General features: G+C 43.2%; 2 protein-coding genes across 2 annotated transcripts; both read right to left on the minus strand.

Moving 5' to 3' along the window:
* Positions 1 to 12,352: 12,352 nt before the first annotated feature.
* Positions 12,353 to 33,699, minus strand: LOC123768092 (nuclear factor 7, ovary). The gene is made up of 4 exons (XM_045758387.2): positions 33,519 to 33,699; positions 25,883 to 26,157; positions 21,426 to 22,013; positions 12,353 to 13,875 (listed from the first exon to the last, which is right to left on the minus strand). Exons 2-4 carry the CDS (start codon positions 26,114 to 26,116, stop codon positions 13,381 to 13,383), a joined length of 1,317 nt encoding a protein of 438 aa, XP_045614343.2. The 5' UTR covers positions 26,117 to 26,157; positions 33,519 to 33,699; the 3' UTR covers positions 12,353 to 13,380.
* Positions 33,700 to 45,304: 11,605 nt separating this feature from the next.
* Positions 45,305 to 56,064, minus strand: LOC123768283 (uncharacterized). Its single transcript, XM_045758743.2, has 3 exons — positions 55,800 to 56,064; positions 48,395 to 49,252; positions 45,305 to 48,005 (listed from the first exon to the last, which is right to left on the minus strand). Exons 1-3 carry the CDS (start codon positions 56,031 to 56,033, stop codon positions 47,478 to 47,480), a joined length of 1,620 nt encoding a protein of 539 aa, XP_045614699.1. The 5' UTR covers positions 56,034 to 56,064; the 3' UTR covers positions 45,305 to 47,477.
* Between the last annotated feature and the right edge of the window lie 16,025 nt (positions 56,065 to 72,089).

Here is a 72,089-nt window from a genome sequence, read left to right on the forward strand (position 1 = left end):
ATTCATTGTATTTTTTCCACCCCCTTTCCTGGGGCTCCTAGCTGCCTATCCCTCCCCTGCTGCACCCCCCACACTTCCCCACACACTCCCCCGCCTCCCCCACCCGCCCAACCACTTGGGCTGGACGGTAGAGCGCCGGTCTAACTTCATGCAGGTCGGGGCGTTCAATCCCCCGACCGGCCACAAGTGGTTGAGGCACCATTCCTTTCCCCCCGTCCCATCCCCAAATCCTTATCCTGACCCCTTCCCTGTGCTATATAGTCCTAATGACTTGGCGCTTTCCCTTGATAATTCCTTTCCTTTACCCCCCCCCCCCCCACAGTAACGTCAACAGATGTTTTCTAAAAACAAACTGGAGACCAAGCAAGAGAAAGGCAGACTAGAGAAAGGCAGACTAGAGAAAGGCAAACTAGAGAAAGGTATTTGCTTTTTTTTTGCAAGAAAGAAAGCAAACAGCTTCTGCGCAAGGGAACAAAAACAGTGAAAAATGCATTGACAAACACAGCCTTCAACACTCCAGCAAGTACACACGAGCAAATAAAGGGGGGGGGGGAGGGGGTAAGGGGGGGAGGAGGGGGTAAGGGGGGGGAGAGATCTTGCAAGAGGATCATATCAACATTAATTTTTTTAAATTTTGCCCCTAGGGGCGAGTTTATTGGGCAGCGTCACCCATCCTGTGAGTGGACACACCGCCATAGTGACAGTATTGGGCAGCGTCACTCATCCTGTGAGTGGACACACCGCCATAGTGACAGTATTGGGCAGCGCCACTCATCCTGTGAGTGAACACACCGCCATAGTGACAGTATTGGGCAGCGCCACTCATCCTGTGAGTGGACACACCGCCATAGTGACAGTATTGGGCAGCGCCACTCATCCTGTGAGTGGACACACCGCCATAGTGACAGTATTGGGCAGCGTCACTCATCCTGTGAGTGGACACACCGCCATAGTGACAGTATTGGGCAGCGCCACTCATCCTGTGAGTGAACACACCGCCATAGTGACAGTATTGAGCAGCGCCACTCATCCTGTGAGTGGACACACCGCCATAGTGACAGTATTGAGCAGCGCCACTCATCCTGTGAGTGGACACACCGCCATAGTGACAGTATTGGGCAGCGCTACTCATCCTGTGAGTGGACACACCGCCATAGTGACAGTATTGGGCAGCGCCACTCATCCTGTGAGTGGACACACCGCCATAGTGAGAGTATTGGGCAGCGTCACCCATTCTGTGAGTGGACACACCGCCATAGTGACAGTATTGGGCAGCGCCACTCATCCTGTGAGTGAACACACCGCCATAGTGACAGTATTGAGCAGCGCCACTCATCCTGTGAGTGGACACACCGCCATAGTGAGAGTATTGAGCAGCGCCACTCATCCTGTGAGTGGACACACCGCCATAGTGACAGTATTGGGCAGCGCCACTCATCCTGTGAGTGAACACACCGCCATAGTGACAGTATTGAGCAGCGCCACTCATTCTGTGAGTGGACACACCGCCATAGTGAGAGTATTGGGCAGCGCCACTCATCCTGTGAGTGAACACACCGCCATAGTGACAGTATTGGGCAGCGTCACTCATCCTGTGAGTGGACACACCGCCATAGTGACAGTATTGGGCTGCGCCACTCATCCTGTGAGTGGACACACCGCCATAGTGACAGTATTGGGCAGCGCCACTCATCTTGTGAGTGGACACACCGCCATAGTGACAGTATTGGGCAGCGTCACCCATCCTGTGAGTGGACACACCGCCATAGTGACAGTATTGGGCAGCGCCACTCATCTTGTGAGTGGACACACCGCCATAGTGACAGTATTGGGCAGCACCACTCATCCTGTGGGTGGACACACCGCCATAGTGACAGTATTGGGCAGCGTCACTCATCCTGTGAGTGGACACACCGCCATAGTGACAGTATTTGGCAGCGCCACTCATCTTGTGAGTGGACACACCGCCATAGTGACAGTATTGGGCAGCGCCACTCATCCTGTGAGTGGACATACCGCCATAGTGACAGTATTGGGCAGCGCCACTTATCCTGTGAGTGGACACACCGCCATAGTGACAGTATTGGGCAGCGCTACTCATCCTGTGAGTGGACATACCGCCATAGTGACAGTATTGGGCAGCGCTATTCATCCTGTGAGTGGACACACCGCCATAGTGACAGTATTGGGCAGCGTCACTCATCCAGTGAGTGGACACACCGCCATAGTGACAGTATTGGGCAGCGTCACTCATCCTGTGAATGGACACACCGCCATAGTGACAGTATTGGGCAGCGCCACTCATCCTGTGAGTGGACACACCGCCATAGTGACAGTATTGGGCAGCGCCACTCATCCTGTGAGTGGACACACCGCCATAGTGACAGTATTGGGCAGCGTCACTCATCCTGTGAGTGGACACACCGCCATAGTGACAGTATTGGGCAGCGCCACTCATCCTGTGAGTGGACACACCGCCATAGTGACAGTATTGGGCAGCGTCACTCATCCTGTGAGTGGACACACCGCCATAGTGACAGTATTGGGCAGCGCCACTCATCCTGTGAGTGAACACACCGCCATAGTGACAGTATTGGGCAGCGCCACTCATCCTGTGAGTGGACACACCGCCATAGTGACAGTATTGGGCAGCGCCACTCATCCTGTGAGTGGACACACCACCATAGTGACAGTATTGGGCAGCGTCACTCATCCTGTGAGTGGACACACCGCCATAGTGACAGTATTGGGCAGCGTCACTCATCCTGTGAATGGACACACCGCCATAGTGACAGTATTGGGCAGCGTCACTCATCCTGTGAGACTCATCCTGTCACTCATCCTAACCTACTTGGTATGTTAAAATAAGCATCTTATAGCTTCGTAATTACAATTGTTACTTAACCTATTATAGGTATAGGTTAGGTAATAATTGTAATTACGAAGCAATAAGATGCTTATCTTAACATACTAAGTAGGTTAGGTAAGGTCGGTGTTTTCTATGAAGCTTTTCAAGGGAAACTATTATGTTAAGTATGTCACCTATGCACATATTTAATAAGTCAATATTGACTTATTAAATTTGCTAGAACGGGTTGGAGTGGACACACCGCCATAGTGACAGTATTGGGCAGCGCCACTCATCCTGTGAGTGGACACACCGCCATAGTGACAGTATTGGGCAGCGTCACTCATCCTGTGAGTGGACACACCGCCATAGTGACAGTATTGGGCAGCGTCACTCATCCTGTGAGTGAACACACCGCCATAGTGACAGTATTGGGCAGCGCCACTCATCCTGTGAGTGGACACACCGCCATAGTGACAGTATTGGGCAGCGCCACTCATCCTGTGAGTGGACACACTGCCATAGTGACAGTATTGGGCAGCGCTACTCATCCTGTGAGTGAACACACCGCCATAGTGAGAGTATTGGGCAGCGCCACTCATCCTGTGAGTGGACACACTGCCATAGTGACAGTATTGGGCAGCGCTACTCATCCTGTGAGTGGACACACCGCCATAGTGACAGTATTGGGCAGCGTCACTCATCCTGTGAGTGAACACACCGCCATAGTGACAGTATTGGGCAGCGCCACTCATCCTGTGAGTGGACACACTGCCATAGTGACAGTATTGGGCAGCGCTACTCATCCTGTGAGTGGACACACCGCCATAGTGACAGTATTGGGCAGCGCCACTCATCCTGTGAGTAACACACCGCCATAGTGACAGTATTAGGCAGCGTCACTCATCCTGTGAGTGGACACACCGCCATAGTGACAGTATTGGGCAGCACCACTCATCCTGTGAGTGGACACACCGCCATAGCAGCATGTACAACACTCCCCAATAGGAAGAAAACCCGCTGGGTTGTTCATCCTGTCACTTGTACCCAGACACAGCTGGGACTTGCTTAACTGTCTCAAATGAACAGCTCCTCAAACAAGAAGATTAACATCTATCAACCCTTAAAAGCTTACGTTATCTTGCGGGTGCAAAATGGGGAAATCTTTCAAGAACAGCATCAATATTTGACAAATAGTCATATCAACATGTCTAATCAATACTTCTCCCCTGATAAACTTATCAAATAATCCGCCGGAATATTTGGCTTCACCGCCAAAATAATGCATACTGAAAAATAGCTTTTTTTCCGAAATGAATTTCGGGAACTATATTTCAATATACTCCTTTCACTAACGTCCAAAAAATGGAGTATATATGGTACTGGCAGAGCGAGCCAAGCGCACTCACACCTCAGTCTTAACCACCATTAACCAGGGGAGCCGGTCGGCCGAGCGGACAGCACGCTGGACTTGTGATCCTGTGGTCCTGGGTTCGATTCCAGGCGCCGGCGAGAAACAATGAGCAGAGTTTCTTTCACCCTATGCCCCCTGTTACCTAGCAGTAAAATAGGTACCTGGGTGTTTAGTCAGCTGTCACGGGCTGCTTCCTGGGGGTGGAGGTCTGGTCGAGGACCGGGCCGCGGGGACACTAAAAGCCCCGAAATCATTTCAAGATAATCTCAAGATAACCATACCATAACTACCACACCTTAACTACTGCAAACAACACTATACAACTAGCAACAACACTGTAACAACCAGTTCAGTTCAGAAGTTCAGAACAAGTTCAAAGTTCACAAGCACTTTGGAGTGACTAAACATCACTATTGGAGCTTACTGGAGAAACACTTTGTGATCAAAATAATATAATAGAATGACCTTATGTATACATTGTCAACATACGAGGACTAGAAACAAAGGCGAAAAACAAAGTATCTCTCATAAATGGCCTCCTCACAGAGTCAAATGGCCTCCTCACAGAGCCAAATGGCCTCCTCACAGAGCCAAATGGCCTCCTCACAGAGTCAAATGGCCTCACAGAGTCAAATGGCCTCCTCACAGAGCCAAATGGCCTCCTCAAAGTCAAATGGCCTCACAGAGACAAATGGCCTCCTCACAGAGTCAAATGGCCTCCTCACAGAGTCAAATGGCCTCCTCACAGAGTCAAATGGCCTCCTCACAGAGTCAAATGGCCTCCTCACAGAGTCAAATGGCCTCCTCACAGAGCCAAATGGCCTCCTCACAGAGCCAAATGGCCTCCTCATAGAGCCAAATGGCCTCCTCACAGAGCCAAATGGCCTCCTCACAGAGCCAAATGGCCTCCTCATAGAGCCAAATGGCCTCCTCACAGTCAAATGGCCTCCTCACAGAGCCAAATGGCCTCCTCATAGAGCCAAATGACCTCCTCACAGAGCCAAATGGCCTCATCATAGAGCCAAATGGCCTCCTCACAGTCAAATGGCCTCCTCACAGTCAAATGGCCTCCTCACAGAGCCAAATGGCCACCTCATAGAGACAAATGGCCTCCTCACAGTCAAATGGCCTCCTCACAGAGTCAAATGGCCACCTCATAGAGACAAATGGCCTCCTCACAGTCAAATGGCCTCCTCACAGTCAAATGGCCTCCTCACAGTCAAATGGCCTCCTCACAGTCAAATGGCCTCCTCACAGAGCCAAATGGCCTCCTCACAGTCAAATGGCCTCCTCACAGAGCCAAATGGCCTCCTCACAGACAAATGGCCTCCTCACATAGCCAAATGGCCTCCTCACAGAGCCAAATGGCCTCCTCACAGAGCCAAATGGCCTCCTATGGGTCTTCAACTCAACAACCGAGCTTCCCGGGTTCCATCCCTGAGCGGGGAACAGAGGCGGTTGGGCACGTTTTCTTTCATCTGATGCCTCTGTTCACCTAACAATGAATAATTGCCCGGTAGTTAGGCAGTTATTGTGGGGTTAGCCTAGTAACCTAGCAGGTCTCTGACGTCACCGCTGACTGGAGATTACTAAATAAATAGATCTTGAAATAGCCGAAATAGATATAAATATTGAAATAGATCTTTAAATAGCCTCGTAATTGAGATGAAGTGAGGGTAGGGAATTAAGTGTGTCAGCGTTGTAACGAGACCCTCTGGCCGTCATAGCAAGGTCTGAAGTTCTCTCTCTATATAACGGAATGACAGTGAATAATTGATCTCTAGGTTTGCATAACAGGATTTCAATGCCACGTGGAGTTGATTAAATGAAGGTTGTTAATTCATTAGTGCTTATAGTGGATATTGGTTGTTACATCGGAAGGTTGTCCGGTTAATGCGGTGGTCTCCAGAGAGAGAGAGAGAAGATTAAGCCACCCAAAAGGTGGCTTGGGCATGAATAGCCCATAAGTGGTGGCCCTTTTGAGCCATTTCCAGTATCAATAGATGATACTGGAGATCTGTGGAGGTGCGACTGCATCCTGCGTGACGGGAGATGTCTCCCGCGGTCTCCAGGCGGGGCATGTGTATAATTACCTAAGTGTAGTTACAGGATGAGAGGTGTCGTGGTGTCCCGTCTTCCCAGCACTCTTTGTCATATAACGCTTTGATACTACTGACGGTCTTGGCCTCCACCACCTGTGTGGGTTGGGTGGTGAGGTGATAGTGAGGGGTAACTCATGGTGATGTGTGGTGGTGAACGAAGCTTAAGGAACAACGGTAGTTTGCGTCACCACCGTTATAAAGCTTAAAGGAACAACAGAAGCTTGCGTCACCACCGTTATAAAGCTTAAGGAACAACAGAAGCTTGCGTCACCACCGTTATAAAGCTTAAGGAACAACAGAAGCTTGCGTCACCACCGTTATAAAGCTTAAAGGAACAACAGAAGCTTGCGTCACCACCGTTATAAAGCTTAAGGAACAACAGAAGCTTGCGTCACCACCGTTATAAAGCTTAAGGAACAACAGAAGCTTGCGTCACCACCGTTATAAAGCTTAAGGAACAACAGAAGCTTGCGTCACCACCGTTATAAAGCTTAAGGAACAACAGAAGCTTGCGTCACCACCGTTATAACGCTTAAGGAACAACAGAAGCTTGCGTCACCACCGTTATAAAGTTTAAGGAACAACAGAAGCTTGCGTCACCACCGTTATAACCCTTAAGCAACAACAGAAGCTTGCGTCACCACCGTTATAACGCTTAAAGGAACAACAGAAGCTTGCGTCACCACCGTTATAAAGCTTAAGGAACAACAGAAGCTTGCGTCACCACCGTTATAATGCTTAAAGGAACAACAGAAGCTTGCGTCACCACCGTTATAACGCTTAAGCAACAACAGAAGCTTGCGTCACCACCGTTATAACGCTTAAAGGAACAACAGAAGCTTGCGTCACCACCGTTATAAAGCTTAAGGAACAACAGAAGCTTGCGTCACCACCGTTATAATGCTTAAAGGAACAACAGAAGCTTGCGTCACCACCGTTATAACGCTTAAGCAACAACAGAAGCTTGCGTCACCACCGTTATAAAGTTCAAGGAACAACAGAAGCTTGCGTCACCACCGTTATAACGCTTAAGCAACAACAGAAGCTTGCGTCACCACCGTTATAACGCTTAAAGGAACAACAGAAGCTTGCGTCACCACCTTTATAACGCTTAAGCAACAACAGAAGCTTGCGTCACCACCGTTATAACGCTTAAAGGAACAACAGAAGCTTGCGTCACCACCTTTATAACGCTTAAGGAACAACAGAAGCTTGCGTCACCCCCATACGGAGAGACAACAGATAATTCCCGTTATCTGGGACACAAAGCCAGTTCTTTACCTTACTGACCTAGTGCCTCACGATGCACTCCACAACAGTTACCTAGCTCCCGGCCAGCTATTGAACTCCTAGGTAAAGAGGGGCATCAGGTCAAAGAGAGAGTAATCAGTCTTAAGACAATTACCATAGTCACTTCTGTTGGTTTCTGTGAGACTCCGAGACAAAAGCCTTATTAAAGACTTAATTAAGATAATTTAAGACTTAATTAAGATAATTTAAGACTTAATTAAGATAATTTAAGACTTAATTAAGATAATTTAAGACTTAATTAAGATAATTTAAGACTTAATTAAGATAATTTAAGACTTAATTAAGATAATTTGGTCCAAGTGGTGTTTTTGGTACGTTTTCTTAGTGTGTAGACACCGTTAAGGGGGAACTGAAGTAGTCTGTTGGGTGTGTGTTCACCGAGAAGCAAGATATTCACCTCTGGGGTGTATCTCTTGAGTAGTGTTCACATATTATCATATTAGCATATTATATAACACTAACATATTAGTGTTAACCCATTATCAAGGTCATGAGTCCATTAGTCGCGTTCCCAAAGCCTAATATATATTAGTATTTTTCAGTTATATAAAATTGTATTATCTCATATATATAATTATTATTATAATTATTATTATTATTATTATTGAGAAAATCAGTAGGAGCCATTAAGAGGATTCGAACCTATGCGTCAGGGTAGACGCTCGAGGCATAATACTAATGACCTTGGGCTCTGAGGACGACCTCGAAGTACTTCTTTAGAGTGTTTAGCAACGAGGGAACACGTTGACAAGTCGAGGTTGTTGTTCTATATTTAGCTATTCAGAACGAAATGTCCATGTAGCACGGGCTATGGCGAGCCCGTGAGACAAGTCGAGGTAAGAGGTTCAGATCTTGTAGGTGTACATGGGTGAGGTGATTGTTTGGGACTAGTTGATTGTGAACCCTAAAGTGATCCTGTGGGTCAAAAGCCTCCCAGTGGGCCGCAAATGGTCTTAATCATGACCATTTTGGGAGCCGGTCGGCCGAGCGGACAGCACGCTGGACTTGTGATCCTGTGGTCCTGGGTTCGATCCCAGGCGCCGGCGAGAAATATTGGGCAGAGTTTCTTTCACCCTATGCCCCTGTTACCTAGCAGTAAAATAGGTACCTGGGTGTTAGTCAGCTGTCACGGGCTGCTTCCTGGGGGTGGAGGCCTGGTCGAGGACCGGGCCGCGGGGACACTAAAAAGCCCCGAAATCATCTCAAGATAACCTCAAGATATCATACACAGTGAATGTTTTAAGACATCGGATTTAATGTTGTGAATCCCGGCCCACAGCAACGATGCTCAAGTCTAACACTACAAATACAATCCAAATCTATACTTTGGTCCAGTATTAACATACAGAGATTAGTACATCGCTCGTTACCTGTTATTAACACGTTCATTCTTTCATTATGGACATTTTTTCACATCAAAATCCTGTATGAATAATTATTCTTATTCACAAAATTCAATTGAGGCAATGCGGAAAAGTTCTTTGACAGGACTCAAAGCAATTTCAAGTATTAATCATTTTTTATCATTTCTGATTTGATAGCTGGCCCGTCCAGTTCACAATTAGGGGTCAAGTCCTGCTAGAAATTCCTCACACGTGCAGTACAAGTATCACACATGAAATACAGGAATACACCTAAAAGATACACGGTTATATACATATAGTACACGATACAAGATAAAAGATACATATACAGATAGTACACACAGGTACACTGTGGTATTTAAGAACTATATCGATATTAATATTCAGGCTCTTACTTCTGGTATGGTGTTGGGCTTAAGACCAACGTTTGGAGGATTATTAAGGCCACAATAGCTTACTGACCGACCAACGACTATAATTAAGTCCGAGATACAGTCCAGGAATAATAAAATCAACATAGTGTATATTCACCGATAAATAGGGTACAACTCCCAGTGTGTATACACCAATAAACAGGGTACAGTTCAGTGTATCATGTACACTATACATCATAACACGTGTTTCTGTATTTACTTTCAATACCCTTTGGAAGAACAATTCAGAAGCTTTATAAAATAATAAATACACAAACATTTACTATGTAAAATTTTTATACAACTCTGTAATATATCGTTTATAAATCAAACATTATTACTCTAAAAATAAATCGAATACAACAGAGAAAATTAAGTACACAAAGCAAAGTGACAACTACACAGTAACACAAAATACATTTGCTAATAAAGAGCAGCACAGAAAATCAGAAAGACATGAACTCACTAAACAGTAGCATGTCTAATGTAATTAAAATTATCATAAGTTAACAAACAGGGGAAAGGAGAGAGAAGCAGTCTTCTGAAAATTGTGAATACAAAGTATAGGGATAAAGGTTGTATGACAGACCACCATATGTATACAATGTATACATTATGTATTATATGTATACAGATATGCATACAATGGAATACATTGTGTTGACAAATATTTACAAAAAAGTGTGTTGACCAGACCACACACTAGAAGGTGAAGGGACGACGACGTTTCGGTCCGTCCTGGACCATTCTCAAGTAGAGAATGAGAAAACAATGTCTTAAAGCCCTTATTAGCGAAACATTATCTGTTATCAAATTATATCAAAACACTTACAGATGAAATTTGCTGTCCCTAGAGTGCCTCTTCATCCCATGATGGCAGTTGCTCTTAACCTGTTGAGACAGCGTCCATGTCTTTGGTTCTCAACATTTATGTTCATTAACCCCTTTGGTTCTCAACATATATGTTCATTAACCCCTTTGGTTCTCAATATATATGTTCATTAACCCCTTTGGTTCTCAACAAATATGTTCATTAACCCCTTTGGTTCTCAACAAATATGTTCATTAACCCCTTTGGTTCTCAACATATATGTTCATTAACCCCTTTGGTTCTCAACAAATATGTTCATTAACCCCTTTGGTTCTCAACATATATGTTCATTAACCCCTTTGGTTCTCAACATATATGTTCATTAACCCCTTTGGTTCTCAACATATATGTTCGTTAACCCCTTTGGTTCTCAAAATATATGTTCCTGCTCATGCATTTCATATTAATATATATATATTCAGCTATGATAAGACAGGGGTACATAAGTTATTCTCAGGTGTCTGTTCTTAATCTGTGGTTATAATTTTAGCCACAATTACTTCAGTACTAAAAACTGGCATGTTTTGCACCCCCACTCAGAGGACCTCTCGCACCCTCCCAGAGTTAGTACATAATTATCAAAATAAGGAGCCAAGCTGGGAAGACTGTTTGACTCATTCTGTGTCGCCGGATATCTAAAAGGCGCTAAACACCATTCAAGATGCCAATACAAGAACCAAAACACACAAAGCGACCGAGGCAAGCGAGCGCGACCGATGCCAAGGTATCTGATTCACCAAGTGAATTATCGAGCGGAAAATGACCCCTAGGGACATTAGGAAAGCAAGACAGAGCAACATCCTGAAAATCGGGACATTCTATAAGGAGGTGCACGATTTTAAAAAGGAGAAGAAATGGAACATCGTTCGGAACCTAGAGAGCAGCTCTGGGACCGTCTCTGCTGCCGAGACAGGAGGAGTTGGGAGGACGACTAATGCCTCCTTACCTGTCAGGGAGGAAGACAGGAACCAGGCCTACGTTTCCAAGAGACAGGTGCAGAAGCGTTAAAGTCCTGTGAGACAGCTACTGTCTAGTGTTCAGCAGCTGGACACCCTCATAAAGACTGTGAAGCAGTATCCTCCCCCGCGATAACAGCTTGATGGTTAAATGCAAACTCAGAATACTGAGAAAAAAAATTGTACCACTTACGGGCTATTCATGCCCGTGCCACCTCTTGGGTGGCTTAATCTTCATCAATCAATCAATTAATCTACTGTCTCCTCAGGCGGAGAGGGAGAATGAAAGAGCGGACGACGCGCGAGAACGGTTGTTTAGACGGCGGATATCAGTCCGGACAGTCACATGCCGAGGAGGGCCAGAAGACAGGAGAGGACTGAGGAGGACAACTGATCCGAGAGTCGAAGTGGCTCATAGTCGACAAAGAAGAGCGAAGAGATAAAGAAGCGACGCGAAAACGGCATTCAGTGACACGAGAGAATCACCCGCGGTCTCACGTCTTTTGGGCGCCGGGTAGCGAGGAGGGCTGGTGGAGGTGTTGGGTTTATAAGGCGAACACTTTTGGGCCTGAGGAAGGTGGGATAGAGAACGTAGGGTAGCTCAAACAACCAGATAAAGGAACAATGGAGAATGAGTAGGTCTCCAGGCGCCGTAAATACAAGGGTGTGTATTTCACTTGAGTGGTGGGTGGGTTCATTAGTGGTGGGTGGGTTCATTAGTGGTGGGTGGGTTCATTAGTGGTGGGTGGGTTCATTAGTGGTGGGTGTCGGTGGCTCCTTTTCTGCCACCCACACCCACCCACGACCAGCACACGAGAGCCTTCTCACCACATCAAGGACCCACTCACTGAGGTGGATCCCCATAGAGGACCTCTTGCTTCCCCTCATCCCCCCCCCCCCCACACACACTCAGGAGACACACCAAGTTAAGCACCACTGACTATGGCGATGTGAAAGGTCATTGTTATAACCCTTATGCATATGGATGAGATTCATGTGCCTTGCAGTCGTAAATAATTAGTAAATGCTGCCTTGCCAATATCAATTGTCTTGGGATGAATTAAAACGATTGCTTCACAAACACATCAGTATACTTCATGAAGGGATAACAAAGAACAAACAATAAAAATGAAACTCAAGTACTAGGTATCTCCAGAAATATTTAAATGACAATAATAAGGTGAAATAACACCTAATAATCACTGATCACTTGATTAATCTATACATGAATAGATGTGTATGCAAATAATGGTCTAGCCAGATAATTAGGTATGTTAATTGAACAAAAAAAAAACAGGCTCCAAAGACTTATCTCATAACTATAGGTCCACTCCAGGCAGCTCTACCCACGCTACTGGCTACCTAATACGCCGACCCGGCGTAGCATCTACAAGTTACCAAACAAAGACCCACATGTATACTCTCAGATACTCTGTTAGCTGGGAGTAATACTTACAAACAATATTAAATACATTTATCTCTAATAAGGTGTAAATACAAAAATTTACATACAATAATCAAAATATAATAACAGGGGTGAATCATGATGCTAACCTGGGTACAATGCATGCATCAGTGCTGATTGATTGATTGATGAAGATTAAGCCACCCAAGAGGTGGCACGGGCATGAATAGCCCGTAAGTGGTGCCCCTTTTGAGCCATTACCAGTATTAATAGATGATACTGGAGATCTGTGGAGGTGCGACTGCACCCTGCGTGACGGGAGATGTCTCCTGTGCGTCAGTGCTGGTGTAAATATGTTCTTATATGGGTATTCCCCCCACGAGATGAAAACTGACTACTCACATGAATAAACCCACATAATCACCAAAGAAATATACCCTACAGGCACATGCCAGCATACTACAGTCAACAAAACAAAATACTCAGGAAAACAATAGGATGTAATATCGACCTCCACATAACTGATTGAGTGAAATAAGTAATGTTAATGTTTATCACGATAAATGTCAGTATCAAGGCTTACTGATTCTTAACAGTTATCAGGGATCACGAGGTCACTGAGAGGTGACGGAGGGAGGTTTATGATACAGGTTATCATAAACAGGCCTTGGTTATCATAAACAGGCCATAAACAGGTTAGAGGCCTTGGGCACTGAAGTCGTCAACAACGAGACCACAGTTAGTGATGGTGATCAGGGACTTGGGGTCTTGGCGAATGGCATCCAGGACCACCTTCAACCCTGAGGACACCCTGCCGAAGGACTCTCTGCGAACCTTGCTTGCACATTTAATGAGTATACAGAATTGGTATACTTTAGATTCTGTTTCAAGTACCGCCACTGTGCCTTCAATTTTAGATTCTGTGTCTGTGCCCATATTCTGTCCTTCGTTTGAGGCTTTGTACCAATCAGGCACGCTTCGCTTAATTTGATGTGAAAAGGCAAGGCATTGGATGCTTTTGCTGGAATTACTTAACATACTTAAGGAGGTCCAAGGAAAGGATGCACTTAGAGTGCCGAGGCACTTAGACAGGAACAACTCTGCCATATCCTTGTCATTGCACAGCTTGATATAGACACGACCCAGACATCGGCGACTAACACTCAGCTCCAGGAACACCTCAGTTGTCATCTGTAAAAAGGAAGAGTCATAACAGGCTGGTGAAACAGTTGTCACTGCTAAATTGATAGGCGATACTTGCTTTGAAAATGTAATCCTTTATTTTTAATAATAAAATGCTACACCTACAGCAGTTTAGTGCTACATCCCGCTGAAAGTTGTTCTTCCAGAAAGTGTTTGCTAAGTCCACAATTTACAACATTTACTACATTTTAGGAATATATTTATCTTAAGAAAAAGGCAAGTTAAGGTGTTGAGAGAGCAAATAAGGTCAGAACTTGATGACACGCTATCTGGACCTTATTACCAGATAGCAGGCAAAGGTAATTGGGATTGTTTATGAATTCACATTGCCTAGAGTGCAAACGATTGTGCACGATAGCAACAATGGAGTGGATTTTGTTGCCTTGTACACTCATGTGCACAGTCCTTAACTACTTGATTTTGCAGCTAGGATCGTCATCTTGAGGTTATCTTGAGTTGATTTCGGGGCTTTGGTGTCCCCGCGGCCCGGTCCTTGACCAGGCCTCCACCCCCAGGAAGCAGCCCGTGACAGCTGACTAACACCCAGGTACCTATTTACTGCTAGGTAACAGGGGCATTCAGGGTGAAAGAAACTTTGCCCATTTGTTTCTGCCTCGTGCGGGAATCGAACCCGCGCCACAGAATTACGAGTCCTGCGCGCTATCCACCAGGCTACGAGGCCCTGGAGGCCGAGGTCATGTTTGCTGTCATCGTACAGAGCATGACATGGGCCGTACAACAATGCTACGATGATTGTTGTACGTTGATTGACAAGGACACTTCAGTGACCAGAAGTTCAGCATTCTGAACAAATGTTATTTTGAATTGGAATAGAGTATGAGAAGCTTGGCTGTTGTTGTTTTATGTTCAGCCATTGGTCAATTATCGTAGCTGTCACCTCATTGGTTTTCACACACACACACACACACACACACACACACACACACACACACACACACACACACACACACACACACACACACACACACACACACACACACACACACACACACCCAGCATGGAGTCCATATCTAGTCAAGGATAAGACTAAACTGGAAAAGGTTCAAAGGTTTGCCACCAGACTAGTACCCGAGCTGAGAGGTATGAGCTCCGAGGAGAGACTACGGGAATTAAACCTCACTTCGCTGGAAGACAGAAGAGTTAGGGGGGACATGATCACCACATTCAAGATTCTGAAGGGAATTGATAGGGTAGATAAAGACAGTCTATTTAACACAAGGGGAACACGCACAAGGGGACACAGGTGGAAACTGAGTGCCCAAATGAGCCACAGATATATTAGAAAGAACTTTTTTAGTGTCAGAGTGGTTGACAAATGGAATGCATTAGGGGGTGATGTGGTGGAGGCTGACTCCATACACAGTTTCAAATGTAGGTATGATAGAGCCCGATAGGCTCAGGAATCTGTACACCTGTTGATTGACGGTTGAGAGGCGGGACCAAAGAGCCAGAGCTCAACCCCCGCAAACACAACTAGGTGAGTACACACACACACACACACACACACACACACACACACACACACACACACACACACACATATATATATATATATATATATATATATATATATATATATATATATATATATATATATATATGTCGTACCTAGTAGCCAGAACTCACTTCTCAGCCTACTATGCAAGGCCCGATTTGCCTAATAAGCCTAGTTTTCATGAATTAATGTTTTTTCGACAACCTAACCTACCTAACCTAACCTAACCTAACGTTTTCGGCTACCTAACCTAACCTAACCTATAAAGATAGGTTAGGTTAGGTTAGGTAGGGTTGGTTAGGTTCGGTCATATATCTACGTTAATTTTAACTCCAATAAAAAAAAATTGACCTCATACACAATGAAATGGGTAGCTTTATCATTTCATAAGAAAAAAATTAGAGAAAATATATTAATTCAGTAAAACTTGGCTTAGTAGGCAAATCGGGCCTCGCATAGTAGGCTGAGAAGTGAGTTCTGGCTACTAGGTACGACATATATATATATATATATATATATATATATGTCGTACCTAGTAGCCAGAACTCACTTTTTGGTCTACTATTCAAGGCCCGATTTGCCTAATAAGCCAAGTTTTCATGAATTAATTGTTTTTCGACTACCTAACCTACCTAACCTAACCTAACCTAACTTTTTCGGCTACCTAACCAAACCTAACCTATAAAGATAGGTTAGGTTAGGTTAGGTAGGGTTGGTTAGGTTCGGTCATATATCTACGTTAATTTTAACTCCAATAAAAAAAAAATTGACCTCATACATAATGAAATGGGTAGCTTTATCATTTCATAAGAAAAAAATTAGAAAAAATATATTAATTCAGGAAAACTTGGCTTATTAGGCAAATCGGGCCTTGAATAGTAGGCCAAAAAGTGAGTTCTGGCTACTAGGTACGACATATATATATATATATATATATATATATATATGTCGTACCTAGTAGCCAGAACGCACTTCTAGGCCTACTATTCAAGGCCCGATTTGCCTAATAAGCCAAGTTTTCCTGAATTAATATATTTTCTCTAATTTTTTTCTTATGATCTGATAAAACTACCCATTTCATTATGTATGAGGTCATTTTTTTTTATTGGAGTTAAAATTAACGTAGATATATGACCGAACTTAACCAACCCTACCTAACCTAACCTAACCTATCTTTATGGGTTAGGTTAGGTTTGGTAGCCGAAAAAGTTAGGTTAGGTTAGGTTAGGTAGGTTAGGTAGTCGAAAAACAATTAATTCATGAAAACTTGGCTTATTAGGCAAATCGGGCTTTGCTAATTAGGCTGAGAAGTGCGTTCTGGCTACTAGGTACGACATATATATATATATATATATATATATATATATATATATATATATATATATATATATATATGTCGTACCTAATAGCCAGAACGCACTTCTCAGCCAACTATGCATGGCCCAATTTGCCTAATAAGCCAAGTTTTCATGAATTAATGTTTTTTAGACTACCTAACCTACCTAACCTAACCTAACCTAACTTTTTCTGCTACCTAACCTAACCTAACCGATAGAGATAGGTTAGGTTAGGTTAGGTAGGGTTGGTTAGGTTCGGTCATATATCTACGTTAATTTTAACTCCAATAAAAAAAAATTGACCTCATACATAATGAAATGGGTAGCTTTATCATTTCATAAGAAAAAAATTAGAAAAAATATATTAATTCAGGAAAACTTGGCTTATTAGGCAAATCGGGCCTTGCATAGTAGGCTGAGAAGTGCGTTCTGGCTATTAGGTACGACATATATATATATATATATATATATATATATATATATATATATATATATATATATATATATATCGTACCTAGTAGCCAGGACTCACTTCTCAGCCTACTATGCAAGGCCCAATTTGCCTAATAAGCCAAGTTTTCATGAATTAATATATTTTCTCTATTTTTTTCTTATGAAATGATAAAGCTACCCATTTCATTATGTATGAGGTCAAATTTTTTTTATTGCAGTTAAAATTAACGTAGATATATGACCGAACCTAACCAACCCTACCTAACCTAACCTAACCTATCTTTATAGGTTAGGTTAGGTTAGGTAGCCGAAAAAATTAGGTTAGGTTAGGTTAGGTTAGGTAGGTTAGGTTGTCGAAAAACAATTATTTCATGAAAACTTGGCTTATTAGACAAATCGGGGCCTTGCATAGTAGGCTGAGAAGTGCATTCTGGCTACTAGGTACGACATATATATATATATATATATATATATATATATATATATATATATATATATATATATATATATATATATATATATATATATATATATATATATATATACATTTTAGTGAGGTGGATGGGGTGAGGTGGCATTAATAGGGTATTAATTTCATCAACACAAGACAGAACAAGAGGTGGCATTAATAGGGTATTAATTTCATCAACACAAGACAGAACACGAAACAATGGGTATTGAATAGAAGTGTATGTAGAAAGCCTATTGGTCCATATTTCTTGATGCTTCTATATTGGAGCGGAGTCTTGAGGTGGGTAGAATATAGTTGTGCATTAATTGGCTGTTGATTGATATATATATATATATATATATATATATATATATATATATATATATATATATATATATATATATATATATATATATATATATATTTATATATATATATATATATATATACATATATATATATATATATATATATATATATATATATACTTATGAAAAACTCTCCAGACACAAAGCAGAATGCCTTAAAAGAGACCAACGTCGTCTATGCCTTCAAATGCCCACTTGGGGACTGTAAGCCCCAAAGAACTCAGTATATAGGCAAGACAACAACATCTCTTTCCAGGCTATTAACAATGCATAAGCAACAGAGCTCCATTAAGGAACATATAATCTCTTCCCACAACCAGACCATCACCAGAGAAGTCTTAACAAACAACACAGAAATCATCGATAGATACAGCGATAGCAGGCAGCTTGACATCTGCGAGGCACTACACATCAAAAAGTCAACACCAGCAATCAACAGCCAATTAATGCACAACTATATTCTACCCACTTCAAGACTCCGTACCAATATAGAAGCATCAAGAGGAAGTATGGGCCAATAGGCCCTTTGCAGTTACTTCCATTCTTCCCTCACTTATCCAATTTATACCCATTGAACCGTGTTCTGTCTTGTGTTGGTCAAAAGTTTGTTCACCTCATCCAAAACTGTTTCAACATATCACCTCACCCAAATGCGAGTATATAAGACAAGCTGTTTAGCGTTAGAATTAGTGAAACTCTGTTAAGTGTTTGCAGGTTACAGTTGTGCGTGTGTGTAAACTAAAGTCTTTGAAAAAGTAATACGTTATTACGAAACGCGTTCAAGCGTCGCGTCAGACTAGAAATATAAATGAATTTTGGAGAATTGAGTTTTCAGTTACCATCGACAGTAAAAAGAAACAAAAAATATTGGGAAAATTCGTGTTAGAATTAATAATCTTACTTTTTCGGTCATATTTAACAACATATGTTTACAAGAAAGACTGCTACCAAAATATACTAATATATATATATATATATATATATATATATATATATATATATATATATATATATATATATATATATATATATATATATATATATATATATATATATATATGCAAACAAGCCTGAATGGTCCCCAGGACTATATACAACTGAAAACTCACACCCCAGTCACTTCTGGGGTGTGAGTTTTCAGTTGTATATAGTCCTGGGGACCATTCAGGCTTGTTTGCATTTGTGTTCCTCACGTGTGCCCCAAAGAATGAGGTGATTTGATAAAATGCTATGCCCAAGATTACCATCCGAGTGCCGGCGGGGAAGTGGTTCATATAGCCTCGGCTATCACTTCCTTATGTCCGGTCGTGATGGTCAAGCGGATTAAGGCGTCCCTGTACATACCAGTTGTGGGAGTATGGGTTCGAGTCACTTCTGGGGTGTGAGTTTTCAGTTGTATATAGTCCTGGGGACCATTCAGGCTTGTTTGCATTTGTGTTCCTCACGTGTGCCCCAAAGAATGAGGTGATTTGATAAAATGCTATGCCCAAGATTACCATCCGAGTGCCGGCGGGGAAGTGGTTCATATAGCCTCGGCTATCACTTCCTTATGTCCGGTCGTGATGGTCAAGCGGATTAAGGCGTCCCTGTACATACCAGTTGTGGGAGTATGGGTTCGAGTCACTTCTGGGGTGTGAGTTTTCAGTTGTATATAGTCCTGGGGACCATTCAGGCTTGTTTGCATTTGTGTTCCTCACGTGTGCCCCAAAGAATGAGGTGATTTGATAAAATGCTATGCCCAAGATTACCATCCGAGTGCCGGCGGGGAAGTGGTTCATATAGCCTCGGCTATCACTTCCTTATGTCCGGTCGTGATGGTCAAGCGGATTAAGGCGTCCCTGTACATACCAGTTGTGGGAGTATGGGTTCGAGTCACTTCTGGGGTGTGAGTTTTCAGTTGTATATAGTCCTGGGGACCATTCAGGCTTGTTTGCATTTGTGTTCCTCACGTGTGCCCCAAAGAATGAGGTGATTTGATAAAATGCTATGCCCAAGATTACCATCCGAGTGCCGGCGGGGAAGTGGTTCATATAGCCTCGGCTATCACTTCCTTATGTCCGGTCGTGATGGTCAAGCGGATTAAGGCGTCCCTGTACATACCAGTTGTGGGAGTATGGGTTCGAGTCACTTCTGGGGTGTGAGTTTTCAGTTATATATATATATATATATATGTCGAACCTAGTAGCCAGAACGCACTTCTCAGCCTACTATTCATGGCCTGATTTGCCTAATAAGCCAAGTTTTCATGAATTAATGTTTTTTCGACTACCTAACCTACCTAACCTAACCTAACCTAACTTTTTCTGCTACCTAACCGAACCTAACCTATAAAGATAGGTTAGGTTAGGTTAGGTAGGGTTGGTTAGGTTTGGTCATATATCTACGTTAATTTTAACTCCAATAAAAAAAAATTGACCTCATACATAATGAAATGGGTAGCTTTATCATTTCATAAGAAAAAAATTAGAGAAAATATATTAATTCAAGAAAACTTGGCTTATTAGGCAAATCAGGCCTTGCATAGTAGGCTGAAAAGTGCATTCTGGCTACTAGGTACGACATATATATATATATATATATATATATATATATATATATATATATATATATATATATATATATATATATATATATATATATATATATATGTAACAATGATCACAAAAACACTGATCCAAGTATGCAGAATAACCACATGTGAAAAATAGAAAATGCTTAACGCGTTTTCGGCTAATTCGCCTTCATCAGAGCAAAGTAGAATGCTACTTGATTCTACTTTGCTCTGATGAAGGCGAATTTGCCGAAAACGCGTTAAGCATTTTCTATTTTTCACATGTGGTTATTCTGCATATATATATATATATATATATATATATATATATATATATATATATATATATATATATATATATATGTCGTACCTAATAGCCAGAACGCACTTCTCAGCCTACTATTCAAGGCCCGATTTGCCTAATAAGCCAAGTTTTCATGAATTAATGTTTTTTCGTCTACCTAACCTACCTAACCTAACCTAACCTAGCTTTTTTTGGCTACCTAACCTAACCTTACCTATAAATATAGGTTAGGTTAGGTTAGGTAGGGTTGGTTAGGTTCGGTCATATATCTACGTTAATTTTAACTCCAATAAAAAAAATTGACCTCATACATAGAGAAAAGGGTTGCTTTATCATTTCATAAGAAAAAAATTATAGTAAATATATTAATTCAGGAAAACTTGGCTTATTAGGCAAATCGGGCCTTGAATAGTAGGCTGAGAAGTGAGTTCTGGCTACTAGGTACGACATATATATATATATATATATATATATATATATATATATATATATATATATATATATATATATATATATATATATATATATATATATATTCCAGTATGTTGTCATATTTACCTCATTGAAGCTATCAAATGTTGGGATGAATGAGTATACCAGGAGTCTGTTATCTTCAAAGACCAGTTTAGCCTTTGGAATGTCGACTAGTTTTATTCCATCTTGCACGTTATTGTGTTGCTGGCTTTTTAATGCATCAAACATGTCTTTTTCTGATTCTTTTACCTTTTCAGATGCTTCGTTACGGAAGTGTATGAATTGATTGAGTTCAACTTCTGTATGGAGTAGATCTTTCATATTGTTTAACTCTATTTCAAAATTAGTTAGGCAATCAATACGATAGGCTTTTGCAATAGCTTTTTTAAGCTGCTGTATTTTCTCAATGGAAATAATGTACTGTTGGTGCTCATACTGAGCGATGTAATCTAAAATTCTGCCGTTTAGGTATCTAGTTATCTTTAACTTGTTATCAGTCTCGGTAATGTTTTGGCTCAGTTCAGCTTTCTTATGCTTTATATAATCCTCCGTCAACTGGATTTCATGGCCATTATGAAGCTGGATGTTGGCGCATGATGGACATACAGCAACATTGCATTCCGAACACCAGGATGACTTCAGTTGATCCCCATGCTCGCTGCAGACACCATACTGTTGGTACAATTATAATGATTAACATTTCTTATGATCATTCGTTCCAAATACGTTAGTAGTAATTTAATTATTGCACATTACGGTTTGTCGGAAATTTCCGACACCCAAATATTAACCCCTCGTGCGATAATATAAATTTATTGTACTAGGAATTCACATTTACTAACATTACTAATAAGTAGCCTAGTATCTTGAGGTTATCTTGAGATGATTTCGGGGCTTTAGTGTCCCCGCGGCCCGGTCCTCAACCAGGCCTCCACCCCCAGGAAGCAGCCCGTGACAGCTGACTAACTCCCAGGTACCTATTTACTGCTAGGTAACAGGGGCATTCAGGGTGAAAGAAACTTTGCCCATTTGTTTCTGCCTCGTGTGGGAATCGAACCCGCGCCACAAAATTACGAGTCCTGCGCGCTATCCACCAGGCTACGAGGCCCCCTATAGTGCAGCCAATTCTTACTAAAATCGTCTCCGGTATTGAACATAAGAACAAAGGTAACTGCAGAAGGCCTATTGGCCCATACGAGGCAGCTCCTATCTATAACCACCCAATCCCACTCATATACATGTCCAACCCGCGCTTGAAACAATCGAGGGACCCCACCTCCACCACGTTACGCGGTAATTGGTTCCACAAATCAACAACCCTGTTACTGAACCAGTATTTACCCAAGTCTTTCCTAAATCTAAACTTATCCAATTTATACCCATTGTTTCGTGTTCTGTCTTGTGTTGATACTTTTAATACCCTATTAATATCCCCTTTGTTATGTCCATTCACCCACTTGTAAACCTCTATCATGTCACCCCTAACTCTTCGCCTTTCCAGTGAATGCAACTTAAGCTTTGTTAATCTTTCTTCATATGAAAGATTTCTAATTTGGGGAATTAACTTAGTTATCCTACGCTGGACACGTTCAAGTGAATTTATATCCATTCTATAGTACGGCGACCAAAACTGGACTGCATAATCTAAATGGGGCCTAACCAGAGCAAGATATAGAACCACACCAGGTGTCTTGTTACTAACGCTTCGATTAATAAATCCCAGTGTCCTATTCGCCTTATTACGAACATTCATGCAGTGATCCTTTGGTTTTAAATTCTTACTAATCATAACTCCCAGATCCCTTTCGCAATCCGACTTCGCAATCTCAACACCATCTAGCTCGTATCTTGTAACTATCATCATTACCTAGCCTCAGAACTTTACATTTATTAGCATTAAACTGCATCTGCCAGTCTTTTGACCATTTTAAAACCCTATTTAGATCAACTTGAAGTGATAGCGAGTCTTCTTTCGTGTTAATTTCCCTACCGATTTTTGTATCATCTGCAAATTTGCAGATTTTGCTACTCAAACCTGAATCTAAATCATTTATATATATTATAAACAACAGAGGTCCCAGGACAGAGCCTTGAGGTACTCCACTAACAACATTATCCCACTCTGACTTAACCCCATTTATACTAACTCTCTGCAGGCGATGAGTCACAATAACGTGGCTGAAGTATGTTGACTAGACCACACACTAGAATTTGAAGGGACGACGACGTTTCCGAAACGTCGAAACGTCGTCGTCCCTTCAAATTCTAGTGTGTGGTCTAGTCAACTAACTCTCTGTTTCCTTTGGAATAGCCATGCCCTAATGCAACTTAATATAGCACCCCCAATACCATGAGCTTCTATTTTTTTAATTAGTCTTTCATGTGGCACTGTATCAAAAGCTTTGCTAAAGTCAAGGTACACAACATCACAATCCTTACCACTATCAACTGCCTCAACTATGCTGGAATAAAAAGTTAGCAAATTTGTTAAACATGAACGGCCATTTGTAAAACCATGTTGCGACTCATTTATTAATTTATGTTTTTCAAGATGAAGACGAATTGTATTTACAATTATCGATTCAAGTAAGTTTCCCACAATAGACGTTAGGCTAATTGGCCGATAGTTTGACGCAAGTGATCTATCTCCTTTCTTAAAAATTGGTACCACATTAGCTACCTTCCATGACTCTGGCACTCTGCCTGACTCTATTGATTTATTAAATATGGTTATTTAATAACGTCAGACACCCGCCTCTCACGAGAATAAATTACATATATACATAAATCGAATTAAACCCAGTCTAACCTTGCCGAATTTATTAAGGAATATAAATTGGCGATTGATTTAGTTTAATTTAGCAAATTATATTACTGTTTATTGGAACAAGTTTTCTGCGGCTATAATCAGCTGATCCAGTAAACAAAGTAATGAACTAAAATTCACCTTCGAATATAGGTACCTCATCTAACGTCATTTAGGTCTAATGATATACACAGCGAGAAACAGTCTGTTGTTACCTAAAGTATGTTATTGGCACGTAAAATAACGTCGACAAAGTCTCCATCAATTAGGAAATCCAAATAAAATATTATGAACTATATACCAAGTTTCCCCCATCCGGCGCTAGGTGGCGCGCAGGGCACTTGCTAGAGAGACTTGGCAGAGAGAAGCCATATTAGAAGAGTGTCCTGAAGCTAGTCATTATTATCGTCTTATTATTGGATCATCTGAACATTATCGGACCTCAGACTGATTCAAGAGCTTCATCTTATTCCGGACACCGCGTCCGGCAAGGCTAAGTAACCCGATGTATATAGTTGTGGCCTTAATTTATATATTATGTAGAGTGACTTGTCGTCAGGACCCATGAACATCAAAATAAGCTCCGGAGTCCTATTATTATATTCTACCAGCCCTAATTTCATGAGTATGTATGCGAATATATACTCTTAAGTAGAAATTACTTGATATTGGTATTTCAGCTTGGAGCTAGCCACAAGGGAAGCGTACTTCACCCTGTGAAATCACCCTATGAAATCACGTTATCTCAGTCGCCTGAGATAACAGGCATTGACAAAATTATAGGAGTTGTAGAGCTGTCGTATGGGTTTTCCACTCATCTTTGGCGGCTAAGCTTCCAAAATGTTGAATTTAGTAGTTAGCATACTAATCCATGTTACAATTATTTCTGATTTATATATGAAATATTATATCTATGTTATTAGTAGATTAACATTCTAGAATTTACCCCCAAAAGATGTGTAGGGGAAATACTCCACTTGATGTAGAAGTTTTACAGCCCACTTTCCTAAGTTTATTTTGAATTAATGAATTTTTTGAATTTTCCCCGAAACTTATTGCGTAATAGTGGCTTTAGGCATTGTATGTACTAGCTCTATCTATATATCAATCCATTAATGTAACATCACTTGTATGTATGTACCTTACCTGAATAAACATATTTATTCATATTTATATTTAACTCTTTACTCAAATATTATATGACATTAAATAGTGGACAAAAAATGCCCCACGGGGTTTGATTATATGGATTTCCTGATACATCTGTTGAGCAATTGCCGTAAATAGTTAAAAATATTATTATTACTATTTCTACCAATGCATAAGTAAATCTTAATGAAGTATCAAGGAGTTAGTGGGAGTGGGTGAGTGCGTATGGAGTAACTATTAAAATTTCAACTGCATTTATTTTTCTTATTTCTAATCAATTCATTGTGAATATTCTCGTGCAGGAATTTTAACTGTTTTTAAGGGAGCCGGTCGGCCGAGCGGACAGCACGCTGGGCTTGTGATGCTGTGGTCCTGGGTTCGATCCCAGGCGCCGGCGAGAAACAATGGGCAGAGTTTCTTTCACCCTATGCCCCTGTTACCTAGCAGTAAAATAGGTACCTGGGTGTTAGTCAGCTGTCACGGGCTGCTTCCTGGGGGTGGAAGCCTGGTCGAGGACCGGGCCGCGGGGACACTAAAGCCCCGAAATCATCTCAAGATAACCTCAAGAAGATAGCAACCTAATTACCAGCTTCTGTTTGAAGTCCAACGATAACTTCAGAACTTTCTGGACAACTGGCATATCTTCCGTATGAAATAACTTGTGGCGTTTCTTGCAAGTTGGGCATCGTATGTTGTCGCGCTGGGTGCTGGCGGTGACGCAGCCTCGGCAGAAGTCGTGGCCGCAGGGCAGGAGCAGTGGGTCACGGGCGCCCTTCTGGTACAACTGTGAACACATTTGGCAAAACACAACCTCCTCCATCTGGCCCTTCTTCAGAGTTGGTGTTCCAAGACCAACAACGTCTGAAACGAACATTTGATATATTAATCTACCAACCTCAATCTTTAGTTTTAACGTAAAACAAGAAATTAAGAAAACTAAAAGTTATGTCGCTAAAGTTAATAAGAGAATTTATACAGTCAATATTCTTACACGAATTTGGATCTCCGTACTCATCATTTTTATAATTATTTGACACATTTTTTCTTAGAATTCCTTTCATCTCTCATTGTATAAATTCTCTTCGACCTTCAGACACTCAAAAAGTTGCCAAAGTGATGAGAGACATATTTAAAGAATCATGTGTCAAGAGTTAGTTAGCTATATGACAAACCATTTGGTCAGGGAGACATCTCCCGTCACGCAGGGTGCAGTCGCACCTCCACAGATCTCCAGTATCAGCTAATGATACTGGTAATGGCTCAAAAGGGCCACCACTTACGGGCTATTCATACCCGTGCCACCTTTTGGGTGGCTTAATCTTCATCAATCAATCAATCTATATGACACAAGACGCGGGAGTCTGGGAAGAGGAACTATATGCGATGAGGACATTGTCCATCTTAGACCTGCTAGAAGCCACTTCTAGCATCGCCTGTAAGTAAATTCGGGAATCTTACCATAGACCCAGAAGGCAGGCAGACACCTCAACACAAAGTCAGCAGACGCGTCCACAATCCCGACTCTCCTGGGGCCAGATTCATGAAAGCACTTGCGAGCGTGTACATGTAATACCATCTTAATAGGGTATTAAAAGTATCAACACAAGACAGAACACAAAACAATGGGTATAAATTGGATAAGTTTAGATTTAGGAAAGACTTGGGTAAATACTGGTTCAGTAACAGGGTAGTTGATTTGTGGAACCAATTGCTGCGTAACATGGTGGAGATGGGGTCCTTCGATTGTTTCAAGCATGGGTTGGACATGTATATGAGTACATATACATGTACATGTACATCTTTCCTCAATCTTTGACGGCTTTGGTTACATTTATTAAACAGTTTACAAGCATGAAAACTTGCCAATCAACTGTTGTTATTGTTATAAACAGCCTCCTGGTGCTTCGGAGCTCATTAACTGTTTAATTATTGTAAACAAAGCCGCCAAAGATTGTGAAAAGATGTACAGGTTCGTAAGTGCTTTCGTGAATCTGACCCTTGGACTGTGAGTACTGAGCGACCCACCTGAAGTCTCCTGAAGAATAAGTCCCAAACCCAGTACTAGTGTGTCTTGTCTGACGGGACCCCCAGAGCCTAATCAACACCATAACATGAGTCGGTTTAACTCATTTATTATGCACCTTGTACCCATCCTGTCAACGGTACTGGAAAGGGTTACAGAGACAAATAATGGCATCAGGGACTGAACCCCAACGTTCATTTAGCTAAGCAAGTTACAGTCTTGATAAGCTAGTTCATTTAGCTAAGCAGGCTATAATCTAGATCAGTGCTATTCATCCTGAGAGAGAAGATTAAGCCACCCAAAAGGTGGCTTGGGCATGAATAGCTCATAAGTGGTGGCCCTTTTGAGCCATTTCCAGTATCAATAGATGATACTGGAGATCTGTGGAGGTGCGACTGTACCCTGCGTGACGGGAGATGTCTCCCGTGTATTCACCCTGGGTGGATACATATACAGACACCTGCACGTGTCTGTATAATATAAACCTGTTGCAGTTGGGGCAGTTTACGGGCTCACTATAGCCTGTGCTACATGGACACTTCGTTCTGAGTAGCTAAATCTGAAACAACAACAACAACAGTTGGTGCAGCAGTTGATGCAATAAGAAAAGATGATGTTTCAAATCAAGATGGAGCTGCATCACAGGACTTCACAAAGGAAAATGAGGTTTCCAAAAAGGATGCATCTTCATTACATAATAAGCGACAAAAACGGTGGAATGATGAGCACATTGTATTTTTTTTTTTTTTTGAGATATATACAAGAGTTGTTACATTCTTGTACAGCCACTAGTACGCGTAGCGTTTCGGGCAAGTCCTTAATCCTATGGTCCCTGGAATACGATCCCCTGCCGCGAAGAATCGTTTTTTCATCCAAGTACACATTTTACTGTTGCGTTAAACAGAGGCTACAGTTAAGGATTTGCGCCCAGTAAATCCTCCCCGGCCAGGATACGAACCCATGACATAGCGCTCGCGGAACGCCAGGCGAGTGTCTTACCACTACACCACGGAGACGGTTTGACTGTATTTGGATTCTTCCGCCCAGTACATGAGGCTTCAAATCCCTTCCCACCAGGCGAGCGCTTCTTTTGTAATGCCACGAACAGTAATGAAAATGTTGTTCCTTCAAAACTTGCACGGCATTTAAAGACGAAGCATCCTGAACACCAAAACAAATTAAAAAACAATTTTTGGAGGCAACTTTGGAAGCATACTTGAAGCAACAGTCGACCTTTAAAAGTCAAGTTAAGCCCTCTGACATGAAAGCACTTATTCTTGCTTCTCTTAAGATGACACACACATCGTTCTTCAGAAAAGAAGTCATTCGCTGAACTTGAAAATGTTGTACTGCCTTGTCTTGAAGTAGCAGCTGACCTAATACATGGAGAGAAAGATGCAGTGAAGAAAGTGAAGCAGATTCCGTTGTCTGATTCTACAGTAAGTCATTGGTGTGTGATGTTAGCAGATGACCTGAAGGAACAGCTTGTTAAAAAATGGCGTCAAGCCGCTTCGTTTGGCATTCAGCTGGGCGTAGAGACAACAGCTGGACCTCCAACTGGGCGTAGAAACAACAGCTGGACCTCCAACTGGGCGTAGAAACAACAGCTGGACCTCCAACTGGGCGTAGAAACAACAGCTGGACCTCCAACTGGGCGTAGAAACAACAGCTGGACCTCCAACTAGGCGTAGAAACAACAGCTGGACCTCCAACTGGGCGTAGAAACAACAGCTGGACCTCCAACTGGGCGTAGAGACAACAGCTGGACCTCCAACTGGGCGTAGAAACAACAGCTGGACCTCCAACTAGGCGTAAAAACAACAGCTGGACCTCCAACTGGGTGTAGAAACAACAGCTGGACCTCCAACTAGGCGTAAAAACAACAGCTGGACCTCCAACTAGGCGTAGAACCAACAGCACACAACATTTTTCAGAAACTTCATTATTTCATTAATGAAGAGGGCATTGACTGGTCAAAATGCAAGTCTGTTACTACTGATGGTGCAAAGGCTGTGGTCGGTGCAATCAATGGCGTTGTGAAGAAAATCGAAGCGGTCTTACCATTTTGTGCCGCAATTCACTGCGTGATTCACAGGGAAGCGTTAGTGTGGCAACGCAACTGAATGACACTAGAAATGCTAAGGAGAAAAGTGACTTTGAGCTTCTATCCCTGGAAACACAAACCGAAACTGTCTCTATTTTCCGCTTATTAAAACTTGTAATAAAGTTGTTACATCTTGGCTTAACGTGTTTATGACGTATTAGAACGTTGTTACAACTTGTTATATTGGTTGTTATAACTGGTTAGGTGGAGTTAAAACTTGTTCGAACGTTGTACCAACGTCGTAGTTTCGGTGTGTGTTTGGCGGGTATATGCAGGCGATGAGTCACAATAACGTGGCTGAAGTATGTTGACCAGACCACACACTAGAAGTTGAAGGGACGACGACGTTTCGGTCCGTCATGGACCATTCTCAAGTCGATTGTGATTGTGACACAATCGACTTGAGAATGGTCCAGGACGGACCGAAACGTCGTCGTCCCTTCAACTTCTAGTATTTGAGCTTCAACTTGATGATGTTGTCAAAATGGTTCATCATATCTGTACACATGCAAAAAAGTATAGAATGATTCCTGAGTTGTGTAAGGATATGGAAGCTAATTTCACAAAACTCCTCCTGCATACTGAAGTACGTTGGCTATCTCGGGGTGAGGTTCTTAATAAGAGTGTTTACATTGAGAGAGCAGCTCTGTTTTCTTTACTGAGGAAGCCAACCCCATGACAGTTAAAATGTCAGGCTGTGCTCTGGCTGGCAAAATTGTCTTACATGGCGTCAGTCTTCGATCATCTGAACAAGCTAAACATCAGTCAGCAAGGCAGTGGTGGGGATATTTTTACAAGTATAGGGAAAATAAATGCATTTAAACTGAAGGTGAAAACATGGAAAAGCAATGTAGAAAAGAGGTGCTTTTCTGATTTTGAATTATTATTATTATTTTTTTTTTTGAGATATATACAAGAGTTGTTACATTCTTGTACAGCCACTAGTACGCGTAGCGTTTCGGGCAGGTCCCTGGAATACGATCCCCGCCGCGAAGAATCGTTTTTTCATCCAAGTACACATTTTACTGTTGCGTTAAACAGAGGCTACAGTTAAGGAATTGCGCCCAGTAAATCCTCCCCGGCCAGGATACGAACCCATGACATAGCGCTCGCGGAACGCCAGGCGAACGAATTTGACTCATTTAAGAGAGAATGTGGCTGGGAACATGGTATGCAGGCAACAAAGCACACACTGGAGGTACATATGTAACACTTAGTTATCAGATATCTTTAATGTAAGAAAACCTTGACTTCTATTTCCCAGACAGTGAGAAGGCCCAGCTGACCTCCAGCATGTGGATGCTTAATCCCTTCACAGATGAAGGAACTCATCATTGTGGTGCTCTTATGGAGCTTCTAAGATTATTCACAAAAAGCAGTTTTAAAGACATTTAGCCATCCCATGGATGTCTGGGTTACCTGCTTGATCTTCCAGAGTACAAGGATCTAGCTGAGCAGACAATAGCCAGAGTTGTACAGATGCCAACATCATATTTGTGTGAGCAAGGGTTCTCTAGCACACGGGAGACATCTCCCGTCACGCAGGGTGCAGTCGCACCTCCACAGATCTCCAGTATAAGCTCTTGATACTGGTAATGGCTCAAAAGGGCCACCACTTACGGGCTATTCATGCCCGTGCCACCTTTTGGGTGGCTTAATCTTTATCAATCAATCAATCGGTTCTCTAGTTTAGTTTTAGTGAAGACAAAGAAAAGGAAAGCCAATCCTGAACTTGGATCCTCTCATGCGAGTTGCACTTGAAAAATCGTCTGACACCTCGATTCAACCTAATAGCAGACAAAGTGCAACAGCAGCCAAGCCACTGATTTTTCTTTTAAAGGATATTTGTTTTATTTATTGATAGTGTACTAAATGTAGCAAACATTGTCTGCAATTTTACTTTAGTGAAGGAAAATGGGTCTAAATGCCAGGCTTAATGTTATCTGGTGTATTTTGAGCCTCTTAGTTTGAGATGAGGTGTGTAAATATATGGATGAATATGTAAAGTTAAATAAAAAAATAAGAGAAACTTTTTTTCTGTTTACATAATCATAGAAATAAGATATGAAACATAGATTTTAAATATTAAAAACATGAGATTTTTAATGAGACTTTTTCGGGGTGGGGGTGGACAGCTTCTACTTAATCACCACTAGGGGTTATCTTGAGATGATTTTGGGGCTTTAGTGTCCCTGCGGCCCGGTCCTCGACCAGGCCTCCACCCCCAGGAAGCAGCCCGTGACAGCTGACTAACACCCAGGTACCTATTTTACTGCTAGGTAACAGGGGCATAGGGTGAAAGAAACTCTGCCCATTGTTTTTCGCCGGCGCCTGGGATAGAACCCAGGACCACAGGATCACAAGTCCAGCGTGCTGTCCGCTCGGCCGACCGCCTCCCATTGGGAGGACGACATTGAAAAAGGTTGAAGACCACTGATCTAGATAATGCCATACTGTACTCATTTACCATCCAGTATCATCTATTGATACTGGTAATGGCTCAAAAGGGCCACCACTTACCAGCTATTCATGCCCGTGCCACCTTTTGGGTGGCTTCATCTTCATCTTAACACATTCACAAGGGAGACATCTCCCGTCACGCAGGGTGCAGTCGCACCTCCACAGATCTCCAGTATCAGCTCTTGATACTGGTAATGGCTCAAAAGGGCCACCACTTACGGGCTATTCATGCCCGTGCCACCTTTTGGGTGGCTTAATCTTTATCAATCAATCAATCTGGTGTATGTGCCAGTCACCATTTGGTCACCACTTGGTCCGGGAGACATCTCCCGTCACGCAAGGTGCAGTTGCGCCTCCACAGATCTCCAGTATCATCTTTTGATACTGGTAATGGCTCGAAAGGGCCACCACTTACGGGCTATTCATGCCCGTGCCACCTCTTGGGTGGCTTAATCTTCATCAATCAATCATCAATGACTAGACCACACACTAGAAATTGAAGAGACGACGACGTTTCGGTCCGTCCTGGACCATTCTCAAGTCGATCAAGTCGACTCTAAAACTAAAAACAATCAAACTCTTCTGTCTTCCAACGAAGTGAGGTTTAATTAAATTTAATGTATATGAGTGGGATTGGGTGGTTATAAATAAGAGCTGCCTCGTATGGGCCAACAGGCCTTCTGCAGTTGCCTTTGTTCTTATGTTCTTATGTTAACAAGTACATAATTTGTGCTATTATCTACTTTCTATCCATGGTTAGGTTAGGTTAAGGTTACTTTAGGTTAACGTTAGATTTCATTACGTTTGGTTGTGTTACTACAATGTATTATTGGCGATAATGTGAAATATGGAAATAAGAACATAAGAACAAAGGCAACTGCAGAAGGCCTATTGGCCCATACGAGGCAGCTCCCATTTATAACCACCCAATCCCACTCATATACTTGTCCAACCCGCGCTTGAAACAATCGAGGGACCCCAGAAATCGAAAACTTTTTCAGTGTACCAGAGAATTCCGTTTACAGAACAGCAAATTCTGTAAAGAAAGGGTTTTCATCATTTGCTAGTTTGAATGTACACAATTACGGGAACCGTAATATGCTTTCACACCCTCACAGATATTTAGAAAACTATCCAGGTGGATTGAGTAGGATGTGGTCGTCATGGTAGTGCTCTGAGGGCGGGCTGTATACTTATCAACCGGAAATGTGACGGACGCGACGTCGCAGCTGGTTGAGGCTTCGCCTAACGCATTGCTTATTATCTCACTTTAAATGTACTGAACAATACCGCGGCTTTCAGTCTTCTCTCAGCTCTGACCATCATATGTAGACTTAAAACACCGGGCACTGCTCTCATACACACACGGGAGACATCTCCCGTCACGCAGGGTGCAGTCGCACCTCCACAGATCTCCAGTATCAGCTCTTGATACTGGTAATGGCTCAAAACGGTCACCACTTACGGGCTATTCATGCCCGTGCCACCTTTCGGGTGGCTTAATCTTCATCAATCAATCAATCTCATACACAGAAGCACAAACTTGCTAATGGTTGTTTTATTGGCATCGCGAGATGGTTTCCCACGTAGACATAATCAGTATTAGATATGAAATATATTATCGTATCGTCTTACCTAACACGACCGTAGAGGAACTTGAGGTAGTCACAAGGGTGTTGTCACTCACTGTGCATTAATTACACTGTATAAACAGAGTATTTTGTAAAAAGAGGTAAAAATTTCTGTCGGAGGTCCTCCACATTAGGCTGGTAATGACGCAGTAAGTGTACACAGGAAGCCTCCTTCACCTCATAATAGTCTGGCTGCCAGATACCATCTTTCTTTAACCCTCGAAAGATTATTAATATTATTAGCGGTTGTATATTCAGTGCTTCATGCATGATTTTCACTTTTTATTTAATTGTTTTAAGTATACCTAATTTTTGCATTTTTTGTTAAGTGTGTAATTAAGCAAAAATTATTAATACCATTTAGTCATTCGGGAAGACAAGTACCAACTTATCACGTTTGACTACTTCCTGTAGTCAAATGTGGTAAAAATGCCTGCTTGTTGACCAGACCACACACTAGAAATTGAAGGGACGACGACGTTTCGGTCCGTCCTGGACCATTCTCAAGTCGAATGCCTGCTTCTTTATTGACAGTAGGGGACCTGTAGAAAACCAGTGGTAGAAATTGATACGGGTGTTTCATTAGCAGTAACAAAGAGAATACTGATAGAGAAACGGGCGGGAGGAATTATATCCTACTAATACACCTTGGAGTTCAGCCTGCGTTGAAGAGACATTGCCAGTTAAGAGGCGTCCAATAACAGTATCTACAGTGTCGATGTCAGTGTACTCCCTGATCAAGACTCCACATCCTGCCTTCCCATCCCTAGCTACTGACCCATCACAATATACATGTACAGTGTTTTCTGTAGGTAATTTTCTAATTGTACAATCATATGTTGCCCTCAGCTCTCCTTTCGCATAAATACTTTTTCTTTCTTTTGTAAGGGAATAATTACTACATCTACGTTACAAACTTCTCATGGTGGTGTGAATTGTCTTTTAGGCAAAGCAATACATTCTGGTTGTTGTTATAGATTCAGCTACTCGGAACAAGTTCCAAGTAGCACGGGCTATGGCGAGCCCGTAACTTACCTGGCACAGGAGCGGGGCAAGTAGCACGGGCTATGGTGAGCCCCTGTACATTCTGGAATAACATCATTTTTTATAACATTAAAACGTAAGGTACTCATATATGCTCTCTTATTATTCATTATCATACATTGTTCATTACTTCCCACCTTCTGAACTGAGAGGATTAATTCATTAGCTCCCCCCCCCTTTCATTAATCTAATGGCAGAGGCTACATTTATCTCTGAAATTCTATCCCCAATACTCTTCAAATTCAATTACATCCTCATTATCTGAATTATAGCATTTCTAGGGCATCTTAAGAGTATTCTCATTGCTTTATTTTATACCTTCTCCAACTTGTCCACTTTACCTTTACCAAACCAAGAAATAACAGGTGCAGCATAATCAACAAGGGATCTTACAGTACTCAACTATATCATTTGTAGCACAGGGATTCCTACCCACCACACACTTGGTCCGGGAGACATCTCCCGTCACGCAGGGTGCAGTTGCACCTCCACAGATCTCCAGTATCATCTATTGATACTGGTGATGGCTCAAAAGGGCCACCACTTACCAATTCATGCCCGTGCCACCTATTGGGTGGCTTCATCTTCATCTTAACACATTCACAAGGGAGACATCTCCCGTCACGCAGGGTGCATTCGCACCTCCACAGATCTCCAGTATCAGCTCTTGATCTGGTAATGGCTCAAAAGGGCCACCACTTACGGGCTATTCATGCCCGTGCCACCTTTTGGATGGTTTAATCGTCATCTTGGACACATTCATGGGAGACATCTCCCGTCACGCAGAGTGCACTTGCACCTCCACAGATCTCCAGTATCAGCTCTTGATACTGGTGATGGCTCGAAAGGGCCACCACTTACGAGCTATTCATGCCCGTGCCACCTTTTGGGTGGCTTCATCTTCATCTTCTTCATCTGTTTAAAACACGGGAGACATCTCCCGTCACGCAGGGTGCATTCGCACCTCCACAGATCTCCAGTATCAGCTCTTGATACTGGTAATGGCTTAAAATGGCCACCACTTACGGGCTATTCATGCCCGTGCCACCTCTTGGGTGGCTTAATCTTCATCAATCATCAATCAATCGATTCCTACTCCCTTTCCACAGCATGCCAGAGACTTCAGAGGTTGTAATCTCTTCCGACACTGATCCAACAGTCTGTTCATCTCAGATTGATGAAGATTGATTGATGAAGATTAAGCCACCCAAAAGGTGGCACGGGCATGAATAGCCCGTAAGTGGTGGCCCTTTTAAGCCATTACCAGTATCAAGAACTGATACTGGAGATCTGTGGAGGTGCGAATGCACCCTGCATGACGGGAGATGTCTCCCTTATAAATGTGTTTAAGATGAAGATTAAGCCACCCAAAAGGTGGCATGGGCATGAGTAGCCCATAAGTGGTGGCCCTTTTGAGCCATCACCAGTATCAAGAGCTGATACTGGAGATCTGTGAAGGTGCGAATGCACCCTGCGTGACGGGAGATGTCTTCCTTGTGAATGTGATAAGATGAACATGAAGCCACCCAAAAGGTGGCACTGGCATGAGTAGCTCGTAAGTGGTGGCCCTTTTGAGCCATCACCAGTATCAATAGATGATACTGGAGATCTGTGGAGGTGCGACAACACCCTGCGTGACGGGAGATGTCTCCCGGACCAAGTGTGTTCATCTCAGCTTCCAAACTCTCATGGATGTTGTTGTTGTTAAAGATTTAGCTACTCAGGACGAAGTGTCCATGTAGCACGGGCTATGGTGAGCCCGTAATGATGGAAATTAGGGAGAGTTCTAAACGCCCCCTATCCCTTCACCACCTGTTCTCTCCATCCTACCTTTGCTTCACCACCTTCCCTTCCCCCCTGACCACTTTCCCTACCCTTTCACCATCTTCCCTACCTCTTCACCACTTTCTCAATCCATCACTACTTACTCTACCACTCACCAATTTCCTTACTCCTCATTACTTTCCTTTCTCTTCACCACCTTCCGTACTCCTCGCCACTTTCCTGACATGGGATTTACAGCGACATTGTTACTGGGACTCATTATATTCATAATTACATGCATTCACATTGTCCACGGGAGACATCTCCCCCCGTCACGCAGGGTGCAGTCGCACCTCCACAGAGCTCCAGTATCAGCTCTTGATACTGGTAATGGCTCAAAAGGGCCACCACTTACGGGCTATTCATGCCCGTGCCACCTTTTGGGTGGCTTAATCTTCCTCAATCAATCAATCATCATCATCACATTGTTCCCGTTAGTTGTGGGATACCCGGGGTTACATCACTGTTACAGTTACACTGTGAATTACACAGAGTCCACAACCTAAGGCGCAGTAATGTTTATCTGGCCACTACAGAAGAGATAGCTTTCCAAAAAATCATATTTTGCAAATTCTCTCCAAAGTATGTGTCATTTTCGTGAAATTTGATGCTTCATACTTCATTACCGATATTACATGTGATTTAATTCCATTTTCAAATTAGTTTTAAGGAATCTTGATACAAATTAAAAGTTTAAGTTATAGAAGAAAATCAACTCACTACAAAAAACAAAATATTTGAGTTGTCTTGGAAGGCTTGGAAGAAAGCACTAAGCATTTAAAGGATATCAATAGCCTAATCTGCTCAATCTTTTGGGGATGTGTTTTATTTCAATAAACTTACACGAACACAGAAATTCTTTAGATGCCGTTATGTCTGATTACTCCAGACACCAAATGTTATCAGTTGGGAAAATCATGAGAGAACATTATTTGCTACAAAAAATTGTAAATTAACATTTACAGTCAATCAGAAACTTTATTCATAAATGGTAGTATATTTATAATTGGGAAGCTTCACATAAAAAAGTAACATGCAGAAGTGACATGTACTCACATGCAGTCGCCCACTACAACCTGTTCACTCAACAAATTATGCGTGGGTTGGATATGTTTATGAGTGGGATTGGGTGGTTGTAGATAGGAGCTGCCTCGTATGGGCCAATAGGCCTTCTGCAGTTACCTTGTTCTTATGTTCTAATATGATGTTATGGTAACCAGGGAACATAAGAACATAAGAACAAAGGTAACTGCAGAAGGCCTATTGGCCCATACGAGGCAGCTCCTATTCTATAACCACCCAATCCCACTCATATACTTGTCCAACCCGTGCTTGAAACAATCGAGGGACCCCACCTCCACAATGTTACGCGGCAATTGGTTCCACAAATCAACAACCCTGTTACTGAACCAGTATTTACCCAAGTCTTTCCTAAATCTAAACTTATCCAATTTATACCCATTGTTTCGTGTTCTGTCCTGTGTTGATACTTTTAATACCCTATTAATATCCCCCCGGTTATGTCCATTCATCCACTTGTAAACCTCTATCATGTCACCCCTAACTCTTCGCCTTTCCAGTGAATGCAACTTAAGCTTTGTTAATCTTTCTTCATATGAAAGATTTCTAATTTGGGGAATTAACTTAGTCATCCTACGCTGGACACGTTCAAGTGAATTTATATCCATTCTATAATATGGCGACCAAAACTGAACTGCATAATCTAAATGGGGCCTAACTAGAGCAAGATATAGCTTGAGAACCACACCAGGTGTCTTGTTACTAACGCTGCGATTAATAAATCCAAGTGTCCGATTTGCCTTATTACGAACATTTATGCATTGATCCTTTTGTTTTAAATTCTTACTAATCATAACTCCCAGATCCCTTTCGCAATCCGACTTCGCAATCACAACACCATCTAGCTCGTATCTTGTAACTCTATCATCATTACCTAACCTCAGAACTTTACATTTATCAGCATTAAACTGCATCTGCCAATCCTTTGACCATTTCAAAACCCTATCTAGATCAACTTGAAGTGATAGTGAGTCCTCCTCCGAATTAATTTCCCTACCGATTTTCGTATCATCGGCAAATTTGCAAATGTTGCTACTCAAACCTGAATCTAAATCATTTATATATATTATAAACAACAGAGGTCCCAGGACAGAGCCTTGAGGCACTCCACTTACAACATTTTCCCACTCTGACTTGATTCCATTTATACTAACTCTCTGTTTCCTTTGGTATAGCCATGCCCTAATCCAGCTTAATATAGCACCCCCAATACCATGAGACTCTATCTTTTTAATCAGTCTTTCATGTGGCACTGTATCAAAAGCTTTGCTAAAGTCAAGGTATACAACATCGCAATCCTTACCACTATCAACTGCCTCAACAATGCTGGAATAAAAAGTTAGCAAATTTGTTAAACATGAACGGCCATTTGTAAAACCATGTTGCGACTCATTTATTAATTTATGTTTTTCAAGATGAAGACGAATTTTATTTGCTATTATAGATTCGAGTAACTTTCCCACAATAGACGTTAGGCTAATTGGTCGATAGTTAGACGCAAGTGATCTATCTCCTTTCTTAAAAACTGGTATCACATTAGCAACTTTCCAAAACTCTGGCACTCTGCCTGACTCTATTGATTTATTAAATATGGTTGACAGTGGGTCACAAAGCTCCTCTTTGCATTCTTTAAGCACCCTGGCAAACACTTCATCCGGCCCTGGGGATTTGTTTGGTTTGAGTTTTACTATTTGTTTAAGAACATCCTCCCTGGTAACTGTTAAACTCGTCAACCTGTCCTCGTCCCCACCCACATAGACTTGTTCGGCTGAAGGCATGCAACGTGCAACCAAAATGCAACGTGCTAGGAAACTAAGTAACTCACAAAGCTCCACATTTTTATGCATGGGTTACGTGTAAAGAGTCGGGTTCATGCATTTCTGGTTAGGTTAGATCGTTGGATTTTGTACGTTGTGGCAAATCAAGAGAACGGGTTGATGTGGGTTGTCAAGGTGCGAGGTCAGGTATCACAAGTTCAAGTAAGTTTATTGAGAAAAAACAGTACATCTCAATTTTTTTTTATTAATACATGAGGTACATCTGCATTAGTGCAGCTGCCCTAGACTATATGAAGTGGAGTAGAGTGTGTCAAAAAAGCTAACTACATGATGCTAAAAAAAATCCCCATCACACAGGATGGTTAGTCATACAGAGGCATGTGATAGGCAGTCTGCACTGACAGACTCTGGATGCATTTTGAGGATATCAACACAAGAGTGAATAAGGTAGCAATGGTAATAAAAAGCAGTGGTGATAGTCATACAGGGTCATATGTTTAGTAGCCTGCACTGGCAAATTTTGGGTACACTGTGAGGATATCTTCAAGAACACGAGAGTGAATAAAGTAATTGCAAAGCTCCAGGTACCTCATGCCAACTGGTCTGAAAGGTCTAATAACTGGGCATTCAGTGATGTAGTGCGGGAGATCATGCCGTAGTTCCTGCTCACAGAGTTTGCAACTGGAGTGCTCAGGATTGGGAGACCCGTCACCTGCAGCCACCTGCCACAGGTAACGGTAACCCAACCTGATCCTTGCAACCACTGTGTCGCACAGTCTAGTGGACGTTTTGTGTTGCCCATAGATGTAGGTTTCAGATCTGAACAAATCATAGCTTTTAATACTAGTACTTTCAGGTCGTTGGGAGTCAGTACGTTCTTTTGTGTCAGACCTGAGTGTTTGGGCCAATACAGTTTTGACAGTAGAGATGGGGATAGAGTAGCTTAGGCTATTTCTACCCTCGTCTATATAAGGTCCCTCAAGGGGCTCACAAACTCATACAGTACACAATTATTAATTATACTCTATATTTCACATTCCTATGGTAATCACATGACATACTGTGAGATGCCATGCAATTACCACATTACTCTTATTGATATGCTGCCCCTGTCATGTCTTGTTCTGGTAAAGGCAGACTAAACAAGTAGGAGACGGTACAAAATAATCCCATGAGAATAATCCCAGGATTATTCTCATGACGCAAGAAATACTATTATTGAGATAATAATGATATGATTGATGAAGATTAAGCCACCCAAAAGGTGCCATGGGCATGAATAGCCCCGTAAGTGGTGGCCCTTTTGAGCCATTACCAGTATCAAGAGCTGATACTGGAGATCTGTGGAGGTGCGACTGCACCCTGCGTGACGGGAGATGTCTCCCGTCGGTTAATGATATGATTGACCTTATACAATATTGGGGATAGAATTTCAGAGATAAATGAAGCTTCGGTGATTAGACTAATGAGAGGCGAGGGAGCTAATGAATTAACCCTCTCACTTCAAAATGTGGAAAGAAATGTATAAAACATGTGAAAGCATAATAAGATCTTTATGTTCTAATGTTACAAAACATGATTAACAATTAACACCAACATGGGAGGAATACAAGGTAGATGCAGTAAGTTTTTCCTAAGCAATATGGAAGTTGTAGTGAAGGACCTGATGACTCTAGTTAGAGCCCTGAGGACAGAGTTGGATTCTCTACAGGAGGAGGTACGACAGCTGAAACAACAACGAGAAGTAACGAAGGAGGAGACCAGTAGTAAAAAGACCTCGTCTTGGAAAGTTGTAAAGGACAGGGGCCTTAAGAAGACTTTGATAAAGCCGCCTTCAGACGCCATAAGAACTTCTAATTCATTTGCCATATTGGAGGACGAGTGCTGTGGTGAGACTGCGGATCATGCGAAAGGGAAAGTAACGAAGCGCAGGCCCCTCAGAGAGTAAAGGAAGTACCTAAGCGAACTTTAGTTGCGGAAGATTCCCAGATAAGGTATTTGGATAGAACGTTTTGTGCTAGAGATAGGAGGAACAGGTTAAGGGTTTGCTATCCCGGAGATGGTATTGGTGATATTATAAACAACATGAATGATATTATGGCTGGAAATGGGAACAATCCCATTATTTGCATTAGCGCGGGAGGAAATGATGTTATAAATAAATAAATAAATGTTTATTTAGGTAAGGTACATACATACAAGAGATTTTACAAAGTTTGTTGGATTAATAGATAGGGCTAGTACATACAATGCCTAAAGCCACTATGTTGGTCGAGTTAGGAGTGAGGAACTAATTCAGAGGTATAAAACAGCCATAGAATTAGTTAGAAGCCTCCCACCACACACTTGGTCCGGGAGACATCTCCCGTCACGCAGGGTGCAGTTGCACCTCCACAGATCTCCAGTATCATCTCTTGATACTGGTAATGGCTCAAAAGGGCCACCACTTACGGGCTATTCATGCCCGTGCCACCTTTTGGATGGTTTAATCGTCATCTTGGACACATTCATGGGAGACATCTCCCGTCACGCAGAGTGCACTTGCACCTCCACAGATCTCCAGTATCAGCTCTTGATACTGGTGATGGCTCGAAAGGGCCACCACTTACGAGCTATTCATGCCCGTGCCACGTTTTGGGTGGCTTCATCTTCATCTTAACACATTCATAAGGGAGACATCTCCCGTCATGCAGGGTGCATTCGCACCTCCACAGATCTCCAGTATCAGCTTTTGATACTGGTAATGGCTTAAAAGGGCCACCACTTACGGGCTATTCATGCCCGTGCCACCTTTTGGGTGGCTTAATCTTCATCAATCAATCTGATCAATGACCACACGGGAGACATCTCCCGTCACGCAGGGTGCAGTCGCACCTCCACAGATCTCCAGTATCAGCTCTTGATACTGGTAATGGCTCAAAAGGGCCACCACTTACGGGCTATTCATGCCCGTGCCACCTTTTGGGTGGCTTAATCTTTATCAATCAATCAATCTGATCAATGACGGGAGACATCTCCCGTCACGCAGGGTGCAGTCGCACCTCTACAGGTCTCCAGTATCAGCTCTTGATACTGGTAATGGCTCAAAAGGGCCACCACTTACGGGCTATTCATGCCCGTGCCACCTTTTGGGTGGCTTAATCTTCATCAATCAATCAATCAGTTAGAAGCCCCCACAGGACGGGAGAGACATCTCCCGCCAACACATCACAAGGCGCAGTGTGGTCACAATGCGACCCAAACGTCTTAAGGTCAGAGCTACTCCACTTGACGGTCATGCTATCGGAAGAAGCAATACTTTAAAGGTCCTAAAGGACGTAACTGGCCTCAAACCCGCTGACATTAGTCAGGAAGGTGAAGATATCGTGCTCTACTTTTCATGTGAAGAGGAGCTAGAAAAACTCCTCACTAACGATGCCATTCTTCGCAAAGAGCACTACCTGCATCCTCACTTCCCACGTCAGTTCCTGGCCGGAAGAACCGTTTTTACCAGCAGGACCAGCCGGTGGATCGCTGAGCGACCTCAACATCATATCATAAACAATATCGAGGACGAAAATCCAAACCTGTCAGTATTCAACCTTGAGTTCTGCAACACCGACAAAACATCAATGAAGATTACGTTCACCACCATAGCTGCGGCCACCCAGGCTGCCACACAAGGATTCTACTGCTTCGGCCTAAAAATACCACCCCACCAAATAAAAAAGGAACGATACCATGAGATCCAGCAGTGCTTTAAGTGCTACGAGCTCTCCCACCCGACCAACAAGTGTCAGCACCCTGTCCAGAGGTGCAGCCTGTGCGCACTGGACCATCACTACTCCATATGCAAGGCAACAGTCCATCACTGCTTGCTCTGTGATGGCAATCACCCCGCAATTTCCAACCGCTGCCCCCGCAGACAGGAAATCATCAAGGCCCAGGTTGAAGCCAAAAGAAACAACTCGTCTACCTCCTCGACCAGAGCCCCAAGCGTTCAACTCACCACCTTAGCTCTCACTAGTCGACCAGAAGACTTTCCGGTCCTACCAACATGTGGCTCCTCCCAGCAGGCGACACAGCCATCTCATTGGGGACCGAAGGTCCCACAGGCTCCTTCACAGCCCCCTGCATCACGTGCAGGCATTATCCCTGGTCTTCTTAAACTAGCGGAAAGGCTTGCAGGACCAGACAACCAGCGCTTTGTCAGTGAACTAAACGCATTATATATAGACAATGGCCTGGCCCCCATCATAGCCACTAGCGTAAATCTCACTGCCTCCTCTACCACTCCGGAGACTACCACCAGGACGACCAGGTGGTCAACTTCAACACCGACTCCAGAACCGCCCATGTCCCGGGCGACACAGACAGAGGTAATTCCTTCTCCAGCTCCCAACACTCCTACCATCACTATCTCAGCAGCCGCGCTAGCAGACGTGCTGTCTACAAACGATAACAGCACCACCAGTGCCCCTGAAATAGCTACAACCACCAACCAACGACACCTAAACCTACCTAAGGCTGCGAGGCGAAAGACAAAAACGCCCACTACGGAGGTTACGGACTCCTCAGACAAGGAAATCACAGTACGAGCTCCACCGCCGCATCACAAATACGACACCTACACGGTTCAAGACTTCCTCATGGAGGCCACGTCACCAAACTCTAACGACAGCGCTGCTCAGCCAAAGTCGCAGGCAAAGAAAAAACGGAAAACCTAGAGGTCTACACTAACCCATCCAGCTCCATAACTGGTATAGCCAGCCCTCCAGGCTGAAAACCATCATGAAGACCCCCATTCATCGCCACATCTCTAGTATCAGCCACTGATATAGATAATGGCTCCAAAGAGCCTCCACTTACGGGCTCACCATAGCCCGTGCTACTGGAACTTATCGTTCTGAGTAGCGAATCTTAAACAACAACAACAGTTAGAGGCCAGAGTCAGCACCGCTCCTGTGCCAGGTAAGTACACTACGGGCTTACCATAGCCCCCCGTGCTACTTGCCTCGCTCCTGTGCCAGGTAAGTTACGGGCTCACCATAGCCCGTGCTACTTGGAACTTGTTCCAAGTAGCTGAATCTATAACAACAACAACAACATAGAAGGAAGGAAGGAATCCCGATCATATGTGGCATTCTTCCAAGAAAGGGAGTGGGAAATGAATGGATGTCGAGGGCACTTGGTGTCAATTGCCGGCTTGAAAGATATTGCAAATCAAATGCAATATCTTTCATAGACAACTGGGAACACTTCTATGGAAAAAATGAAATGTATGCTCGGGATGGGGTGCATCTATCGAGGGCTGGGGTTGTTGCTGTTGCGAACTCGTTGGAACCAGTGGTTAGAGGTGTTTGTTTGAGTTTAAACTGTTAGTAGATAGTGGTATAGGAATTGATTTGGAGGAAGGAAGTAATAAAAGTATGTGTTTGTGGGAGAAAAGAATTGGCAAAATGATCAGGGAAAGAGAAGGGCCTCAAAATATCAATTCACTTAGGGTATATTATACTAACACTAAAAGTCTAAGAAATAAAATAAACGATCTAAATGCTCTTGTCTGCACAGGAAAAATAGATATTATTGCACTTGCCGAAACGTGGATGAATGTAGAAAACAGAGCTATTAGCTGAATATCAAATAAATGGGTTTAAACTATTTCACACAGATAGATATATTAGACGAGGAGGGGGAGTAGCCATATATGTTAGGGACAATTTGAAATGTAGTCTCAAAGAGGGAATCAAAACTGGGCCACATACAGAAACTATTTGGATAGAATTAAACGATAAAGCAAATAATATTATAATAGGAGTTATATATAGGCCACCAAATTTAGACAGAATGGAAGCAAAGCATCTATGGGCTGAAATATCTAGAGCATCTAGATGTAACAGTATTTATGTCATGGGTGACTTTAATTTTAGTGGAATAAACTGGTTGAACAAAACAGGGAATAATGAAGCAGAAGATTTTCTAGAATTAATGACGATTGCTTTCTTACGCAACACATTAAGGAATCAACGCGGGGAAATAATATTTTAGATTTAGTGTTAACTAACAGGGAAACACAAATTAAGGACTTCGAAATAGGGAGTGAGCTAGGGAATAGTGATCATAAAGAAATCAGATTTAGCATTGAATGGAATAGATCTGTAGGAGAAAATTCTGTTAAAGTGCCTGATTTTCGAAAAGCTGATTTCAATAGCCTAAGAATTTTTTTGGGCCAAATAGATTGGAAAGTCTTGGGTATTGGATGTGGGCCGGTATTGGAGCTAGACGTGAATCCAGCGATAGGTGACGTAAAAGGGGTTTTCGATGTGGATTCAAAATATAACCTATTTAAAAATATTCTAAGCAAAGCCCAGGAACGTAGTATACCATATAAATTGAATAGATCGAATACTAATGATTCAAAGTGGATAACAATGGATCTGAAGAACCTTATAGGTAAAAAAGAGAGCATGGTACGAAAGGATTAAGAATGGGGAAGTCAGTTTAGAACAGGAATTCGTACAACTGGTTAGAAATACTAAAAAAGAGATAAGGAAAGCAAAAAGAAACTATGAAGTTCGCATAGCAGAGCAAGCGAAGACAAATCCTAAAGGGTTTTTCCAGTTATACCGGACAAAGATTAGGGAAAGGTTAGGTCCATTAAAAACTGAGACAGGTCCAATAACAGACAGTGATGAAGAGATGAGTAGTATTTTTAATAAATATTTTATATCTGTATTTACTAAAGAGGATTTTAACAATATGCCTTCAGCCGAACAAGTCTATGTGGGTGGGGACGAGGACAGGTTGACGAGTTTAGCAGTTACCAGGGAGGATGTTCTTAAACAAATAGTAAAACTCAAACCAAACAAATCCCCAGGGCCGGATGAAGTGTTTGCCAGGGTGCTTAAAGAATGCAAAGAGGAGCTTTGTGACCCACTGTCTACCATATTTAATAAATCAATAGAGTCAGGCAGAGTGCCAGAATTATGGAAAGTTGCTAATGTGATACCAGTTTTTAAGAAAGGAGATAGATCACTTGCGTCAAACTATCGGCCAATTAGCCTAACGTCTATTGTGGGACAGTTACTCGAATCGATAATTGCAAATAAAATTCGTCTTCATCTTGAAAAACATAAATTAATAATTGAGTCGCAACATGGTTTTATAAATGGCCGTTCATGTTTAACAAATTTGTTATCTTTTTATTCTAGCATAGTTGGGGCAGTTGATAGTGGTAAGGATTGTGATGTTGTGTACCTAGACTTTAGCAAAGCTTTTGATACAGTGCCACATGAAAGACTGATTAAAAAGATAAGAGGCTCATGGTATTAGGGGTGCTATACTAAGCTGGATTAGGGCATGGCTATACCAAAGGAAACAGAGAGTTAGTATAAATGGAGTTAAGTCAGAGTGGGAAAATATTGTAAGTGGAGTGCCTCAAGGCTTTGTCTTGGGACCTCTGTTGTTTATAATTTATATAAATGATTTAGATTCAGGTTTGAGTAGCAACATTTGCAAATTTGCCGATGATACAAAAATCGGAAGGGAAATTAATTCGGAAGAAGACTCACTATCACTTCAAGTTGATCTAAATAGGGTTTTGAAATGGTCAAAAGATTGGCAGATGCAATTTAATGCTGATAAATGTAAAGTTCTGAGGCTAGGTAATGATGATAGAGTTACAAGATACGAGCTAGATGGTGTTGAGATTGCGAAGTTGGATCGCGAAAGGGATCTGGGAGTTACGGTTAGTAAGAATTTAAAGCAAAAGGATCAATGCATAAATGTTCGTAATAAGGCAAATAGGACACTGGGATTTATTAATCGAAGCGTTAGTAACAAGACACCTGGTGTTGTTCGTCAGCTATATCTTGCTCTAGTTAGGCCCCATTTAGATTATGCAGTTCAGTTTTGGTCGCCGTACTATAGAATGGATATAAATTCACTTGAACGTGTCCAGCGTAGGATGACTAAGTTAATTCCCCAAATTAGAAATCTTTCATATGAAGAAAGATTAACAAAGCTTAAGTTGCATTCACTGGAAAGGAGAAGAGTTAGGGGTGACATGATAGAGGTTTACAAGTGGATGAATGGACATAACAAAGGGGATATTAATAGGGTATTAAAAGTATCAACACGAGACAGAAAGCGAAACAATGGGCATCAATTGGATAAGTTTAGATTTAGGAAAGACTTAGGTTAATACTTATTTCGGTAAGAGGGTTGTTGATTTGTGGAACCAATTAACGGGTAATTGGTTACCAATTATTTTCCACATGGCCACACCCTGTTATAGTGACTTGAGTGATGGGGTTATGAGCTATGGCAGCCAGGACCACTTCCATCCCTGAACTTATCTCGCCAAAAGGAAAATGGTCATTGCAGACAGCATCCACTTCATAGTAATTATAACCGCGTGAAGGACAGTATTCGACTTTGTGACCTTTGGTCCAGATCATAAATCCGAATTTATTTAATCCCAAATCCACAGAAGTCACTGAGCCTTCCCATACTGTATTGATATCGCAGTCGGAATCCAGAGACGTCAGTAAGTTTGTATTACCAGACGTAATTCTGTCAGTATAGGAGTTAACCACAATATTTTCATTTAATCCATTCTTATGGTTCACACTACTTATTGAGGAGCCTACAAAGGAAGGCCCCATAGTACCGAGACAGAGTAGCATGAACTGCTGTGAGTGACGCAGGCGAGGCTTCAGCTGGATATAGACACGACCCAAGCTCCGGCCTCCAACACTCAGCTCCAGAAACACCTCAGACGTAATCTGTAATGGGAAAAAAACAGTCTAGTGGAGCGGTCATTACTATGGAAATTTAATGAATAACGTAACAAAAAAAAGTCATAATTATAATAAAAAGTCAGGGGAAACGTAAATGTGAAAAATTGACTAAAACAAAAAATCCTTCAAGTTTTTGCTGTTCATTAATTATTGCATTTTATACTTTACACCTTTCAGTGTTTGAAACAGCAAGTGGTGAGTCTTACTGTCCATTGGGTTGACTGTCATGCTCACACTGCTCAGGATTAGCTGTACTGTATTTAATTAGGCAACAATATTAAGAAACATGAAAATCCTTATATTACCTTTTATTTGATTGCAATGAATGAGTATTGCCTGATCTCAATTATGTTCTTGTAGAACGTCATAATTACCTGCACGAAGAGATGGGTGTCGACACGCTGGGCGAGTGAGTGAACTAGGAGTCTACCATCCCGACATTCCAGTTTCAAACATTGTCTGGTCTCGCCTTCTGCTGCTTCATCATCCTCGGTCTCGCCTTCTGCTGCTTCATCATCCTCGGTCTCGCCTTCTGCTGCTTCATCATCCTCGGTCTCGCCTTCTGCTGCTTCATCATCCTCGGTCTCGCCTTCTTCTGCTTCATCAGCCTCAGTCTTGCCTTCTGCTGCTTCATCAGCCTCAGTCTTGCCTTCTGCTGCTTCATCAGCCTCAGTCTTGCCTTCTGCTGCTTCATCAGCCTCAGTCTTGCCTTCTGCTGCTTCATCAGCCTCAGTCTTGCCTTCTGCTGCTTCATCAGCCTCAGTCTTGCCTTCTGCTGCATCTTCAAAAGCTACACATTCATCTTCAGAATCTTCTGTAGATTCATTTCTAGATAATAGAGAGTTTAACTTATTCATCTCAATATGTTTTACCTTTGCTTCAGACACAAACAGAGAGTCGAGACTGCAAACTTTTTCAATTTCCGATGAAAGAAGCTTCATATCCTTCTCGAAATCATGCAGAAAAGTACTCTTTTGGCACAAAGTGATAATATTCCGAGAGCTGTTGAAGAAAACATTTCTTATTTCCTCTTTCTTTTTGGCAACATTCTTATCTATTATAAGTTTGATGTGGTCCTTGAGTTGAGACTTCCTCTCCTGGATGTAGGCCTTGGCCAGGTGGACGTGGTGGCCATTCTGGTGGTCGGTGTAGAGACATAGGCTACACAGGGCCACCTTACACTCCCGACACCAATACTTCAGCTCATCCCCGTGCTTGCTGCAGATATCACACTGACGGCAGATTTTATCATTATTAACCTCAATCAAAACAATTCAATATCAAGATGATGTATTTAATCACCAAGAGTTAGCAAATTAACTGTTTAGGCTTTATATATGTGTTCTACATTTTTTCCAAGCTGTTGCATTATATTAGCTCTACCGACCTCTATCAAATGTATTATATTCATAATAGAATACAAAATTGTGTATAATATATATTACAGTATATTCATATTTTAGTGAATACCTTAAAATGCTTAAGACTCCCATGACTGAAAATTAGAAAGAAAAGTTTTATGATAAATGAATTTTAGAATTGGTAACCAATTTAAATGAATTGGAGACATATTTGTCACACTGAAACAAATATGTAACCAATGTATAACCACCGTGTAACCATTTTATAATTATTATGAATGTTTAGTAATAGTCATTACCGCCATATTTCCCCTAATTTTCCCTTTAATTTTAAAATCTTGCCCCCCCCCCCCCCAATTACAGTATTCACCATGAGGCAAAAAACAAATTTGTAATCAGAAACCAGTCTACTCAACCTAAATAAGACACTAAAGTTCCCAATGGAAAGAATTAACAATTAATGCTTGAGTATAATAGTGATCATTTTCTGCCAAGTGCCACTCAGTCATTGCAAAGTCAGTAACTTGAAACACCATTTTGAAACTAATTACAAACAAAATTCGTATGATTACCCAACTAAACCCAACACAGACTTATAGAAAAATAAGTTACATTAGTTAAAATCATCAATAAATAGCCAGCAGACATTGTTGCCCTTGTTCGGTAAAAAAGCCTATAACGACTAAAGCCCGTTTTGTTACCTCAAATATCTATTTTTTTAATACATTTGTTTTTGTGTTTACTGAAAATAATACAAATTAATTTAAAAACATTTGTACACAGTTATGGTTTCCCTAACATATATGGCTACTCCCCCTCCTCGTCTAATATATCTATCTGTGTGAAATAGTTTGAATCCATTTATTTGATATTCAGCTAATAGTTCTCTATTTTCTACATTCATCCACGTTTCGGTAAGTGCAATAATATCTATTTTTTCTGTGCAGACAAGAGCATTTAACTCGTTTATTTTGTTCCTTAGACTTCTAGTGTTAGTGTAATATACTCTAAATGAATTGTTTTTTGAGGCCCTTCTCTTTCCCTGATGATTTTGCCAATTTGTTTCTCAAATAAACACATACTTTTATTACCTCCTTCCTCCCTATCAATTCTTATACCACTATCTACTAACAGTTTAAACCCAAACAAATGCCTTTGGTTCCAACGAGTTCGCAACAGCAACAACCCCAGCCCTCGATAGATGCACCCCATCACGAGCATACATTTCATTTGTTCCATAGAAGTGTTCCCAGTTGTCTATGAAAGACATTGCATTTGATTTGCAATATCTTTCCAGCCGGCAATTGACACCAAGTGCCCTCGACAACCATTCATTCACAACGCTCTTCCTTGGAAGAATGCCACATATGATCGGGATTCCCCCGTTGCTCCTAATTCTATGGCTTTGTTAAATTTCTATATCAGTTCCTCACTCCTAACTCGTCCAACATCATTACCCCCTGCACTAATACAAATAATGGGTTTGTTCCCATTTCCCGTCATTATATCTTTCATGTTGTCAACAATATCTCCAATTCCAGCTCCTGGATAGCAAACCCTTAAACTGTTCCCCCTATCTCTGGCACAAAACGTCCTGTCCAAATACCTCACCTGGGAATCTCCCACAACCAAAATTCGTTTAGGTACCTCCTTAACTTTCTGAGTACTATGCGGGGCCTGTGATTCGTTGCTCTTCGTTGATTTCCCTTTCGAGTGAACTGCAGGCTCACCACAGCACTCGTCTTCCAACATGGTAAATGAATTTGAAGTCCTTAGGGCGTCTGTAGGCGGCCTTGTCAAGGTCTTCTTAAGACCCCCTGGCCTTTATGACTTTCCACGACGAGGTCTTTTTAATATTGGTCTCCTCCTTCGTTTCTTCTCGATGTTTCAGCTGTCGTACCTCCTCCCGTAGGAAATCCATCTCTGCTCTCAGAGTTCCAACTAGATTCATCGGTTAGATTCATCATTACTAATCCTTCCATTATTGCTATAATAATATTACTGCAATCGGAGCTCTAGCTAACACAACCTCTCACTGTGACTGCGCCTGACTGGCTATTAGTGACGCAAGTGATCTTATTAGATAGATCACTTGTATCAAACTATCGGCAAATTAGCCTAACGTCTATTGTGAGAAAGTTACTTGAAAGTTACTTGAAGGGAGGTGGGTCCCTCGATTGTTTCAAGCGTGGGTTGGACATGTATATGAGTGGGATTGGGTAGTTATAGATAGGAGCTGCCTCATATGGGCCAATAGGCCTTCTGCAGTTACCTTTGTTCTTATGTTCTTAATCGATAATCGCGAATACCATTCGTTTTCGATACAAAAGTCTGTAGGGAAATTAACACGAAAGAAGACTCACTATCACTTCAAGTTGATCTAAATAGGGTTTTGAAATGGTCAAAAGATTGGAAGATGCAATTTACATAAGAACATAAGAACAAAGGTAACTGCAGAAGGCCTATTGGCCCATATGAGGCAGCTCCTATCTATAACCACCCAATCCCACTCATATACATGTCCAACCCGCGCTTGAAACAATCGAGGGACCCCACTTCCACCAGATAAACAGAATTTATATCCATTCTATATTACGGCGACCAAAACTGAACTGCATAATCTAAATGGGGCCTAACCAGAGCAAGATATAACTGAAGAACAACACCAGGTGTCTTGTTACTAACGCTTCGATTAATAAATCCCAGTGTCCTATTTGCCCTGTTACGAACATTCATGCATTGATTCTTTGGTTTTAAATTCTTACTAATCATAACTCCCAGATCCCTTTCGCAATCTCGACACCATCTAGCTCGTATCTTGTAACTCTATCATCATTACCTAGCCTCAGAACTTTACATTTATCAGCATTAAACTGCATCTGCCAATCTTTTGACCATTTCAAAACCCTATTTAGATCAACTTGAAGTGTTAGTGAGTCTTCTTCCGTGTTAATTTCCCTTCCGATTTTTGTATCATCGGCAAATTTGCAGATGTTGCTACTCAAACCTGAATCTAAATCACTTATATATATTATAAACAAGAGGTCCCAATACAGAGCCTTGAGGCACTCCACTTACAACATTTTCCCACTCTGTTGTTGTTGTTGTTTCAGATTTAGCTACTCAGGACGAAGTGTCCATGTAGCACTGGCTATGGTGAGCCCGTAATTGAGTTCGGTTATTCACCTTGTTTCTGTGATATTTGGGTCTAAGCTTAACCTGGAGGAGGGGATTCCTCCATTTCCCTGTTTGTTTATCGTTTCTGTTTTAGTGCACTGGTTTTAGTCTTGTTTTATTAACATTATCTTGGTGGCGGATGTAGATGCAGAATACTCACTAATGAGTCCCATTCCTCAACGACTTTTCTAATCATTGTAGTCGCGGTGGAATTTGCATCTAATGCAGCTGCTGTCGTTGGACTAATGTTGAGTTTGATGCACAGGGCTTCAGTAGCTTCACATTCCAGTAAGTAGTGCAATAGTGGCGCCTCTGCTTCTGTTCCACAGATGTGACACTCTTTAACTATTGGGTTCAATACCTCCCAGCAGCACTTGTAACCAAGTCCGAGTTTGTGTATGGCTACTGCAATGTCTCTGGATATCTTTTTGCCAGGCTTGAAAGAGGAGTACCCAGTGGCTTGTTCGTACCATATCGCAGTGGATCTTCCTTCCGCTACTTTGGCTCTGTGGCGACCTTTGATAATTGAGAATATTTTCTTTTTGATTTGCTCCTTAATCTGTGAAAAACTTGGAGGTATTTGAACCTGTACAACAGGTAGAGCAGTGGCAGTTTTTGCTAGTGAGTCTGCCTTTTCATTACCATCTATGCCAATGTGACTTGGTATCTAATTTAGGGTGAGTGACAGCCCTAGATTATTGGTTTCTTTTCCTATATGTTGAATTTCCGTGAGGAGTTGTATATTATCTCTGTGCTGACTGGATAACAATGCCTGGAGCGAAGATTTAGAGTCGGTATGAATGATGACATCATGTAAATTATTCTCAATTGTATAGTTTATGGCCTCCTTCAGGGCATATAATTCTGTTTGCAATGTTGAGCACCCACTATTCATGCTCCACGAAGTAAGCTTCGTGGTTGGTAGTGTAAACTGCTGCCCCAGCAGAACCTCTTTCTTGATCAACTGATCCGTCTGTGAAGATGTGAGTCGTTGTCGGTCTTGAGATGGTTTCCATTTGTTGTTCTATTGCTTCCTTGAGCCTCTGCGGGTCACATGCTTATTTTTTAACTGGTAATCCTTCAATGATTATTTTTAGATTCGATTCTTCCCATGGAAGAGGCTGCCGAAAGTGTTGATATGGTCTATCTTCCCCCCCTTTGTTTTTTAATGGCCCATTTCATGTTCACTTTCTCTAGAATCTTGACCAGATTATCCATCCATGTGCTTGTTCTATATTGAAGGTTTTTCTGGAAGGATTTCTGTATGCAGTCTTTGATTGACAGTCTGGTGGTGGTTCCAATACGTTTTGCTGTTTTGGTGGCTATCCTTTGTTTCATCTTGTTTTCTAATGCTGGTAAATTGAATCAAGTGAATTTATATCCATTTTATAGTACAGCGACCAAAACTGAACTACATAATCTAAATGGGGCCTAACCAGAGCAAGATATAGCTGAAGAACAACACCAGGTGTCTTGTTACTAACGCTTCGATTAATAAATCCCAGTGTCCTATTTGCCTTATTACGAACATTCATGCACTGATCCTTTGGTTTTAAATTTTTACTAATCATAACTCCCAGATCCCTTTCATAATCCGACTTCGCAATCTCAACACCATCTAGCTCGTATCTTGTAACTCTATCATCATTACCTAGCCTCAGAACTTTACATTTATCAGCATTAAATTGCATCTGCCAATCTTTTGACCATTTCAAACCCCTATTTAGATCAACTTGTAGTGTTAGTGAGTCTTCTGTGTTAATTTCCCTTCTGATTTTTGTATCATCGACAAATTTGCAAATGTTGCTACTCAAACCTGAATCTAAATCATTTATATATATTATAAACAACAGAGGTCCCAGGACAGAACCTTGAGTCACTCCACTTACAACATTTTCCCACTCTAACTTAACCCCATTTATACTAACTCTCTGTTTCCTTTGGAATAGCCATGCCCTAATCCAACTTAATATAGCACCCATAATACCTTGAGCCTCTATCTTTTTAGTCAGTCTTTCATGTGGCACTGTATCAAAAGTTTTGCTAAAGTCAAGGTACACAACATCGCAAACCTTACCACTATCAACTGCCTCAATTATGCTGAAATAAAAAGACAGCAAATTTGTTAAACATGAACGGTCATTTGTAAAACCATGTTATGACTCGTTTATTAATTTATGTTTTTCAAGATGAAGACGAATGCTATTTGCAATTATCGATTCAAGTAACTCCCACAATAGACGTTAGGCTAATTGGCCGATAGTTTGATGCAAGTGATCTATCCCCTTTCTTAAAAATTGGTACCACATTAGCAACCTTCCACGACTCTGGCACTCTGCCTGACTCTAATGATTTATTAAATATGGTATAAAATGGCTCGCAAAGCTCCTCTTTGCATTCTTTAAGCACGCTGGCAAACACTTCATCCGGCCCTGGGGATTTGTTTGGTTTGAGTTTTACTATTTGTTTAATAATATCATCCCTGGTAACTGTTAGACTAGTGAACCTGTCTTCATCCCCACCCACTTAGACTTGTTCGGCTGAAGGCATAGAGTTAAGTTGTTCTTTAGTAAATAAAGACAAAATATTTATTAAAAATACTACTCATCTCTTCGTCATTATCCGTTGTCTGACCTGTCTCGGTTTTTAATGGACCTATCCTTTCCCTAACCTTTGTTCGATATAACTGAAAAAAAAACTTTGGGATTTGCCTTTGCTTGGCCTGCTATACGAACTTCATAGTTTCTTTTTGCTCTCCTTATCTCTTTTTTAACATTTCTAACCAGTTGTGCGAATTCTTGTTCTTAACTGACTTCCCCATTCTTAATCCTTTTGTACCACGCTCTCTTTCTACCTATAAGGTTTTTCAGATCCTTTGTTATCCATTTCGGGTCATTTGTATTTGATCTATTTAATTTGTAAGGTATACTACTTATCTGTGCTTTGCTTAGAATATTTGTAAATAAGTTATATTTTGAATCCATAATCTACTTCCAACGTTGTGGTTTTTAAGTTTTCAGTCTCTTGCTGTAACTCCTTTATTTTGAGATCACACTTCTGAACTTACTGTAGCTTTAGGGTTTGTGTGTTGAAATTTCGTCTCATATTCCAAATCAATTATACATAATATTTTGTCATTAAATGTAACCTGAGGGACACGAATCATATCTTTGTGTTTTCTCATGTCAGAATAATTTGAAACATTTAAAATACTAAATAAAATCTGATAAAACCACAATACCAGAAATTCCTTAAAAGTCGAGGAGAGGCTCAGCAGGGAGAAGTTAATCAAGAGATCTTCCACCTCAACATCTTGATGTTGTGACCTGCAGGTTGGACAAAGGGCGTTTCCGGTCTTCACCACACTGGTGACGCAGCTGCGGCAGAAGGTGTGGCCGCAGGGCAGCACCAGGGGATCCCTCGGGCCCTTCTGGTACACCTCTGAACACACGATGCAGGTCACCGCCTCCTCCATACCAGCTCTCTTCACCAGGCTTCCCACACGATCAGCCACGTCTGAAACTAGTATAGAATCAATCATTAACCTTCAACTTATTTTTGTATTTATAATAATATTAAGTAAGTAATGGTAATGTCTTCTCACAGACATAATGACATTGGATAAAAACCCACACTCATGTATTTGTGAATTTTATATAAAGATTTACTAGTTTTCGCACTCTCATGAGTGCATTGTCATGGTCTGAGTATATAGTTAGAACGAGACTTATATCTCAAAAGACTAATGCCGCTGCTTGCTTTAATTTCAACGACTCATGAGGCTGCAATGAAGAGCAGCCTCATTAGTCATACAGATGGAAGCCTCGTCCTAATCACACACTCAGACCTTGACAAAGCACCCAGGAGAGTACGAAAGACTTGGTGTAAATCTTTACATAAAATTCATAAATGCGTAAGTGTGAATTTTTATCCTAAATAATGTTAAAATTAATTCAGTCGTTTAAAATTTAAAACAAATTTGACAAAAAATTTAGTTTAAATTTTTAGTTTTACTAGAATTTGGGCTGTATACAAATCTATAAAAATTGTAATAAAACAATAAGGTAGTCAATAGCCACATTTCCAGGATGACGAAGTGTCAGGTCAGGTTCAAGTTTCTTTAGACAAAATATATCTGTTAGGATTAAGGTGTTTTGTAGGATTAAGTACTACATAGGTTAGGTGTATCATGTTTTGAGCAGATGCTCTTTTGTTTATAAGCATTGTAAATAGTAAGTCATGTAACGTATACGGGTGACGTCATTGTTTGTTGTTGTTGTTGGAATAACGCTATGTGAAGAACACCATGATTTCTCTTCCATTCTAAACTTTACTTTGACGACGAGGATAGGTATCACTAGTTGCCCCACCCCCACCTGAAAGGTCTTCAAAATTCCCTGTGAACCTTGGCTTGAGTTGATCTCCATGTCTTTTCGAATTAAATGTTCCCAAAACTCTGCACTTTCATGCAACTTTTGTAACAAGGAAGGAAACTTGAGGAAAATGTAACTTGTAACTAACTTTTTGTATCTTGAGGAAAATGTGCAGAGAATACTGGAACAGAAATATCAAGGCCTTGAAGAGACGACCGGGGAATGCAGGAAGAAGAGGTAACAGTACCGTGGTCAAGGCAGTAGAGGAAGGTAAACCGTCTGAAGACGCTGCTGGTGAAGAAAGCAGACTATATTCGGTGAAAGAAAAGGTATGTTCGGTGAAGTCACAAGTGGTGAATTTTGTAATTAATGGGAAGTTCATTCCCTTGGAACTGGACACTGGTGCTGTAGTGTCAACACTGCCTAGAGATTGGGCAGATACCTTGCAATTGAATGTAAAACCCGGTGGAAAATCATTAAGTGCATACGATAATGTACCAATTAAGGTCTATGGCAAGGTGTCAACAAAAGTAGGTTATAATAGGAAAGAAATTGTTCAGGATTTTTATGTAGTAGATTCACATAATCCTAGCTTATGTGGTAAGGATCTCATGGAAAAGGTGGGAATTTTCTTGGCGGGCCTAGATGAATTGTCGATAGTTAACAAAATTAAAAGTGCCGAAGATATGTTGGAAAAATATTCAGTGTATGCAGGTAAGCCAATTAATAGCATGGTGGCAAAAATTCACATGAAAAGTGGGGCTTCACCTGTGGGGAACAGACTTGTGAGATTTATATTTATTTAATTTATATAAATTTTTACAGGATTTATATATTTCGATAGCTATTTGTATAACGTTTACTGGACTGTATTTCTGCGATATTCTCACAAATCGACTTCTTGCACATTAAGGTGGTGGTTATAATAAATTTATAAATATATATATATATATATATATTGTTACGGTGCCCTCTCCTATTTCTTTCGTTTGCCGGCTTAAAGAGTCATATCAGCTCTCCCTACTGATTCTCTGAGGTTCAGGGAATCTATTGATATATGTGGCGACCAGACCGGCTGCCAGTTAAGGGAAAGAAGTTATATTATAAGTTGTAAATAAAGGAAAATTGGCGCCCTGTTATAAAATGAAACAGTATCCCCTACGGCAGATATGACCTTTTGGAAGGGAGACAAGCCGATCGCGGATTGGCCGACGTAGGTCGCGGGCGACAAATCAGGGCCCGCCATGACGTCACCGAGTGCCCCGGGCGGCGCCAACGTCAGAGTTGTACTGACCGTGGAAGCGACAGGACGCGCCTCGGTCTGCTCTCAAAGATTGGAGGCTCTGCAAGCCTTGTTCAGTGGATTGAGCTGGCCTGCGCAGCCTACCACAGTTATTGGAGACCCTGCGCTTCTGGGAAGCAAAAGAGGAACCAAGTTCAGTGAGCAGAGAAGTGCCCAAACTTGGAAAATAGTCGGCGACGACGCTGGGCGGCGCCGCTGGCTGGACGTTGAGGTCTGGAAGGTGGGCGAGCAAGCTAGCTGTGACTGGGGTCACATCCACTGAGAATCTTGGAAGGACGACACCGTGCCTAGGACAAGGAGCGACGCCCTGTGGGAGAGGCGAGTGTGGGGAAAAATAGTGATTAGCTCAGCGCCCATCGATGAACCAGGATTGGGGCAGCTGAATCTCAGGGATTGGAACGGCGACGACGCGAAGGCTTCACGACACCTGAGGACCTGTGGAACGTCCTGGATCGTCGAGGATCGACCCAAGGAAGCGTGGGAACCTCACACCATCGAGGGACAGGCGTCGTGAGCCAGGAGTGTAAGGTAGATCATTTTTCCCTCCCATTACCCCTTGTATGAGTAGGCTAGTTAGGCCACAATATTTACTTGTGTATGTGGCAGCAAGACTTTATTACTTTAATAGTAGAGTAGGCTGCAAAGCAGCTTGTGTCCAGGACTGTCAGAGAGGACAGTGTGTATGGATGGCAGGACAGTGAAGAAGAGGTGCCGACGTGGTGAAGAGGCCCTCCTGTGAGAGTGTGAGACTCCTGTCTTCCTGCCCAGTTGAAGGAGAGTTGGAGGTCGTGGAAGAAGAGGCTGACGATCTCCAGATTCATCATCCATATTCCATATTCATGTATTACTTGCGATTGTGTGTGTGTGTTCATGTAATTTGCATCAGTAAATCCACACATTTTATTACTGTGTTTGAGTGTGCCTCCATTTATGATATTTCTCTATGAGCATACATTTCTGGCTACAAACAATATATAATACACCCACTGAACTGCATTGCTGGGGTGCAGATATAATAACCCAGCTGGCGACCTTGCTAAGAGGAAGATAGAGAAGACAGGCGGGAAAGGAGTTCCTGCAACCTTTTTTTGTCTGGCAGGCAAGACTCAGGGAGGTTATGGTTATAGGTAAGCCTGAGTCTTCCTTCACTCCCCCACGGGTCTAGGCCGGAACTGTTAACAGCAGTTTCCCCGTGTTTGACTGAAGGGCTTCCAGGGTGAATCAGTGGCACCCCTTTGTGGTGGAAGCAAAGACCTGCGGAGGTGGGCATTGTTGGTCCTCTCTTGTGTGACCAAGGAGACTCCGGTGAATCCAGGGAGTCGGAGGGGCTGAGTATTTGGGCCTTTGAGCCCCTAGCAACCGAGTGTTAGCAGAGCCCCGGACCGCCCACCCCCACGTGACAAGAGAACTGGCGACCTCGCCAGGATTCGAACCCCAGTAGCCAAGAACTGGGAACTTCGCCAGGAAGCGTGGATCAAGCTACAGTGTGGCCCAAATTTCAAGACAAGTGTTGCCAGGGTACTAATACAGTGTGGCCAGTGAATTCAGTAGTACTGTTACTCAACCAGCTAAGGGACTGAAACGGTGAAATTAGTGCCTACTAACTTGTCTGTGCTGTCGTGTATGCTTGATGATATAGAGATGGAGGAAGACAAAGTAAAGAAATTTATTGACACAAGGGACGAGAGAATTTTGGAAGAGTGTACCAAGGCCCAGCTCCAACAAGTGGCAAACCACTTTGGGATCAGGTTGAGGACGACTAAGGTAGCGGAGTGAAGGATAGAGATCATGGCACAGCTCACAGCTCGAGAGGAAGCGACGGGAGAGGAGCCGTCCCGAGGAGAGCTGTCGCAAGGTGAACCGTCCCGACTAGGGCCTCCCCAAGCGCCTACCAGTGTGGAGAGAATTCACAGTGAACATGGGAGCAGTGGAAGGTCCAGCTGTAGTAAGAGGAGCCTGCAGCTGGAAATAATGAAGATGCAACTGGAAGCCCAGCTGCGACGAGAGGAGAGAGAAGCGCAAATGCAGCGAGAGGAACGTGCGGCTGAGCTGCAGCGAGAGGAACGTGCGGCTGAGCTGCAGCGAGAGGAACGTGCGGCTGAGCTGCAGCGAGAGGAACGTGCGGCTGAGCTGCAGCGAGAGGAACGTGCGGCTGAGCTGCAGCGAGAGGAACGTGCGGCTGAGCTGCAGCGAGAGGAGCGAGAAGCTCGGCTGCAGCGGGAAGAAGGAGAGAGACAACTGCGACTGGAGGAGATAAGGGCAAAGAAAGAAGTCGAATTGCGTCGCGTTGAACGTGGTCTGCCCTCACTACCTGCACGGCGGGATGACCTCAAGGTAAGGGAACGTGACTTACCTACGTTCGAACCACAAGAAGCTGAGGCGTTCTTCGAACACTTTGAACGGATAGCAACTCTGAAGGAGTGGCCGGAAGATGATTGGGCTGCTCTGGTCCAGGGCAGGTTGACTGGTGAGGCCCGTGAAGCCTATAACATGCTGGACCTAGAGGAGTGTACTAGTTATGACGCGATTAAGAATGCGGTTCTCCACTCATTCCGGCTGACTCCGGAGATGTACCGGAAGCGGTTCAGAGAGTGTACAAGAGCGTCGGGAAAGACTTACGCCGAGACCGCCAGGGATATGGAACGGAAATTCCTACGATGGTTGAAGGCGGAGGAAGCGGAGTCGGTGGATGATATCAAACGACTGATAGTGATGGAGAAGTTTATGTCAGTGCTCCATCCTGAGTTGCGAGTAAGGGTGAGAGAAGCAGGTATTAAGGACCTGAAGGCTGTAGCGGATCGAGCCGACATGCTGGAGGAGGCACTACATATCAGGAGGGAGGGGCCGCCCAGACACTCGCCTTACCCCAGGTCGGGAGGGAACCTTAGGAGTTCAGGAGGAGCGAGGACGAGTGGGGACTCTCCCAAGAGTAGTGTGCCCGATGAAGTGACGCGGTTCAAGAGCTCAAGAGACGCGGGGAGGAAGCCCCAAGCTGTGAGCAGTGGACCTAACTCGGGAGCAAGTGCTGCAGTCCCGGATACGACGACAGGGAGTCCAAGGAGGACCCAGGGAACGTCTGCAAGTGGTACCGCCAGAGTGACTAGCGAGTGGCCGCCCAGGGGAGGCAGCCGATGCTACAACTGTGGCGTGAGAGGACATTATGCCCGCGAGTGTGAGGAGCACCAAAGGAATGTAGGATTAATGTTGGAAGAGGAGAGAGTGTTTGTTCACACCCCATATTATAGTGGACCCAACGTGAATGGTTGGGAAATGAAGTTGGGTGAACATCCCTTCGTTTTCGAGGCCAACGTGAAGTTTGGAAAGTCAGACCCAGTGGAGGTTGCCGTGCTTCGAGATACGGGTGCTGACATAAGTATGGTGACCAGGAGTATTCTCCCCAAGGAATTTAATGATTCACCTGTGGGAGTGGTGAGGATACGCAGTGTGGGGGAGGAATACAGGTTGCCACTTCACGAAGTACAGCTGATTGCCGACTGCGGAGTCGAGAAAGCTATAGTAGCTGTAGCCCCTAAGTTACCCCTCAAGCATGTACAGATGGTGTTGGGTAATGACCTCGGAGGAGGTAGGATACAACCCGATTGGGCCAGGAGTGCCTATGTTGCAAGCAGCGGTACAACCCTGCCAGGTGAGGTGTCGGTCGTTCCAGATGGTAGTGAGGAAGCCGACTTCGACAGGGAAAACGTCGCCAGAGACGACGACAACGAGGGCGAGAGTGCAGAGAGGTCGTCGGAGGTTGTGGAAAACCCCGACGGGGACCTCCGACTAAGCCTGATGATGCGTATGGAGGAGTGGCGAGGAGCAGCTGTGCAAACGCCTGGGGCGGTGAAGAGGCTGCAGACCGCACTCCCTCCATACAGAAACGTGAATAAAGTAAGCTCAGTGGATGAGCGAACGGCAGTGAGGGGCAGAGTGGAGGAGCCACGACGCAAAGCACCCTATGCCGGCCAGATGAATAGTGGTAGGTGCAAGGTGAACCACCGTGGTGAGGTGAGCCACAGGGAGGTGGATGAGCCCAACCACGAACCGAAGAAGACGTCTGCAGGGAAGAGAATCTCATGGAGGAGTGAAGATGTTCGTCGGGAACGAAGGAGCGAGTGGTATAGGAAAGGCAATACGAAGAAAGCAGGGAATAGGTACACCCAGGGTAGGCGCCAGCCTAACCAGAGGGGCATTGGGCCATCGCAAAAGCCTAGTGTGGAAGAGAGGGAGCTGCTGGATGGAGTACGGGTTACAAGTGCCACTGTGAGGAGACAACGCACCTACGGGAGAAGAGGAACCGAGAAGAGAGAAGATTGGCGAAGAGGAGATCATGAGAGGAAACATGGAGTACCTGTAGGACGCAGTGGAAATGCAAGACTATCTCGGAGTGCACGACGCGGTGGAGGCGCCGCATGCACTGAATCTTACAGTGGTAACGAGCCGTGGGAGTACACTTGTAGCCACGGAGAGAGGATTTCTTGTAGGTGTTCAGGGAACACCCATCACACCCGGTCCTATGCGAGGTGGAGATATAATGAGACAAGTGACTGGCAAGGTGGAACGAGCCACATCGCCAACTGGAGGAGTGACACTTCAGGAACGGAGGGAGCAAGAGTATAGATTGCCCTCTTGAGTGCTGCTCTTCCGATATGACTCTTATTTTAAGGGGAGGGGTATGTTACGGTGCCCTCTCCTATTTCTTTCGTTTGCCAGCTTAAAGAGTCATATCAGCTCTCCCTACTGATTCTCTGAGGTTCAGGGAATCTATTGATATATGTGGCGACCAGACCGGCTGCCAGTTAAGGGAAAGAAGTTATATTATAAGTTGTAAATAAAGGAAAATTGGCGCCCTGTTATAAAATGAAACAGTATCCCCTACGGCAGATATGACCTTTTGGAAGGGAGACAAGCCGATCGCGGATTGGCCGACGTAGGTCGCGGGCGACAAATCAGGGCCCGCCATGACGTCACCGAGTGCCCCGGGCGGCGCCAACGTCAGAGTTGTACTGACCGTGGAAGCGACAGGACGCGCCTCGGTCTGCTCTCAAAGATTGGAGGCTCTGCAAGCCTTGTTCAGTGGATTGAGCTGGCCTGCGCAGCCTACCACAGTTATTGGAGACCCTGCGCTTCTGGGAAGCAAAAGAGGAACCAAGTTCAGTGAGCAGAGAAGTGCCCAAACTTGGAAAATAGTCGGCGACGACGCTGGGCGGCGCCGCTGGCTGGACGTTGAGGTCTGGAAGGTGGGCGAGCAAGCTAGCTGTGACTGGGGTCACATCCACTGAGAATCTTGGAAGGACGACACCGTGCCTAGGACAAGGAGCGACGCCCTGTGGGAGAGGCGAGTGTGGGGAAAAATAGTGATTAGCTCAGCGCCCATCGATGAACCAGGATTGGGGCAGCTGAATCTCAGGGATTGGAACGGCGACGACGCGAAGGCTTCACGACACCTGAGGACCTGTGGAACGTCCTGGATCGTCGAGGATCGACCCAAGGAAGCGTGGGAACCTCACACCATCGAGGGACAGGCGTCGTGAGCCAGGAGTGTAAGGTAGATCATTTTTCCCTCCCATTACCCCTTGTATGAGTAGGCTAGTTAGGCCACAATATTTACTTGTGTATGTGGCAGCAAGACTTTATTACTTTAATAGTAGAGTAGGCTGCAAAGCAGCTTGTGTCCAGGACTGTCAGAGAGGACAGTGTGTATGGATGGCAGGACAGTGAAGAAGAGGTGCCGACGTGGTGAAGAGGCCCTCCTGTGAGAGTGTGAGACTCCTGTCTTCCTGCCCAGTTGAAGGAGAGTTGGAGGTCGTGGAAGAAGAGGCTGACGATCTCCAGATTCATCATCCATATTCCATATTCATGTATTACTTGCGATTGTGTGTGTGTGTTCATGTAATTTGCATCAGTAAATCCACACATTTTATTACTGTGTTTGAGTGTGCCTCCATTTATGATATTTCTCTATGAGCATACATTTCTGGCTACAAACAATATATAATACACCCACTGAACTGCATTGCTGGGGTGCAGATATAATAACCCAGCTGGCGACCTTGCTAAGAGGAAGATAGAGAAGACAGGCGGGAAAGGAGTTCCTGCAACCTTTTTTTGTCTGGCAGGCAAGACTCAGGGAGGTTATGGTTATAGGTAAGCCTGAGTCTTCCTTCACTCCCCCACGGGTCTAGGCCGGAACTGTTAACAGCAGTTTCCCCGTGTTTGACTGAAGGGCTTCCAGGGTGAATCAGTGGCACCCCTTTGTGGTGGAAGCAAAGACCTGCGGAGGTGGGCATTGTTGGTCCTCTCTTGTGTGACCAAGGAGACTCCGGTGAATCCAGGGAGTCGGAGGGGCTGAGTATTTGGGCCTTTGAGCCCCTAGCAACCGAGTGTTAGCAGAGCCCCGGACCGCCCACCCCCACGTGACAAGAGAACTGGCGACCTCGCCAGGATTCGAACCCCAGTAGCCAAGAACTGGGAACTTCGCCAGGAAGCGTGGATCAAGCTACAGTGTGGCCCAAATTTCAAGACAAGTGTTGCCAGGGTACTAATACAGTGTGGCCAGTGAATTCAGTAGTACTGTTACTCAACCAGCTAAGGGACTGAAACGGTGAAATTAGTGCCTACTAACTTGTCTGTGCTGTCGTGTATGCTTGATGATATAGAGATGGAGGAAGACAAAGTAAAGAAATTTATTGACACAAGGGACGAGAGAATTTTGGAAGAGTGTACCAAGGCCCAGCTCCAACAAGTGGCAAACCACTTTGGGATCAGGTTGAGGACGACTAAGGTAGCGGAGTGAAGGATAGAGATCATGGCACAGCTCACAGCTCGAGAGGAAGCGACGGGAGAGGAGCCGTCCCGAGGAGAGCTGTCGCAAGGTGAACCGTCCCGACTAGGGCCTCCCCAAGCGCCTACCAGTGTGGAGAGAATTCACAGTGAACATGGGAGCAGTGGAAGGTCCAGCTGTAGTAAGAGGAGCCTGCAGCTGGAAATAATGAAGATGCAACTGGAAGCCCAGCTGCGACGAGAGGAGAGAGAAGCGCAAATGCAGCGAGAGGAACGTGCGGCTGAGCTGCAGCGAGAGGAACGTGCGGCTGAGCTGCAGCGAGAGGAACGTGCGGCTGAGCTGCAGCGAGAGGAACGTGCGGCTGAGCTGCAGCGAGAGGAACGTGCGGCTGAGCTGCAGCGAGAGGAACGTGCGGCTGAGCTGCAGCGAGAGGAGCGAGAAGCTCGGCTGCAGCGGGAAGAAGGAGAGAGACAACTGCGACTGGAGGAGATAAGGGCAAAGAAAGAAGTCGAATTGCGTCGCGTTGAACGTGGTCTGCCCTCACTACCTGCACGGCGGGATGACCTCAAGGTAAGGGAACGTGACTTACCTACGTTCGAACCACAAGAAGCTGAGGCGTTCTTCGAACACTTTGAACGGATAGCAACTCTGAAGGAGTGGCCGGAAGATGATTGGGCTGCTCTGGTCCAGGGCAGGTTGACTGGTGAGGCCCGTGAAGCCTATAACATGCTGGACCTAGAGGAGTGTACTAGTTATGACGCGATTAAGAATGCGGTTCTCCACTCATTCCGGCTGACTCCGGAGATGTACCGGAAGCGGTTCAGAGAGTGTACAAGAGCGTCGGGAAAGACTTACGCCGAGACCGCCAGGGATATGGAACGGAAATTCCTACGATGGTTGAAGGCGGAGGAAGCGGAGTCGGTGGATGATATCAAACGACTGATAGTGATGGAGAAGTTTATGTCAGTGCTCCATCCTGAGTTGCGAGTAAGGGTGAGAGAAGCAGGTATTAAGGACCTGAAGGCTGTAGCGGATCGAGCCGACATGCTGGAGGAGGCACTACATATCAGGAGGGAGGGGCCGCCCAGACACTCGCCTTACCCCAGGTCGGGAGGGAACCTTAGGAGTTCAGGAGGAGCGAGGACGAGTGGGGACTCTCCCAAGAGTAGTGTGCCCGATGAAGTGACGCGGTTCAAGAGCTCAAGAGACGCGGGGAGGAAGCCCCAAGCTGTGAGCAGTGGACCTAACTCGGGAGCAAGTGCTGCAGTCCCGGATACGACGACAGGGAGTCCAAGGAGGACCCAGGGAACGTCTGCAAGTGGTACCGCCAGAGTGACTAGCGAGTGGCCGCCCAGGGGAGGCAGCCGATGCTACAACTGTGGCGTGAGAGGACATTATGCCCGCGAGTGTGAGGAGCACCAAAGGAATGTAGGATTAATGTTGGAAGAGGAGAGAGTGTTTGTTCACACCCCATATTATAGTGGACCCAACGTGAATGGTTGGGAAATGAAGTTGGGTGAACATCCCTTCGTTTTCGAGGCCAACGTGAAGTTTGGAAAGTCAGACCCAGTGGAGGTTGCCGTGCTTCGAGATACGGGTGCTGACATAAGTATGGTGACCAGGAGTATTCTCCCCAAGGAATTTAATGATTCACCTGTGGGAGTGGTGAGGATACGCAGTGTGGGGGAGGAATACAGGTTGCCACTTCACGAAGTACAGCTGATTGCCGACTGCGGAGTCGAGAAAGCTATAGTAGCTGTAGCCCCTAAGTTACCCCTCAAGCATGTACAGATGGTGTTGGGTAATGACCTCGGAGGAGGTAGGATACAACCCGATTGGGCCAGGAGTGCCTATGTTGCAAGCAGCGGTACAACCCTGCCAGGTGAGGTGTCGGTCGTTCCAGATGGTAGTGAGGAAGCCGACTTCGACAGGGAAAACGTCGCCAGAGACGACGACAACGAGGGCGAGAGTGCAGAGAGGTCGTCGGAGGTTGTGGAAAACCCCGACGGGGACCTCCGACTAAGCCTGATGATGCGTATGGAGGAGTGGCGAGGAGCAGCTGTGCAAACGCCTGGGGCGGTGAAGAGGCTGCAGACCGCACTCCCTCCATACAGAAACGTGAATAAAGTAAGCTCAGTGGATGAGCGAACGGCAGTGAGGGGCAGAGTGGAGGAGCCACGACGCAAAGCACCCTATGCCGGCCAGATGAATAGTGGTAGGTGCAAGGTGAACCACCGTGGTGAGGTGAGCCACAGGGAGGTGGATGAGCCCAACCACGAACCGAAGAAGACGTCTGCAGGGAAGAGAATCTCATGGAGGAGTGAAGATGTTCGTCGGGAACGAAGGAGCGAGTGGTATAGGAAAGGCAATACGAAGAAAGCAGGGAATAGGTACACCCAGGGTAGGCGCCAGCCTAACCAGAGGGGCATTGGGCCATCGCAAAAGCCTAGTGTGGAAGAGAGGGAGCTGCTGGATGGAGTACGGGTTACAAGTGCCACTGTGAGGAGACAACGCACCTACGGGAGAAGAGGAACCGAGAAGAGAGAAGATTGGCGAAGAGGAGATCATGAGAGGAAACATGGAGTACCTGTAGGACGCAGTGGAAATGCAAGACTATCTCGGAGTGCACGACGCGGTGGAGGCGCCGCATGCACTGAATCTTACAGTGGTAACGAGCCGTGGGAGTACACTTGTAGCCACGGAGAGAGGATTTCTTGTAGGTGTTCAGGGAACACCCATCACACCCGGTCCTATGCGAGGTGGAGATATAATGAGACAAGTGACTGGCAAGGTGGAACGAGCCACATCGCCAACTGGAGGAGTGACACTTCAGGAACGGAGGGAGCAAGAGTATAGATTGCCCTCTTGAGTGCTGCTCTTCCGATATGACTCTTATTTTAAGGGGAGGGGTATGTTACGGTGCCCTCTCCTATTTCTTTCGTTTGCCAGCTTAAAGAGTCATATCAGCTCTCCCTACTGATTCTCTGAGGTTCAGGGAATCTATTGATATATGTGGCGACCAGACCGGCTGCCAGTTAAGGGAAAGAAGTTATATTATAAGTTGTAAATAAAGGAAAATTGGCGCCCTGTTATAAAATGAAACAGTATCCCCTACGGCAGATATGACCTTTTGGAAGGGAGACAAGCCGATCGCGGATTGGCCGACGTAGGTCGCGGGCGACAAATCAGGGCCCGCCATGACGTCACCGAGTGCCCCGGGCGGCGCCAACGTCAGAGTTGTACTGACCGTGGAAGCGACAGGACGCGCCTCGGTCTGCTCTCAAAGATTGGAGGCTCTGCAAGCCTTGTTCAGTGGATTGAGCTGGCCTGCGCAGCCTACCACAGTTATTGGAGACCCTGCGCTTCTGGGAAGCAAAAGAGGAACCAAGTTCAGTGAGCAGAGAAGTGCCCAAACTTGGAAAATAGTCGGCGACGACGCTGGGCGGCGCCGCTGGCTGGACGTTGAGGTCTGGAAGGTGGGCGAGCAAGCTAGCTGTGACTGGGGTCACATCCACTGAGAATCTTGGAAGGACGACACCGTGCCTAGGACAAGGAGCGACGCCCTGTGGGAGAGGCGAGTGTGGGGAAAAATAGTGATTAGCTCAGCGCCCATCGATGAACCAGGATTGGGGCAGCTGAATCTCAGGGATTGGAACGGCGACGACGCGAAGGCTTCACGACACCTGAGGACCTGTGGAACGTCCTGGATCGTCGAGGATCGACCCAAGGAAGCGTGGGAACCTCACACCATCGAGGGACAGGCGTCGTGAGCCAGGAGTGTAAGGTAGATCATTTTTCCCTCCCATTACCCCTTGTATGAGTAGGCTAGTTAGGCCACAATATTTACTTGTGTATGTGGCAGCAAGACTTTATTACTTTAATAGTAGAGTAGGCTGCAAAGCAGCTTGTGTCCAGGACTGTCAGAGAGGACAGTGTGTATGGATGGCAGGACAGTGAAGAAGAGGTGCCGACGTGGTGAAGAGGCCCTCCTGTGAGAGTGTGAGACTCCTGTCTTCCTGCCCAGTTGAAGGAGAGTTGGAGGTCGTGGAAGAAGAGGCTGACGATCTCCAGATTCATCATCCATATTCCATATTCATGTATTACTTGCGATTGTGTGTGTGTGTTCATGTAATTTGCATCAGTAAATCCACACATTTTATTACTGTGTTTGAGTGTGCCTCCATTTATGATATTTCTCTATGAGCATACATTTCTGGCTACAAACAATATATAATACACCCACTGAACTGCATTGCTGGGGTGCAGATATAATAACCCAGCTGGCGACCTTGCTAAGAGGAAGATAGAGAAGACAGGCGGGAAAGGAGTTCCTGCAACCTTTTTTTGTCTGGCAGGCAAGACTCAGGGAGGTTATGGTTATAGGTAAGCCTGAGTCTTCCTTCACTCCCCCACGGGTCTAGGCCGGAACTGTTAACAGCAGTTTCCCCGTGTTTGACTGAAGGGCTTCCAGGGTGAATCAGTGGCACCCCTTTGTGGTGGAAGCAAAGACCTGCGGAGGTGGGCATTGTTGGTCCTCTCTTGTGTGACCAAGGAGACTCCGGTGAATCCAGGGAGTCGGAGGGGCTGAGTATTTGGGCCTTTGAGCCCCTAGCAACCGAGTGTTAGCAGAGCCCCGGACCGCCCACCCCCACGTGACAATATATATATATATATATATATATATATATATATATATATATATATATATATATATATATATATATATATGTATATATATATATATATATATATATATATATATATATATATATATATATATGTATGTATATATATATATATATATATATATATATATATATATATATACATACATACATATATATATATATATATATATATATATATATATATATATATATATATATATATATGTATATATATGTATGTATAGAAATATATATATATATATATATATACATATATATATATATATATATATATATATATATATATATATATATATATATATATATATATATATATATATATATATATATATATATATATATATATATATATGCAGCCAATCAAACTACAGTATTAAACTACATATATTAGTAATTGAAATTGAGGTCTTATTGTATGGTAGGTCTGGTCCACCAGATATAAACAAGGATGATGACACCAAATAATCCTTGTGGTTGAAGCTAGCATCAACACCCATGTACTGGTGTACCAAGTAACTGTACTGCTTCTTCTATTTTTCCTGTCAAAGGGCACCTAAATATTGGTATATTATTTATAAGATAAAGACTAAGGAATAATTATGGTGAGCCATAATTATTCCATACTATGGTGAGCCCGTAAGAGGATTAAGGTATTTGGTAGGATTAAGTACTACCTAGGTTAGGTGTATCATGTTTAGAGCAGATGCTCTTTTGTTTTTAAGCATTGTAAATAGTAAGTCATGTAACGTATACGGGTGACGTCATTGTTTGTTGTTGTTGGAATTAAGCCATGCGGAGAGCACGTTGGTTTCTCTTCCAGAAATATCTGGAAGAGAATGACTAAACTTTATGACTAGTCCTAAACTTTACAATATCTCAAAGGGATAGAGGCCCCTCAATGTAAATTACAAGCTTGCAGAGTAAATTAGAAGTTCCTTTATTGCTATCCTTTAATACATTACATTAGAGGACAGTAATTATTACAACAAGGGGTTATTACAACCTCAAATACAAGTCCCTTTACATCCTATTACTATCCTCTATTAAAATTCTCTCAATTTACACACGAATATGGTTTTGCCGTACATGCATCCTATTTATCATAAGTATTACATTAAAACAAGCTAATCACATATCAAAATTATACAAAATTTAACGATTACATAAAAATCAATTTAGTACATAATACAATAAAATCAGTTTATCATTACATCCTCGGAGCAAAGTTGTTAAACCTAAGAATTTTAAATCATGTCAGTTACACCTACCCATAAAATTTAATAATACATTACAGATTTTCTTATTTCTATATTTATCTATCAATTTCTATATCTATCACTATCTAGTACATAGTGATGTAATGCATGAACGTGGCATGGATTTAAAATGGGAAGCCTATGCCTTTCACAATTAATCAACTATGACAAAAACAAAATAGAGATGGTATACACGGACTTTGCAAAGGCACTTGATATGAGATGAGGTCAATAGGAATAGCAGGTAAAGTAGGATATTCAATTTCCTGCCAAATAGAATACAAAGAATAAGTCACAAGAATAACCTTTAATCAAACAAAATCAAGTCCAAGCACAGTGAAAAGCTCTGTACCTCAGGGCACAGTCCTTGTATCACGGCTTTTTCTCATTGTCAAATCAGATATAGACACAAATATAAATCACAGCTTCGTATCATCTTTTGTAGATGCCATACAAAAGCAACATGAAAATTACGTCTGTAGAAGACATTGAAACTAAAAGCTGATATTAATGGTCTTCTATTGGGCAATGGACACTTACCATGATGTTGAACAACGATAAATTCCAGTTACTTCTGTTTGGAAAAAATTAAGAACATAAACGAAATACAGGGTACAAGACAAATCAGATCTCATAGTAGGATAGCAACATGTAAAAGTTCTGGGAATAATTATGTCTGACGACCTAACATTTAGTGAACATAACCAAGCAAATATAGCGTCAGTCAGAAAAATGATAGGATGCAGGGATTCCACCACAATGCTCATAGTATTCAAATCACTGGTGCTGTGCGGCCTCGAGTACTGCTCAATACTCACTTCCATTTTCAGAGCAGGAAAGATTGCTGAAATAGAGGCAATGCAGGGGACATATACGAATCGCACAGACACGATAAGGCGCCTAAATTATTGGCACCGTAGAAAAGCTCTCAAAAAATGTTCTCTCTAGAAAGGCAATGAGAGAGGTTATACAGGAAAATACTGGAAAGCAGGTCTCAAACTTTGTCCCAAATTTGCACAGTAAACTAACAACATACTGGAGCGAACAATATGGGAGAAAATTCAGAGTAGAGGTGCTATTGGCACAATTAGAGAAGATCCTATGGATCTCCTATAATAAATTCAACA

The sequence above is a fragment of the Procambarus clarkii genome, chromosome 59 (assembly GCF_040958095.1).
Source record: "Procambarus clarkii isolate CNS0578487 chromosome 59, FALCON_Pclarkii_2.0, whole genome shotgun sequence".
Taxonomy (NCBI): Eukaryota; Metazoa; Arthropoda; class Malacostraca; order Decapoda; family Cambaridae; genus Procambarus; species Procambarus clarkii.

Coding starts and splice junctions, on each gene's coding strand:
- LOC123768092 (XM_045758387.2), bottom strand. CDS start 26,116: ATGGAGGAGGTTGTGTTTTGCCAAATGTGTTCACAGTTGTACCAGAAG. Junction 22,014..25,882: donor TGGACTTCAAACAGAAGCTG/GTAATTAGGTTG, acceptor TTGTACCAACAG/TATGGTGTCTGCAGCGAGCA. Junction 13,876..21,425: donor CATTTGATAGCTTCAATGAG/GTAAATATGACA, acceptor TCCTTTTTACAG/ATGACAACTGAGGTGTTCCT.
- LOC123768283 (XM_045758743.2), bottom strand. CDS start 56,033: ATGGAGGAGGCGGTGACCTGCATCGTGTGTTCAGAGGTGTACCAGAAG. Junction 49,253..55,799: donor CGACTTTTAAGGAATTTCTG/GTATTGTGGTTT, acceptor ATCTGCCGTCAG/TGTGATATCTGCAGCAAGCA. Junction 48,006..48,394: donor ACACCCATCTCTTCGTGCAG/GTAATTATGACG, acceptor TTCCCATTACAG/ATTACGTCTGAGGTGTTTCT.